Consider the following 72,089-nt stretch of genomic DNA (forward strand, 5'->3'; position numbering starts at 1 on the left):
AGGAAAGAATAATCCGCCCTGCATTCGTACATCGAATAAATAGAGCCGAATCATGGTTACTTGGTTGAAAACCAAGAGAAGTAATCACCGTAGAAAATTTCTCAAACCAAGCACGAGGGGCTTGTTTGAGGCCATATAGAGCCTTCCGAAGTCGACAAACTTCACCTGGTTGGTGAGTAATACCAGGGGGAGGAGACATGTATACTTCTTCATGAAGATCGCCATTCAAGAAAGCATTCTTGACATCCATTTGATAAATCTTCCATTGACAAATGGAAGAAACTGCAATCAAGGTGCGAACAGTCGTCATTTTTGCAACAGGAGCAAACGTCTCCTCATAATCCATACCATACTTTTGCGCGTACCCTTTCGCAACAAGTCTGGCTTTATAACGCTCAACGGATCCATCAGACTTTGTTTTGATTTTATAAACCCAACGACAACCAATCGTGTGTTTTCCAGGTGGAAGCGGAACCAGATCCCATGTATGAGTCTGATAAAGAGCTGCAAGTTCCTCAGCCATAGCGGTCTGCCAAAGGGGATCAAAAATGGCCTCTTTATAGGATGTTGGCTCAGAGAGACGATGTACATTAGCAATAAAAGAGGCAAAAGCCGGTGATTAAGAGGAATAGACAAATTCAGGAAGCTTTGTGGACTTCTTATTACGATAAGGTCTCGATGGAGGGGGGTCTTGATGATTTGTAGGCAGAGGATCAATGATAGGTGCTGGATCAGCCACATGTGGTGGATCAACAGCAAGTGGTGGATCAGTGACATATGGTGGATCATCAATGTCAATGCTAAACGGATCGATAGTACAGAGCTCCTCTCGGGTTGCATCATGTGACTGAACAGGAATGCTATAGAATGGAATATGCTCCAAAAAGGTGACATTTCGAGATACATACAGTTTCTGATTTGAAGGATCATAGCACCGATAACCTTTCTGACCAATACCATATCCTAGAAAAACATAAAGAGCTGATTTTGAAGACAACTTATCTCTCTCTACATGAGGCTTCAAGACAAAACATGTACACCCAAACACTGGTAATGAAGAATAATCTGGGAGTTGTCCTAACAACATTTCATAAGGAGACTTCCCCGAAGTGTACGCAGTAGGAATGCGATTAATAACATAAGTAGCGGTATGAACACCTTCTCCCCAAAACATATTGGGAACTTGAGCAGAGAGTAGTAAGGATCTAGCAGTTTCTAGGAGATGTCGATGTTTTCTTTCTGCAACACCATTCTGTTGAGGAGTGTCTGTACAAGATGATTGATGTATAGTGCCATCAGATGCCAATAATTGTTTAAAATCATTGGAGGTAAATTCTCCTCCCATATCACACCAAAAACATTTTATGACAGCAGAGTGTTGAGTCTTGAAAATAGCTCTGAATTCACTATATATGGTGAAAAAGTCATACATGCGCTTCATAAAATAAACACATGTATAACGAGTGTAATCATCAATGAATGAAACATAATAGTTAGCTCCTGACTTGGAGGCTATCGGAGAGGGACCCCACACATCAGAATGCACAATATCAAAGGGAGCAACAGAACGAGTGACACTTTTATTAAACGGTAAAGCAGACAATTTTCCCAGTTTACAACCACAACAATCAGAAATATCATCAAATTTCAAAGAGCCTAACACACCAGTGGAAACCAAAAATTGTAAACGGGACGCTGAAACATGTCCCAAACGAGAATGCCAAAGATAAAAAGGAGACGATGAAGGGTTTAAACGAAAAGACGACAAATCGACACTAGATGCAGCAACATCAGCAACATGTAGCTGCTCCAAGACATAAAGCTCCCCAAGTCTACGGCCTATCCCAATCACCCTCCGAGACCGAATGTCCTGTACACAGCAGAATGAATCAGAAAAGAAGACCCAACAACCAGATTTACACAACTGACTGACCGATGCAAGATTCAAAGCAAGTGTAGGAATGTAATACACATCTGTTAAAGATATATAAGGAGTGACAATAGAACCAACACCCTCTACTGACATGGGTGTAGCACTAGCAGACATAACAGAGACAGGTGTACGAGAAGATAATGAAGCAAAAGATGAAAAATATGGTGACATATGATGAGATGCACCGAAATCCAATATCCACAAGGATGAAGGAATACCTGACGTGTTGGATGAAGACAGACCTGAATGAGACATGGAAGCTGACATGACAGTTGGATTGGTAGCTAAGAACTGTCTGAACTGCTCAACAATCTGTGGATCCAAGGCTGATGGTGGTGTGAAATCTGTTTCATTCTTAACTGAAGGTGTAGCAGCAGCGTACTGTGCTGGCCTAAAAGATGAAAAAGAGGGACGTGACTGTCCAGAAGACTTGTTCTGCTGTTAAGACTGAGAGTGTGCTGGTGATCTTGTTTGTTGTTGCTGTTGATTTCCCTTGCTTGTCAGTAAAGGACAATTTGCCTTCCAATGGTCTTTCTTCTTACAGAAAGCACACTCATCAAATGCAACTCTGGGACGATTTTGGTTTGAAGATTGGGGTTGTTGTGAAACAGCAAAGACAGCAGGAGTGGCTGTCTTGGGAGCTTTGTCAGCATGGGACTTGATACGAGTTTCTTCAGCAATCAACTCGTGAACAACCGAATCAATAGTGGGAAGAGGTGTACGATGCAAGATTGATCCACGCAGACCTTCAAAATATGAACGTAATGCCATCAAGAACTGAACCAAACGTTGCTCTTCCATTCTATCAATATAAGGCTTAAAAGCCTTCAACACATCAGGTTCTGTAAGAGCTAACTGATCCCACAAATCCGACATAGCTGCATAAAATTCCTGAACACTAAGATTGTTCTGTTGGAGGGCTCGAATATCAAACTCTAACTGATACTGCTTTGCAAAGTTAGACTGAGTATACAACCTAGCCAAGTGATCCCAAACCTCCTTTGCCGTGTCATACTTCGCCAACTGAGTACCAATAGACTGGATGACAGAATTATTAATCCAAGTAATGATCTTGGAGTTATCAGTCTCCCATGAATCCAATAAGGTTTCATAATTAGCGGCCTTCTCGTCTGTTGGTTTCTTCTTGTCACCTGTAACAATCCCCCACATAGTCTTGCCCTGCAAGAAATTTTTCATAACATAACTCCAATAGGCATAGTTTTTGCCATCAAGTTGAATACTAATGGACTAAAGAGAATCATCTCTTGGGGCCATATTTCAATATCAGTCAAATAGTAAATACGAGTAGTAGCAAAAAAATGATCAAGATCTCGAAATCAACAAAGCTAGACGAAAACGAAACCCTCAAAACCGACAAACGAACAAATCAAACCAAACCAAATACAGAAACGAGCAAAAAAGGCATACCCCAAAATTGCAAATGGTGACAATGAACAGTACACGTGAATAGTGTCGATGAATAGTAACTGTGAACAGTACTCGTCGGTGAACAATGTCGATGAATAGTAATCGATGAACAGTAACTCCGATGAACAGTAATCGCGCGATGAACATTGTCGATGAACAGTAACTCCGATGAACAGTAATCGCCGATGAACAGTGTCGGTGAACAGTAATAGCCCTCGATGAACAGTGTCGGTGAACAGTACTCGCCCCCCAAAAAAAACGAAAAACTACAGATAATCAACCGAGCTCTGATACAATGTAAACTAACAAATGAAATACATATAACGACTAGGGTTTCATATTATTATCAAAGAGAAGTACAAATACAATGAAAAGGAAAGGCATAATATATAGACAAGCTAATTAGGGTTTCCTAGCGAAAAGGCCCAATCATAAAACCCAATACAAAATAAAGCCCAAAATATTATTAGGTTAACATATCGAACTTACACCTTTTGTCGATTGGAATCAAGTGGCCGTCGAAAAAAATCTTATGAATCATTGTTGTTGTTGCAAAAAAGTTTCACCTGATGATACCTACGCTCTGATACTAACTCTAATCAAAGAACACAAAATCAAAATGGAATAACTCTCCAAATGTATTGAGAAAATAACTTAAAACTCAATTAGGATGTGTTATGTTCTAAATCATTACTCAATTCTAAACTATATATATATATATATATATATATATATATATATATATATATATATATATATATATATAGGGTTAGGATCAAATTTGAACTACAAATATTATGTGAATGTATGACTAAATCGTGTTCATTGGATTAAAAGAATGAAAAGTTGAGATATGAGGGAACATGTTATTAATATGAGATAACATTTACTATATAATTGTCTTTAATTAATTGTCAGGGAAAATCATACGAATGGTTAAAAATATATACATGGAAAGGAGACTTTCATGTGATACTAATTTCAATTTCAATTTACGTACTGCAATAGTTTTTACACTATAGTAAAAAACACGAAACACACATTATTCTTTAGAATTAGGTTTTATTTTTTCAAACCAATAAGATTTGATTTTTTTTCTTGATTATGGGAACAATTAAGAATTAGCTGCTGTGAAACTTTTTTTTTTATCATTCTTATACTTAAGAATTGCAATATTTTTACAGTTCTCATGGTTGATACTATGTGAAGAATCATTATTAATATACTAAAGCTTCTTACATATCATGAAAATGGTAAATAATCAATCTTTTTAGTTAAAGGTTCATGATTGATGATAAGAATGATTAAGAATGACATTCTAGCAAGATATTCTTCTAGAATAAGACATTCATTTGATGACCATAACTGACATTCTTGAAGAATAATTGAACATTTTTAAAGAAGAGTTTAAAATTCTAGAAGAATAAGACATTAATTCCAAGTACATAACCAACATTCTTGAAGAATAATTTAGAGTTATAGAAATAATAAAAGAACATTTTTGAAGAATAAGACAAGAAATAAAAGAACCTAAAATTCAAGGGTAAATTACACCGATAGTCCCTCGTGCATATGTCAAAAAGCGTGTTTAGTCCCTATTTTCAAAAATTAACTCAGACCATCCCTGAATTTGTTTTATCTTGCACGCTTAGTCCCTGTTGACATAAAATGACTATTTTACCCTTAATAATTTCTTTTTTCATTTTCTTTTATTACTTTATCAGTTTTAGATTATAAAAAAAATAAAAAAAAATCAGATGTCCCCACCCCACCCCTCCCCTTCTGTTTCCCTTTTTCTTTTATCTTTCCGGGAAACCAGCACCACCAGAACCATCGGAAACCACCCGTTCTCCTCCTTTCTCCCGCAAATAGTAAATTACACGAATTTATGTGGATCGAAGGATATAAATACATAAAAAACCGGTTATATGACCAATTTACATGTGTTGGACATTAATTAAATGATTATGACAATTAAGATGGAAATTAGGCAAATTAACAACACCACCGACGATACTAACAACATTATCGGTCAATGCCATCACCACCATATCTCGCCATAACCACTGTAGATCACCAACAACAGATCTCTTCTTCACAAACATGAATGAAAGGTACAAGAAGAGGAGCTTGTAGGGAAGAAGTCGCTGAAGATCCACATATTTTATCATGTTTGATGCTCAAGAAGGTTGAGCGATCCGAGACAAACCCTAGGCGGCTATCGCGATCTGAAATGAAACCCTAGGTGGTGGTGATCTGAGATGATGAAGGTGAAGGCTTGAAGATAGAGTATTCAGATTAGAGAAGGATGAGAGACATATAGGATGGTTGTGTTCCGTCGAGCTCCATAATCGATCTCCACAGTGGCAACGCACATGTGAGGAGGTGGCGGTGGCTTGGAGGCGACGGTGGGGGATTGGAGGAGATGGCGATGATTACTTGCAGGGGATGAAATCGTTGGTGTAAAGGGGAGGACCCCAGTGGTCTGAAGTGGATGATGATTACCTCCGGTGGCCGGATTTTGGCTTTATCGGGGAGGTGAGATTTTCAGACAAACATATAGAAACGGAGGGGAGATTTAGGGTATTTAGCTAAACGGGGGTAAGGTGTGTAAGGTGAAGGCCCACATTATTTTTTATATAATATAATTAAAAAAGTCAACAATCAAAAAGAAAATCAAAAAGAAAATAAACAAGGGCAATATAGTCTTTTCAAGTCTTGTAAGGGATGAAACACGTAGATTTAAACTGATGAGGGATGAAACGTGTAACTTTTAACCAAAAAAGGGACGGTCCGAGTTAATTTTTGAAAATAGGGACTAAACACGCTTTCTGGTGTGTGCACAAGGGACTATTGGTGTAATTTACCCAAAATTCAAATATAAAAATATGACATTCTTATTAGGATGAAGATAGTTTACAATTTTAAAACCTAACATTCTTATGAAAATGAAAATAATGTACAATTGTATAAACCTTATGGCTCGATCTATGTATTGTATGAGGAGCTAACTACAACAATGAAGGTGGTTTAGGTATTTGTTGCTTCCCAGAAGGTGGATAAGGAACCAAATGATGTGGAGCTCTTCGTTGTTCTACAAGAAGAGCATGGTGAAAATGTTATCTAGTTCCCTTGCTTAAAAACTCATCGTCCAACCTTTAGTTCCTTAATCATCATGCTCCCCTTCACACACCATTTATCTTTACTACATTCAGACCCTTGAGCGTAACATTCTGTGAGAATAAGTACCATGTAATCAAATTCCGTGAGAATGAATACGGTGAGAATAACAAACTTTTATCCTCTGTTCATGACCTGCAAAAATAAGTGAAAATAATAAAAAGGATTGGGGTAGAAATTTGAGCAAATTGTAAATTTGTCTGTACCAATTTATAAATTTAACTAATTCACTTTGATAAAAAAAATGGATTATATATGAACATATAACATTTGAAAGCTATATTTAACCATTTTGAAGACCAATCCTGAAAAATATAAATATAATATAATTAGTCATGTCAAAATTTTAAAACTTGGACTCAAAATTCCTACTTATACTAACCATAAAAAATCTATATCCGTAATTTACTTAGTGAATTATAAGCTATCGAGGTGGTTGATTTCTTAAGCTTCAATTTGACTAATGCCTGATAGAGTCCTTGTCAAATATTATAATGTAATAATAATGTTGATATGGTAAAAGATGTGAAACAATTTGTCACTATATATATTTATTTATTTCTTTTGGGATGGAAGATGAATTACAAATACATCTAGTTCTAGAACCACACACACACACACACACACACACACATATATATATATATATATATATATCCAACAATACTTATACAAAACTGATTCAACCATACATATAGTTTTAGCCATACATATGTGGATTCAACATTGCATATGAAAACTCGATTACAGATACATCCAAGAATATCGTATCCAACCATACAATTTCACAAATACATTACATGGGTATTCTTAATTCTTTGAATGTCGATAATGATCAAAATGGAAGTTAGAGAAGTGAATCGAAGTAGAGAATGGTGACTAAGAAGGAATACCTACATGATTTCATGATTGTCTCTTATTCAGTGATTTGGGTTCGAGACAATTTGATTAAACGATTTGCCGACATCCACCATCGTCTTATCGAAGTACAAAATGGTGATTGAGACGATTTGACTTTGTGAGTTTGTGTTCGTGACGATTTCACCGAATATTTTGTCTCTGTCAACTTTGTCTTTGCCAACGTCCACCAATGTATCATCGAAGCATGAACCCAACTAAATACGAGATATCGATATTTGATTTAACGATTTGCCGATTTGGATTGCATAATGGATGAAAACTATTTTGAGTACCACTATTTTCCGATTTAGATGCGATTTAACGATTTTCAATTTTTGGGTTTCATTCTTCTACTAGGTTTAGAGTAAGCAGGAGTTAGGGACAAAAGGAATAAAAGTGACGATAAATAGAAATTGATTAACAAAAGAGGTATAGTCGTGATTAGTGATTATTCCGTATTTAACTTGATTAAGTTTCTAAAATTAAATGAACTTAATTTTTATAATAATTATTTTATATGATTAAATAACTATAATACTATTATGAGATGAGTGGACCACATTTGGTTATACATTCATACGATACTTATAGGTAATATATGATCCTAACTCTCTCTCTCTCTCTCTCTATATATATATATATATATATATATATATATATATATATATATATTCTGCCAACTTGTAGAACAATATTAGACTCTTAAACCACCTTGCTTAAGCCTCAGAAAATTGGATCCTAAAGACCTACTTGACTTAGGAATTCCAACAAAAACACAAGATCCCTATGTTTTGCTACAACATATAGTTTTGCCAAAAACAATAAACTACTTTGCTAAATCGAATTTATCGCATTTTAATTTCTTTTGCAATGCCAGTTGTTTCACATTTGATGTCACATACATTTACTTATTGTTATATTTGCAAGCCTTGCAAAGACATAATGCCCCATGTCTCCTTACCTAATAAAAGAGTAGCAAATTTGCCAATTGTCAACCAATTGGAGCTTTAAATTTAATTTTTGCCACTTGTCACTATTTGGTTTTTCCTCATTAATAAGAATTCCAATAATTCACTCCTCCCATACACAAATGCAACACGTCATCAACACAATTGAATTGTAATATTTCTTGCCTAATTTATTACAATAACCATTAATCAATCAATAAATCAATAAATACAAATAAATCAATTAAGTATAGACAATCACGCCACCTTTTCTAATAACCCTTAATCAATTTATTACAATAACCCTTATTACAAACAATGAGGCCACCTACATGCAATCCCTTCAATATACCAAATCCTTGAAAATCAGCTTGATCTAAATTAAGCATAATATTATCCTTTTGATTTAAAAAACAGCTTATATTAAGATACAATATTCATGATTTTAAAAAGGTCAAAAGATTTTTTTTACCAAAATAACAATTTAACTAAATTGACTAATGGAAAAATCTAAATCTAAATCTACCCTAATAAATGAAAATGACTTTGTCACATGTCCTCTTCTCATTCATTTGGACACATGACATTTTCTAGAAATTTTAAAATTTTCTATTTTCCACTTGTCATTTTATTGTATTTTTGATTTTATTAAATTAAAATCCACATTTAATATATAAGGTAATATATATGTAAGGTATTTATTAGAAATGGTTTATATATGTAATGTATCTAATGCATTAAAGTCTCATTAATTTTAATAATTTAAAAAATTTCTTATTTTTCTTATAAATTTAAAGTTTTCAAATTGTTAAAATTTTATATTTAATTTTTTTTAAATAAACCCATGTAATACATGGGTCTCACACCTAGTATATAAATATACTAAATCATAACGATTTTTTAGGAAGCATTAATATTAATATTAATTACGTTTCCATTTTTGATATTTTTTTTTGAAACGTCAAACTAACTAATCTACTCCTAAATAACCACCTATGTCTCCACTGAGACTTGAACCCCTGACCTCTCATATGAGATGGTCACTCCATACCGCTAGGCCATTGCCCCTTTGGTAACGAAATCTATTCATTTCTCAGCAGTGGTATATAAATACAAAAACTATAACAATTTAATACCTTTGTTGTTCTTCCCCTGCATACGTTTTCCTCCGGTTATTCATAATACAAAGGTAATACTCTCTATTACACGTTCAACCATATTCTGATCAGTTTCCATTGCTTTTCCTGTTTCATTACAAATCAATGTTATCAAAAAAATGAGACATGTTATACAGGAGAATAGTTGTATTACGAACTTTCTTGATAACTTAAACATGAATCCTGATTATCGACAATGAAACTTAAACATTCTACTTTCATTTTCAAAGTGAATCAATGTATTTATTTCCGTATTTGCCCCTGTTACAGATTATGGCTGCTGAAAATGTTACCCTCATAAGTGATATTGATGTCTTGAAGGATAATTTCACCATGAAACTTCGTGTAATCAGATTATGGACACTGAAATGTTACTGGAACACGGATGAACTTTTCTCCATTGAAATTATTTTCATGGATGAACAGGTATATTACATGCTTATTGTTTTGAATTACTTATGTAGTATTTTTTTTTAAAAAAACAGTATCTGTAGCTCCCTTTTTTAACTATTTTATTAACTATCATCTTAATTTAGGGTAATAAGATCCAAGGATATGTCCCAAAAAATTACATTTACATGTATACAAAAGTTCTAAAAGAAGGTGATGCTTTTTTCATCAAATCTCCAAATTTAGCAAAGATGGATAAAGGTAAATTTCAGCTGACGGATCAAATTCAAAAACTCACTCTAAATCGGCGGTGTGTTGACTTTTCTGGGTCTGTAAATGGGTTTGCTTTTGTTGACTATCAAACCATTATCACTGGCACATATCTAGAAAATATGTCATTAGGTTAGTTTATTATACTTAACTAACAATTTATACTTTTAATTAAATAATTATATTGTACCCTTCAAATAAATAACAACTTGATATGTTTATTTGTATATAGATGTTATCGGCTTGGTGGTTGCAGTTGGCGAAATTGATTCACGAAACCCAGATAGAAAAAAAAAACATAAGCCGAGAGTCCAAATCCAAGATGCAAAGTATTTTCTATAACCTTGACTGTTTTGTATGCTAAGTATCTAATTGGAATAACCAACAAAATCCTTATTTATGCTGACAATATTTTTTTAGTGGTTCACAACTGGATGTCACCTTATGGGGGGGATTATGGTTACCAATTATCTGATTATATCCAAACGAATCCAAACATTCGACGCATTGTCATAATCATTCAGTTTGCAAGGGTTAATGTTTGGAGAGGTATAATATGTTTTTTTCATTATTTTTAAATGATAAACATTAACTACTTCTTCATTTTATACTTTTTTTTATATATAGGTCACCCTTACGTGGATACATATTTTGATGTATCAAAGTTCATCATCAATACCGACATTGATGAGATATCTGATTTCAGAAAGAGGTATACTATAATTAGATATTTTAATAATTAAAAACAAACTGTATTCTATCTTATAACTTGAATGTTTTTTACTAACAGTTTGAATCAAGATGGTCCCAATCAAAACTCATCAAGTACTTTCACAGTTATGCAATCTAATCAAACTTCTGAAAGGGATGATTTCATACTCAAGAATGAGCTGAAAATAATTGCAGATATTTTTGATCCGATTCAGGTAAAAACTTTAGTAAAATACTATATTGAATTATTGGAATTTATTATTTAATGTTTACCGACGATTATAATAAATTTCACTATTTTTTAACTTAGATAAATACATTCATTATTGTCGCCACAATAATTGGAATTGTCCAAAATTTACCTTGGTCTTATCTGGCGTGTAAAAGTTGCAATACCAAGGTATTTGTAGACAATGTCACCGGATCAGTTTAAAACTGTAGAAATCCAGAATGCAAAACAATTGAAACGTCAATAATTCCAAGGTTAATGCTTTTTCCTTGACTCATTTGTCATAAAATGTTAATATAAATTTATGTTTAATATTTTGGATGACTTTTCAACTGTTATAGGTTCATGATTCCGGTGCGTGTTCAAGATAATACCGGAAGTATAACATTGACAATGTTTGAGCAAGACGCGAAGAAGCTGCTGAAAATATCTGCAAAAGATTTAATTGAAAAAACAGCTCGGGTGAATATTTTTGTTATTAATAATTATAAATACCTTATTCCTTTATATTTTCTTTATATATAATTTACATACTTATGCTCTATTCATGCTTTTACTTGCAGCTTGGCTTTGATACAACAAAACCCCCCTCTGATATTAATGTTTTGAAAAACATGAAACTAGCCTTTAAAGTTTCTATTAGAAAATACAACGTCCAAAGGAACAACAATTAGTATACTATTTTGAGGGTTAGTGATGATGAGAAGTTGATAGAAGATTTGGAAAAAAAGTTTGCTACCATAGAGAGTCCACATATTACAAAGGTAGGTCACTTGACCTACCTTATTATTATTTTCTTTTAATAAGAAGTATAGAAAATGAAAATTGTGACCTACCTTAATTATGTTTAGTGAACTACCCTATTGTTTTGGCAAAAGAAAATACGTATAAATCAGGATTTTTAAAGTTTATATTTTATATTTCAATAGCCCAAATAAATAATCTATCCAAGGTGGAGATGAACAACGTCGGTTTTATATATATATATATATATATATATATATATATATATATATATATATATATATATATATATATATATATGTCGGGTATAATTGTAAGAACTTTAATTTTTTTTTTTGTTTATACGATTTGACCCGACCCGAACTCACAACTAGTATTTTTTTTTTCTATCGATATCATTTTAATAGTGAACCATGTCGTTTTACGTTCTAGACTCGCCACTGCTACAGAGGTGATTATATTTAAGTTGAATCTTTAATAAGATATACAATACTTGATAACAATTTAATATTTTTTATATTTATTATACAGGCTGGTAATTCAGAATCTTTTGATGTTGGTATCACTGATTGTGAATCTCAAGATAACATAAGTTTAAAGGTCTCATATATATATTAACTAACCACGTAATGTTGTTTAAATTATAACTTTATAACCTTAAATATAACTATCTGTTTCTTAGGGTTTTTGGCAAGCGGCGAGAAAACAAAACTGTTAGGGTAGGGAAATGGAAATACACACAAATAGAAGACGTGGTTTTCTGTAACGAGAGATAATGGAGTTGGAAATGGAAATACACACAAATAGGAATTAGGGTTGTTTGGACGTGCACATCATCAAAGGAATCCTAATCCAAATGTATAACAGTTTGGTTTAACTTGGGTTACCTTTACATTTAGAATTTAGAATAATAATAATAACAAAATTAATAATTTATACTTTTAATAATAAATAGATAAATAAATCTTAATTTTTGTAAATCACTATCTTACGAAATAAAATATTTAATGTTATGTATAAAAGAGTTTATACAAAATTATAAAAATTTTATACAATTTCATTTTTTGAATCAATTTTACAATTTATTTTTACTGTATGACCGTTACCTCAACAACCGAATATATAATTGTTTTTTACTAAGTACTTATTTCTGTTTTTATGAATCGTTACTAACTTGATTACATATTAATTTTAGTTATTTTTTTTTTTTTTTACAGAAGATAGAAATTAATATGGATTCAACTTCAACTAAAAAGTGGCAAAAATTAAGGAAATTATATTTGAATAAAAAAAGATCTAAAAATATGTCTACAATATTAAATTGCAGACATTCATCTACCACACAAACATTTAACAAGAGCCAAAAACATTTAAAACTTATGTTTTTTTTTTTCAGTGTTTTGCAATGACAATTAACAAGAGCCAAGGACAATCCTTATCTATGGTTGGTTTGTTTCTGAAAGATCCGGTTTTTTCACATGGTCAATTGTATGTTGCCTTATCTAGAGTTCAAAGTAGACAAGGATTAAAATTGTTAATTTTAGATAAGGATGGTAGACCTACAAATAAAACTTCTAATGTTGTTTATAAAGAAGTTTTTAGAAATCTGTAAAATTTCTTGTAGAATATTATTTCATATAACATCTTTTATTAATATTTTTAATAAAACTTTAATGTAATTTTTAGTTGTGATTTGTTATATTTTTCATATATGTTTATTTGAACAACTTAATTAACTAATTACATAACAATTTTAATTTACTTCATTTACTTTACTGTGATTGTTTATTTTTATAATACATTTAGTATTTTATTATATTTTATTCTTATTTTTCTTCGTTACTTCACAAATAAATATTGTCTGATATATATCTTCAAAATATATTTCACATTTTCATTTAAAACAACAATTATAATTTTATATAACTAAAAAAATATATATCTTAATTAATAATTTATTTACAATAATTGATTACTAATTATAAGTTTTTTATAAATATTTAATTTATTTTATAACCATGGTTCCCACGGGTTATAACCTAGTTTAATAATATTTAATTACTTTATTTGTTTTAACACATTTTATATTAAGTTGTCCACTTGTTTTCTTTGCAAAACATGATGCTTAGTTGGCGTTGCAACAAAGAATTGAAAAAACATCAACGTGGGTGTTCTAATCCTTACAGCATCATTCTAAACCACTTCAATGCTTATTATATTTTAATAACTTCATTAAACATGTTTTAACACTCACGTACCATCTATAACAACATTAATATTCAACTAACTTTTCATTATCTCCATTTTTATGCTTTAAAACTCCAAAATTGTCATTATTTTAGATTTTGCGCCTAATTGGTATCCATGATTATAATAACTAAGAACATATTAGAACCCTTAACATACTTCAAATCATTATCAATACATTATGTGATGTTTTGGTCAAATTCAAACTCAAAAGTCAAATTTCAAGCTTGAATCTTACCAATAAATTCATAGATCCAAATGATTTACTACTACGACCTTTAGATTGTTAGATGAACCTCAGAGAACATTTTTATAACCCAAAATAGATCATGAAGTTCTAATTCTATGAAAGTTAGGACTTGGAATCCTGAAAATTCCATCAAAATCCAAATCAAACAACTGTAAAAGAAGTTGTTGATAAGATATGGATTATAGAAGCTATTCACTTTTAGAAACTAACTTAGAACTTGGATTTGAAGCATTCCCATGAACCACATGCATGAACATTAAGAATTAAACAAAAATTTATACATTCTAAGTTTAGGATTTGATGAGAGAATAAGTAGACTTTCATTAATTCAATTTGGAGCTTCAAACCTTCCATGGATGGAGAGGAATCACCAAAGGAGATATCCAGAAGCTGAATTCCTTCCAAATGAAAAGGGAGCTGATTCGTATACAACAAAATTTTTCCATACACAACAATTTATGCATTAAAGTCTTGTATCATACAATTCTATAAAGCATAATTTGTTGTGTATGGAAAAAAATCGTTATATACGAATCACTTCCCAAATGAAAAGGAGAGAAGGGTTTGGGGATATTATTTCACCGCCATGGACACTTTGACACAAATAGTCCATCATCCTTCAATTCTTTTCACTTCTAACCTATTGACTCACCAATCACCATGTATGTATATCTTATATTCTTCTCTAACTTTTCCATAATATAACTAGTCCGTCAAAGTCAAACAAGTTCAACTAACTTTACAATTTTAGTCCCTATGTCTTAATTTTTCCCAACAAGGTTTTCCACATTTTTAGCTTAAAACTCTCTTAAGCTTCCAAATCATATCATCACATATTATCCCTTTTTAAATAGTTTTTCTAATTAGATTTAAACTTCCACAAGTTTTCCAAACTTGCCACTATTGGCCTTCAACACTAAAATCTTAGTTTCCCACGATAGATCTTTCTAATGTCTTGAAATTTAAAATTGACCAAGTTGAACTTATTCAATAAATTTCCATGGCTTATTATATTTATCTATTTTATTTATTTTCAAAAAGGTATTTTCACTAAAAATAACCACAACTCCTAGGCCCAAAATCAGAATGTTACATTCATTAACATTGCACAATCAACTTTCAAACTTATATTATTACATACCTTGAGTTGTAACTCTAGATGCTTCTTGACATTCTTTAACCTTCAAACCTAAGTTTGTATATTGATTAATACATTGTCCTTAACCATAGAGTCTTGATAGCTTCCAACAGCTTCCTAATTTACCATATCCTTATTTTATTCTTCATTTACACAAGGTTAGACCAATTATTTGGTTACTTGGTCCGATTAACAGTTACAATAACATCCCACCATGGCCCGAGCTTCAATTTCACCATTTACAAATCATGGAATTGAATCCATATATAAAGTAACAGAACACTTTAGGGTGTTATGAGATCATTAAACATATATTAACATCATTGTCCATTCAATTCATCATAAATAGCCACATATTCAAATCATAACAAAATCATAGTTTCGTTTATACACACTTTAATTTACGGGTGTCACTTGATTTATCTTATACGTTAAACACGACAAGCTAATCTAGATGATAGTCACTAGATGGTTTTATGATGAGATTTGTGTAAAGAGTTATTAAGTATAAAGACAACGTAAAGTCTGAGTTGCGATTTTTTTTTCATTTCAATGGAGTTGTTATAAGTTGGAAAAGTTTGAATCAATGCACAATGGATGATGTACATACACACCATTATATAACTAAGCATTTGACTCGTTCTTCCTTAAATATATAATTAAAAATACACAAATATATAAACTAAAAACAAGTAGGCCAATGAAAGTGAGTCGTGCCTCTAAATACGAGGAACCTAAACACAATATATATATATATATATATATATATATATATATATATATATATATATATATATATATATATATAAGGTTAGGTTATTTTGTTTTCATTATCTATTGTGTGTATGCGTGATTGATTCTGGACCAATCATTTTAGTTATTTTAAGAAAGTAATTAATGTATATTACATGTTGAAGATATAATGGATATTAATTACATCTTCAGCATTTAATATGCATTAATTAGTTTCTTAAAATAACTAAAATAATTGGTCCAGAATCAATCATACAGGCACACAATAGATAGTGAAAACATTTGAACCTAACTCTCTCTCTCTCTCTCTCTCTCTCTATATATATATATATATATATATATATATATATATATATATATATATGGCACACAATAGATAGTGAAAACATTTGAACCTAACTCTCTCTCTCTCTCTCTCTCTCTCTATATATATATATATATATATATATATATATATATATATATATATATATAAATTCTTAAGCCTAAGATCTCATATCAATATAGTCATATATATGAATTCTTCATATTGTTATTGTTACATCAAGCATATGCATAATTGCAAACATTTATTACTAAACAAAGCAAAATATCCACCTAAAAGCATTTGATTTTCTTCAAGCTAGGATTGATGGATGATGTAGCAAGATGGCAATTTAACCACAAACTAATTAAAGAACGACCTATCTATCTTGATTTTTCCAATTTCTGAGTGAGTAGAACTCCATATTCCATATCATGTACAACTTTACTACCAAGAGTAGCATGGGTTAATTTATCTCCACCTAACAACATATAAATTCCTCATCTTCAACATCTTTTTATAAGTCCTTATTTTTTGCATTTGTAGGAGAAGTACAAAAAGGAACCACCTGATAAACAAATCTCAATCAGAAACAGATCATAACAGAACAGGACATGACATGACATGACATGACAGGTTTTACTGTGTTTGGCGTAAGGGCTAGGTCTGATGTCAATCGTGGGACAAGGGTTTGCTTTTGATCATGAGTTTGCGTAAAAGACGAAAATACCCTTCCGTCATTCAAATTACCTGATCATTGCTTGAATTAGCGACTGTAGTTGTTCTTTTCCTTTTTGTGTTTGTCTTCTTGATTGATAGGTCTTCAACAAAATTTTGATCCGTCATCTCTGTAAGAAAATTTCACCGGATGTTTAAATGAATGCAAGAAATAGCAATGTACTTTGATTGCTTTGTTTATTATAATTTATAGCATCCTACTTTCATAAATGTGCAAAAGACATGAATGCCCTCCTCGTCATGAAGTAAGTACCTGTATTACTATCAGATTCAGGAACAGGGTTTTGCTGTGAAGTTTCAGTTGATGATGATGATAGTGTTTCATGGATGGAAGGGGATGCTGATGTCATAGCTCCATGTCTGTTTCCATTTGTGAAATGTTGGATCCATGGATTGGTTAAAGAAACATGGGATCTTTCTGAATCTTTCAGTTTTTCTTTCATGAACTTTTTCTTTGTCCAACAGCCACCCTGATGAACTTTAAACTGCAAAAAAAGAAATTGGATCAGAAGGAGAGAAATGGATATAAAAGGGGTTTGAAAAGAGATGTGTAATGGGTTAGATTTTAAACCTGGCCTGAAGGGATACGTGGAGCATTGGTGTGGTTTTTCCAAAATGAAATTGTTTTTGAGGAGGAGGTTTTTTGAGTTTGATAGCTTTGTAGATCTAAAGAGTTGTATAATTGGTCAACGAATGATGCTTCTATTGACTTCAGATATAAACTATGCTTCTCATTTGTCCATTCTGATGATTCCTTTTTCTGAGATTCCTGATTTGTGAAAAGAATAGTGTATGAATTAGTAAACATGAGAACAGAATTTTGAGAAATGAACACAAAAATGTTTAGAACCCTTGATAATGAGGCAAGAATTCATTTAAGTCACAGAGTTTGAATATGAACAAGAATTCAAGATCATATTTAGCCCTAGTACTATGTGAGGTGTGAGATCGATGATTGTCGAGTGTAAGCATCTTTTAGTTCATGTAAACATTGATTATACACAAACACTATAAAGAAAAATCAAAAGTTGGTTTGTTTGAAGCCGAAAACACAAATTTCTCCATACATCGATGCAAAACAATCTGCAGAACAGTATAAAGCACGAAGGAGAATACCAAACGTAATACTAAAAAGACCACAAGATTGCTTTCAGAGCACGGAAATCAATGTCTGAAGCTGGAATTGAAGCTCATTTAATTTGATTTAAAGCGATTACGCTCCATAGAATTAGCAGCCAAAAACACCATATGAGAAAGAGATGTTCTATTGCAAAACATACGCAAAACGATGATAAACCACAATATTAGTGCTACAAAGAAATATAAGGATAAGTTTAAAACAAACAGACCTGATACCTCAATTAAGATGAAAAGGGCGAAAAAACCTAAATATCATCACCTCAATTCAGATAGAAAATAGACACAAACAGATCTTAAATTATTGACCACAAATCTAACATCATATCGAAATAAACATATGATCAAATTAAGGACAAATAAACTACCATAATTGAACTCTCCTCCTGCTCCACAAACTCACTCAGTAACACGTTGCCGGTCATCTCCAACTCCAAATAGCACGTCTGCGTCAAAGTCGCCGTCGCGGTCGCCGTCGCCGGAGGACAAACTTTATCTTTGATATCACAATAAAGATCTTGAATAGAGAATTAAAGAAAATCCGTGAGAGAGAAAAATCGCTGTAGATTTGGATATTTTCTGGTGACAAAGTGACCAAAAAAGTGCGTTCGAGAGGCCATTTTGATGCTGAAGGGGTAAAAACGGCCAGATGTCAAGTCTTTTACACGTGTCATGGCGTGTTCCTAGAGCCACGTCGTCTTAGATCCACGTCAGCGTTCAGATATTTTCCTGCCGTCGGATTTTTATTTTTGTGAACCAGATATTTTGTATTGCCCTCAAAATATCAGCCGCCGGTTGCAATTTTACATTTTTGCCCATAACCTTTGGATACCACAAATTTATATTTTTGCCCATAGAATTAGGTTATGAAATAATAGTTTATTTTTATTTATTATTGCTTTCTATATTATACTTAATCGTTATATTTTCAAAATATACATCACTTATATATATATATATATATATATATATATATATATATATATATATATATATATATATATATATATATATATATATATATATATATATATATATATATATATATATATATAGGGAGTGTTTCAAATGAAAACCACAAAAGATTAAGAACCTAAGAACCTCATTTAATAACTAAATCTATATTGTGAATATTATCAAGTTTGTTAAAATCCTGATTTTGGGCTTTTTGGTAAGTGAATGGCAAAATCGTAATTTTTTTAGTCTAATACTTTCGTGCATGCATTCATTTATATTTTAACACAAAAATTTTATAAAATACAACTTTATACAGTCCATTTACAGTTTAATACATAAAATTCACAACTTAACAGAACTTATTTTACACTAATTCTCAAATTCATAGAAATCAAACCCAAACTTTACCACCACCAAATGCCGCCACCAACCACCTGTGCCAACATTGCAACAATTCTTTCTTCCAAATGAGATCTGCATATAAAGTCAGACAATGACAAGTTAAATACTACATTCATAGTTTAATAAACTGGTTTATTCATCCATTTTGAATTTAATGCAAAATAATTATAAAAACTAAGACATTCTTACATACTTATGTAACATTAAAAATAAATATATTTACAAGAAATTAATACAAAATTTTTTACATAAATCATTCATATTTTATTACAAAAATTATTAAAAAAAAATCACAGCAACATGTAGTCAATTCATCATTTAATATACTCAATTATCGTTTAATATATATAATTTAAATCTTAATATAAAAAATTAAAACTTTAATACATAAAAATATCATATTCTTAATTTAAAACATACATTTATACATTTAGATCTAACGGTTGGTGTTTTTCAAAATTTAATGTACATAATATTCACAATTTAAATTTTATATAATTTTGTTAAAATTAGAGAAAATCATATATATGTATAATGATTCTTTCTTCTCATATTTCAGAAGCAAATACAAAATTCATAAAAATTTCAAATCTTAATACAGTCAATTCACAGTTTAATACAATATATTCATAACTTATTTACAAGTATAATCTCATATTTCAGTGTATGAAAAACTCATTTATATTTTAATACATACATAAGTTATCTCATACTTCATAAGCAAACATCAAAAGAAAAATATATACGTGAATCATAAAAAAGGATAACTTATCTAAAATCAACGAAGATGATGAGTGAGAAATAGAAAATATCATTACTCTTCCACTATCGCCACCATTAACACTGCCAAGTAACCAGTCTACCATACGTTGCCATCAACCATCGTCACCACAAAGCATCAATGTCAACACCAACAACATCATTCCCTAAAAAATCAGAAAATGATTAAAAAAAACAAAATTTGCAGTTTAATTCATTATTTCAGACACTAATTCACAACTTAATTTAATATTTCAGACACTAATTGAAAACTTAATTCAATATTTCAGACACTAATTCACAAGTTAGTGCATAAAAAAAACACATTCATAACTTAACTTACATATTCACAATTTAATGCATAAAAACACATATTCTGTTGGGTCAAAATATGGTTTATACTTTACTTTTCTGAGCAATTATATTTTTGTGTAATAGTTTATGAATTTATGGCCTAGTTTACGGTTGAGTTTACGGCCGTAAACACCTTACGGCCGTAAACTCATTTACGGCCCATGTGTGTCCGGCCCATATTCAAGTATAAATAGAGGTGTTAGGGTGAGGAGTAAAGATTGATGAACTAGATGAACACGAAGTAGTTTACGGCCAGAGAGAGAAATCGTGTGTGTGAATCTTTTGTATCCGGATTATAATTCATATCAATACATACAAGATTCATATTAATTTTTCTTCTCCTTCTCTTCTATTTTTGATCTTACATCATCCGTTTGATCGGGATTCCGCACCATCAAACAGATCTGACTGATACACAGGCGAATTTAGGGACTTACAATTGGTATCAGAGCCAAGTTGTATCAGTCAAAAGGTTTATTGTTTCATCCAAATATCGAATATTCTGTGTTTACGGTCCAAGCTTACGGCCGTAAACACCGAGTTCTTGGGCCGTAAACTCTATTTGGAGCAATATTTGATCTTATTTTCGAAATATTTTTGCGTTTTTGGATAGATCTTGCAAAAATAAGGGGGGTTTGTTCTTTGTGTTTTTTTCATAAAAAGGGGTTTTTGATCGAGTTTTGGAGCTTCAAAGTCGAAAATTCGCTGTTTTTCACGTAATCTTGAAGGGTTTTCGGCCGGAGCTTACTGCCGGAAACAGTTCACGGCCGGCGGCGGAGTTAGTGTTTACGGCTAGGGTTTCTGGAGTTTACGGCTCGGCTCGGCAGATTGGCTCGGATTTCGGCTCGGCTCGGTTCGCGGCTAGGGAAGACGGCTAAGCTACAGCAAGCCTCAGCGCCATAATTAAAAAAAAAAAAAGAGGAACGAAAGTGAGGGTGCCGGGAATCAAACCCGGAACCTCAAGTTCATATCCTCAACGCCTTATCCAACTCAACCAACCGATCCCTTATGATTTCCCTTCGAAAATTTAAACTTAAACACCTCCAGCCGCACCCTAATTTCGAAATTTGACACTTTTAACCCCAAAAATCAATTTCTTTCCTTTTTAAAATATTTTTTTTCAACCAAAAATTTTAATTTTTAATTTTTGACTTTTATTTTTGACTTTTTATTTCAAATTTTGATTTTGACTTTCACTTTTGACCTTTGATTTTAAACTTTGACTTTTTCGTTTAATTTTTAAATTTTCAAATTTAGCTTTTCGGTTTGACTTTTAAGTTTGACTTTTGAGTTTGATTTTTTTTAAATTTGACTTTTAAGGTTGTTTTTAAAAATAAAAAATAAATAAATAAATAAGGCATTTTAAATTTGACGTTTGCTTCTAGTTGTTTTTTTTTAAAATTAATTTTAAGGTCTACGAGGGAGTTGAAAACATGAAAGAGAGTCGTCAGGATATGTTAAGACAAAATTTCAACTTTTTCGATTATGTCCCTGGAGAAACGCTCGAAACTCAATTGCAGCGGTTTACTACACTCACTACTGAGATGAATATAGCCAGGATCTTCTTGACTAAGTCCGAGATAAACAAAAAGCTATTGAATTCACTTCCAAAATCGTGGGATATGAATGTAGCTGTCATCAAGAAGACAAAAGATCTCAATCGTCTTAGTATTGCTGAAGTAATTGAAGAGCTTGACGCTTTAAAGAGTTCTGTAAACCTTCCGGTCAATGAAGTGTCATGTTCTCATTCATGTGAAGTTTCATGTTCTCAATCATGTGAAGATACGATTAAATTTCTTCGGGAACAAATTGATAAATTTAAAAGAGAAGTTGAGGACCTGAGATATGAAGGATATCAACTCAAGAAAGGACAGAAACCCCTGAAGGCTGAGTTAGAAGCAAAAACCAAGGACTTTAGGAAACTTCAGGAAGAGTATAGCAACAAGTGTGAAAATTATGATTATGTTAAGAGTCAACTTGCTGCTGTAACTGAAGAACTTGACGCTTTAAAAATTAAGTGTGGAAAAACTGATGTCAGTTTCAAAAATTATACTGCGTCAAGTCAGACAGTCGAGTCCTTAAATGAAACCCAGTTAAAATTCAAAGAAAATCAAAGCAAGGGTCTAGGGTATGATAGTGTACCTCTTCCTTACAATCATAACTACACATCCATCCCTATGAAACAAGAAGAAATTGACAGGGAGGCACATCTTAAATATGGAAAACCAGCTGGATTTGTGTCAGGAGGAGTTATTAATGTTGAAAATACTGATGCTTCTGTTACATGTGCAGGTAAAGTAGCAGAGGATGAGAACAAGGGGAGTTCTTCTGAACAAACAAACGACCCCTTGAACTCTAAATCTGTTGCTTCTAATCAACCTGCCGTTGGTAAATACAGGCCACCCATTCCAACGCAACAAAGTGTCTATTGTAAATGTGCATATGGGAACAACAAGAGACAAGGCAAGGATACGCCACCAGGGGCAGAAAGAAATAATTTCACAGTGAAGAAAAAGACTTGTTTTCACTGTGGAACACCTGGACACATTGCCCGAAACTGTCCAAATTGCCCTTACGTTCCCTACAACGCACAAGGATGGAAAACCACGCCAAGTGGGAGATACTTCAAAAGAAACCCCTCAAGGTCACGTTCAGACCATGATGACTGGAACGCACAGAAGGCCAAGAATCAAACCCAAAAGGCCAAGAATCCAAATCCCAAGGGCAAGAAGGGAATGTCGGCCAAGAAGCCAAATCCAAGAGATGCTCCTGTGAAGCCAAAATCAAAGTCATCTTAAAGTTCGACATCAAGATCAAAAGCAAGTACTGAGCCATCCATTAGATCGAACAAGAAATGGGTTAAACCCAACTACAAATGGGTACCAAAGGCTCACTCTCCCAAATCAACTAATGACTCTAATATTTCTACATCTTCTGTTTGTGATAAGCAGCACATGTCATGGGAGAGACTGCTGTGCAAGGATGACAAAGGTCGACCCAGTTTCAAAATGGACTGGGTTCCAAAGACCAACTGATCTCGCTCTGTGTCGGAGCAGCTATGGAGGCATATCACCAGACTTCGGTTTGTTGGTAGTAGCTGTTCCAGGCACATGATAGGAGGCATCTCTCAATTGTACAACACTCAGAACATTGTTTGGGAGAATGTGTCCTTTTGCGGGAAAGGAAGAAAGGAAGAGATTGATTCTGGACCAATCATTTTAATTATTTTAAGAAAATAATTAATACATATTTCATGTTAAAGATATAATGAATATTAATTAAATCTACAGAATTAATTACTTTCTTAAAATAACTAAAATTATTACTCTAAAATCAATCTTACATACACACAATAGATAGTAGAAACATTTGAAGCTATATATATATATATATATATATATATATATATATATATATATATATATATATATATATATATAGGTAAAGGTTCAAATGAGAACCAAAAATGGTTAAGAACCGTAAGAACCTCTAATTTTAGATGTTTATAAAGGGTTTAGGGTTTAGGGTGTTTATAAAGGGTTTAGGGTTCTAAACCCTAAACCCTAAACCCTTTATAAACACCTAAAGTTAGAGGTTCTTAGGGTTCTTAACCTTTTTTGGTTCTCATTTGAACCACTCCCTATATATATATATATATATATATATATATATATATATATATATATATATATATATATATATATATATATAGGGTTAGGTTCATGTGAGATGACCTAATTTTGTGAGACCGTGAGACGCAATCCTAGCCATTCATTTGGTAGATAAAACAAAAACATTTTTAAAATGCAAAATAATTGAAAATTTTCGAAAAAAAAATTTCAAAAATTATTTTCGGAATTTATATTTTCCAAAAAAATACCAAAAAAAAAAATATATAAAAATACCAAAAAAATAAAAAATAAATAATAAATAAAAATACCCTTTTTTACATATTCTAGTAGAATAATAGAATATTCTAGAGAAATCTAGTATAATATTCTAACATTCTAAAAATTACATTAGAATATTTGCAATGTAATATTCTATTAGAATATATCACGTATTTAAAAAAAACGGTAATTTTTTTAGGTAATTAAAGTTCCGAAAATAATAATTAAAAAAAGAATTTTTGGATTTTTCCTTTTATTTTGCATTTTAAAATTATTTTTAGATTTGGTCTCACGGTTTCACAAAATTAGCATGGTCTCAAATGAACATGAACATATATATATATATATATATATATATATATATATATATATATATATATATATATATATATATATGACTACGCTTAAGAACAATGAAATTCCTAAGCTTTTGGCAAATTTCGTCATTCGTCTCTATTTGTGGTTATAAATCTTGGATGTTTCTTTTAAGGGGTCATATTTTGCAATTTTCTATATTCTCTGTCCACGTGTTGTTTTCCTTTCTTTCATCGTTTTCTCCACCAATAAAGACTCTATTTCTGTTACTCTATTTCGTTTCTATGTTACCGACTTTCTTTTTCATCTCGCTTCTCATTTTTTTTGTTCACAATCGGTTCATTCCTTCTCTCCATAAGACTTCCACCGCCTAAACCCAATTGATCTTCAAGAAACCCCAAAAAATTCTCTTCGTATTTGACTGGTCAATGGGTTGCCCCCCACCGTCGACAGATGAGATTCCTTGTATAGGAAGACACGAAAGATAAGTGTACATCGTCGCCATTACCACTCTCAGCCAACGCTACCATGATACCACGATAACTGAAGGTCCATTTCTTCTACAGCCAGTGAATCGGAAGGGATATCGGGGATTGACGACAACAAAAGCTAGTCGATTTGCTAACCTTGGCGTAGCAAATTCATTATCAATTTTATGCTAAGTTACCTCTATTTCTAATATTCACTTCTATGGAGTTAAAATCCAATCTTTCAACACATTGATTACTCCTTCCTCCTCCACCTGAAAGCCACTTGTGTTAAGCCCTGTTGATTTCAATTTCTAGGGCAAAAACAGGCAAAATCGACACTTTGTATCTTGATAATCGCTACCTTCAATTTACAGGTGTCCAAACCTTCATTAACTGTCTTTAAATGTCGATTGTGAATGAGGTATGTTTCCAGTTCCTGTCGTTTTCCCTCCACCTACTTGTGTTATAGGAGTTGTGTATTGTTATTGTAGGGATTCAGTCATTTCTATAAACTCTGATCTAACTTATTTTGGTGTTTTTAGGTGTTTGTGGACCACCCTTCTTACCATTGTCCTGGAAATATATATGGTAATTCATATGGTGCATTTGGTGATAATTACGTATTCATTGAGAAAGTTATAATTGACTAATCACTTGTATTATGATTTAGGCTATTGGCAGCAAAGTGTCGCTCCTATGGAGTTTACAAGGATGCTAGAAGTATTGTTGTGATACACAATCTTGCACACCGCGTAATATGCTTTTTGTAACACGCGGTTTTGAAAGTGTTTCGTTGCTCGGGGCTGCAACCCAATTATCATTTGTCATGAGGTTTAAGGCCTTAGGAAAGGAAGGATTTGGCCCAGTTCGGAGGTGGGTGTTATAGTATAAGTGATTCGAGCATATAATTGTATCTTCGTAGGCTAAGGGTATAATTGTAATTGGGTACCTAGGCCTTTATGGATGTTGGATTTAATCCAGAAAGGTTTAAGGCTAGGGCAAGGTATTAGGAGGGTAGGGCTTCTCGCCACCTTTTCATGGATATAAAGTTCGTTGGAAACAGACCTAGGATGAGGGAGTTATGGTACTTTGAAGTTATTGGCATAATTGGTCCCTAGGTGGAAAAGCTTGCATATCAGTCCCACGCATGCAAGGATGCATGCGTGTGTTTAGGTGGGTATTCCCAACGTATAAAGATAGATGGTCGCGGATGCCATGCACGTACGCGCTGCGTACCAAAGGGTACGCTCAACGTATGCATGCAGTCCCCAAACCCTAATTTTTAGGGTTGAGAACTATATAAAGAACATTATGTCCTTAAAGATTAGCCACCCTCTCACCCTTAGAAAGCTTATACGAAACCCTAATCCCTCCTTATATGTTCTTGGAGCATAGAAGGCCATTAGAAGAGTATTTTGGTGCTTTTGAAGAAGGTGTTCGCTCTTGCAAATTCATTGAAGAAGATAGAGATTTTAGATCCAGAACCTTATCAACTTTTGACTCGCATTTGAGGTATAAAGTCTTAAACTTAGTGGTTATTTCCTTAGATCTCTTGTGTTGGGTTTTTAGACCTTTTTGGTCCCAAAGATGAAGCTTTATGGTTCAAATCTGTTTTCTAGGCTTAGGTTTGCCTCCCTTGGTGCTATTTGAGTCCCTAAGATAGAAAGTTGCCAGCTTGAAGGTCTTGATGTGTTCATGCATGAGATAAGGCCATTTTCATGGAAGTAGAATGGCATTTTTGGAGTTTGGGCTTATTTGGGGCATGATAAGTCACCAAGTCAGTGACTTTATAGGCTTAGACGATAAGTAGGGCTCAGATTTGTGATATGGACCATCTGTTTGAAGCATTAAGTGCTTAATAGCAAAATGTCACACCCCCAAACCAAGGATGGCGGAAACGTCTGGGGGTGGAGGATGAATATAATAGTGCTCAAAGTAAAACACAACCAACAAAAATATAATTGAAAAGGTTACACCATCGTATAATTTTACATGTTTCTAAATCAATTACATTATGTTGACAAAAATGAAATGTTTGATGCCTTAGCGTCCCATCCTCAAAAGCAGCTAATTATCTGATTTACTGATTTCCTGAGAAATACAAGTAGTTTTGAAAGAGTGTCAACAATTAAGTTGGTGAGTTCATAAGTTTTTGGAATGAGATGTTGAAATCCTTTCTTTGTAAAAGTATTGCTTACTCCAGAAAAATCCAATATTTTCCTTTTAAAATGTATTGTAGCCTTAAATGTTAAAGACCGAAATGTATTAGTGTTTTTCCATACTAATAGTAGTATATGCAATTTTAAATCGACATAAACTCGTGTAAGTGTTAGAAACCCCGTAAATCATATGTTTTTTTAATACCCCATGTGAGTTATTATAACTAGGCTATGACCCAGTCGACCTTGTATACGACATTCTTCAGGCGTCGGAATGTTAATGACACTTGTCACCCCTGGCCTGCCGGCCGAGTTGTTGCAAGCAGCTTGGGTGCGGGTTTTTCAGACCCAATATAGATCTATACATAACTATCACGCTCTCCCTACAAGAGACTTTGGTTACAATTACAACACTTTTAATGCGCTACTTTAGAAGTAATGTGAAGCGAATGTCCCACAAATTTATTGATTAACAGATTTATGTAAAGTGAACTGAAAACCCTCTTTTTGTGGAAAAGAACCCTTTCATGGTGTGATGTAAATGAAATATAAACTATACCTATTATAGCTTATCAAAATGGTTGTAACGTATAGCAAACCTTTTCTGTGAAAGTAGAATGTATAGCAAAACATAACTATATCTATTATGCATCTTTTTGTATTATTTGTAATGATAAAGGACTCTTACAATATAGAAAATATTTTGTCATATAATCATATCATAACAGAAAAACACATGTAAAATATGAATTCATCAAGATTAACACCTTGCTCAACATGTTACAAGGTGTTATGAAAGTTGTAAGCTGTTAAACTTGTTTTTAACATTTCTGCACTGATTTAGAAAAGTCACAGAAAAATCACACTAAGTATAAACTTTAATTCGTAAACTCTTAGAGTTTAGAAAATGTGTCTAGTTTGTTCATAAATTTTATTACGATTTTTAGAAGTCTCTAATTGGTCTAAAAACGTTCATATTCACAGACTGGTCTGAATTCGTAGCTACAGTGATAGGCAGTTTTGTAAAAATAACCAAAAATTGTAGAAAAATCGTCTGAATATGTGCAAGTAGTCATTTTAAAGGTATAAACCTGAACTATTTGCATCTAGTACAGTTTTGAAAACAAAAATGTTTAAGGTGTCCAAAATAGTCCGTGAATGGAACTAAACTTTCCTGTGGAGAGCTGATGTTTGTGTTTTGTTAAGTTTATAGTATTTTAACTTGTATTCTCCCCCTAAAACTTGAAGAAAATATGAAAATGTGTGTGTGTGTGGGGGGGGGGGGGTATGAACTCACCTTGTGTGGTTCTCTGAGTAGAATGTCGAAGGGAAAGAGTTTCCAAGTCAAGAACACTTAGAGGATGCTTGAAGGCGTGAAGATCTAGGAACAAATATGTCGACATTTGTGTAAGAATTCCATGATTTTTGTGACTAAGTTAAGGGTCGGGATGCCCTGAATGATTACAAAAAGTTGAAAGAGATTATGAGAGAGATTTGGGAGAGATTTAGGAGAGAGAGATAGAGGGAGAGAGATTTAGAGAGACTTTAATTGTGACTTTTGTGAGTGTTTAGCCTTGAAACGCAAGGTTCGCAAGGCCCGATAATCCTTGTTATGAGTGTTATATGCCCCCAAGGGGTACGAAATAATGTTTTACCAAGTAGTTTCATCACTTACCCTGATTAGGGTTTAAGAATTCCGAACATACGAACTTTCCAAGTGATAACTTCTTATTAAAATAGCGAGTTGTACAACAGTAACATAATGTAAACCCTAATATACAAGGGTTAGTTGAGTTGACTGGTTTGACTTGTTGACTTTATTTGACTTTGACTTGACCAGAATTCGACGGTTGTCACACAAAAAGTACTTAACAGAAGAGTATGTTGGGCGTACAATCTAGTACGCGCAACATATAGGTCACGGACCCAATACGCGCTGCGTACAACTGAGTACGCCCTACGTACTCAGTCAGAGTGGGCTTCACACATGTGGGCTTCAGTTTGGGCCATTCCTTGGACTTCTTTACTTTGGGCCTTGGTGGACCATCATAAATCAGATATTTTTGGGCTAAGAATATGTTTGGGCTTAAGGGGAAGGCCCATATGATAAGATGGGCCCAATTTGGAAAATTGGGCCATTAGTGGGTCATTAGTGGGCTTTTATGGATTTGATAGTCTTGGGCCTTGTCGGTTTTGGGATTGGGACTTAGTTATGAATCTTGTTGGGCTAGGGGTAAAATGGTCAATTTACCCCCAAGTAAGGATTATGGATCATGGTTTGAGGCCCAATTGCTAATTGGGTGATATTTTGGTATTGATAGCTCAGGGAGTTGTTAGGGCAGCAACTAAGGATTCTTACAGTGAGCTTCAGCATTTGAGGTGAGACTCCTCACTTTTTGTATGGGTTAAAGGCACTAATGCGGGCCCATTTGGTTTATGTATGGTAGGAAGACCCGGGGGTTAGCCCTAGGCATTATGTATGAAAGACCAGGAGGTGGCTCCTGGCACACTGTATGCTAATTAACTAAGTAAAGTAGTATGTATGCTAGTTATCTTTGTGATGCTTGCATGGAAGACTAGAAGGTGGCTCTTGGCACTTGTTTGTAAGACCAAGGGGGTGGCCTCCGACTTAGCAAGAAAGACCACGAGGCAGCCCGTAACATAATGGCAAGACTATGAACGACACATAGCACCTTTATTGATTATGATATATGAATGATATGTATGGCTCACGGTTATGTATGGAATGTATGGATCAGTTGATATGTATGGTATGTGGTATTTGGGGAACTCACTAAGCTTCATGCTTACGATTTTCAGTTTCGGTTTCAGGTATCTCCAGTTTTCAAATAAAGGAGCTCGGGACGATCACAACACATACACCTATGTTTTCCGTAATATGTGATTTCTGGGAATGAACTCTGATAAATGTTTTATTTCAAATGCTTTTCAATGTGTGAACCAAGTTACTGAAACAACCCAAATTTTGAAAAGAAAATTTTCATTTTTAATTAATCAAAAACATTTCCATAAACTATGAAATCCCAAAACAATTGTTTTCAAATCCACATCCATTACAACTTTATTTAAAAACATCAAAGTGCCCCATAAAATGTCGGTGAGAGAGTGCACGTAGCGTCATCAAGCCTTGGCCTTGCCCTTGGGCTCAGATGTAACTGAAACAAATCCACAAACTGTAAAGCTAATGCTTAGTGAGTTCCCCAAAGCATACCCATACACAAACCACATACAACATATCATACTAGCTATAGCAGCTACACATATCACATAAGCCATGCATACAACATAAAGGGATGTCGTGGGCTCGTCCCTAGGGTCTTACTCTAGGATTCCATGGGCTCCCCACATGGTCTTACACCTAAGTACCATGGGATCTACCATGGTCTTCGATAGGAAAGCCATGGGCTCCCCACATGGTCTTACATCAAAGTGTCATGGGCTCTCCCATGGTCTTCCACACATACATATAACATATATCACTAGCATGCTTCCTAGCTCAACAAACTATCATACCACATAATATAGCTACAAATAGGATGCTAAATATCATAAAATGGGCTGGCCTTGGTGCCTTAGACCCATTGGTATGGTGAGCAAACTCACTTCTTCCTGTCGAATCCGAAGGCTGCTCTCCTAACAATCCGTAGAAACTCGTGCTGAACAATAATAATATTACTCAATGTTAGGATCAAACACCATCTAAGTGGGGAACCCAAATCCCCAAGTCCTTTCACAAAGCCCCAAAAGGTCTTCCTTAGTTAATGGGCCCAAAGTCCATATCCAAAGTCATTAATGGGCCTCATGGCCCAATAAAGCCCAATCATAACATCCATGGTCCAAAACAGATAAATTGGCCCCTAACCCCAAAACATGACCTGGCCCAATGACTAATTGATGCCCAAAAGCTCATGTAACGTCCCAAAATTCAAGACTAAAAAAAATTTCTTTTATAAAACATTAATTAAAACATAATTATCAATCCATAACATAATCAGAGTATTAATTTCCAAAACATATGTTCATTATCAAAGTAAAACATCCCAGGCGGTCTAATCTATGGTGTCTACCATGCGATCACCTCGAGCTCTTTCCTCCGCTACCGTAAGTACCTGAAACCAAAACTGAAAACCATAAGCACGAAGCTTAGTGAGTTCCCCAACCTACCACATACCATGCATAACCACATACTGCACATACTGGGCCACGCCCGCTATAACGACCCCGCCGCTCCAGGCCCTGCCTGGCTTCGAACCCCGCTCGGACACATATATGTTTCGCTTAGGCCTTGCCTGTCACCGGGCCTCGCCCGCCAACATATACTAACACATAACATATCACAACACATAAACTAAACATATACTACCAAGTCCTGCTCTAAAGGCCTTGCCTATCTTGGGCCTCGCCCATGTCCTGCAACTGATGAGTCATGGAACCACGTCCACACTCTTACTGATAGTGAGATACGGGCCCGGCCCACACTCACTCTTTCCCTAACCTGGGCCTCGCCCTTACTCTGCTGCTAATGAGATATGGAACACCGTCCATACTCTGTTGCTGGTGAGATAGGGGACCTCGCCCACACTCACCTTCCTACCAGGCACATACATGTATCACACAAACAACAAGTATAACTATCATGCAAACCATTCCTTGGTGTGACAACCCATAAATTATTCCGTTATTGTAAACCGTTCCCGTTAAATAAAACCGTTTGTATTTCAAATTTTCCTGTTAACTTTTGGGTTAAGATAATTAAATCGAGACTTTTGTTATGACCTCGTGAGTGTCCAAACCCATTAGAAACGCATAAAAATACCCTTGTTATTTATTTGGAAAAATTTTAGTTACGACTAAGTCGTAATTTCGACAATTAAATCGGGTACGACCATAAGCCTCGTTTAACGCCAGTATCGGGTAGATTTCCACCGGGCCACAAACTCAAGCCTTATATAAAGGATGAGTGAACTTCAATTTAGCTTTTTACCACCACCTCATAACTTTCTCTCACTACTCTCTCTCTAAAACTCGACTTTGATCCAAAACACCCCCTTTCAAGCTTCAAATTGGTAAGTAATCTATCCTAGCTTGTTACTAAGCTTGTTTATCATTCAAATTCGTGTTTAAACCATCCAAATGCATCAAGAACATGTGTTTACGGTTTGGGAACATCTCCCAAAACTGTGAACTCCTATAAGAGGGTTTTGAAGCCCCAAAACCCTTCCAAATCACTTCTAGTGCTTAGTTAAGACCTTTGGACTTGCAGGAATGGACTTAGAACACCAAAATCTTACCATTTGGGGAGTAAACTTGAGTTTATGGCCCAAGAACATTCTTGGACCGTAAACACCCCTTATTAGACCATAAACACCTCCAAAGGGTGTAAAAGTGCCCCTAACACCTTGTATGACTTAGATTTGGGTCTAGAACTTAGCATGCTTAACCTACAACCACCAAATCACATGAATCATGGGAAAACATGAGTTTACGGCTGTAAACTCATGTGTTTACGGTAGTAAACTCACCAAGAACACCTTCATAGACCGTAAAATCCTTTTCCAAGGTCAATTCAAGTCCCGATCACTTCCTAAGCCATGGAATCAACCCTAGAACCTTCCTTTGTGCATTGTAATACCTTTAAGCATCCAAGAACACACCACCCATGAGTTTACGACCGTAAAATCATGGGTATATGGTCTTTGGACTATAAACTCCCCTAAGGGCTTACTCTTGAAGAGTAAACTCCTTATCTAGGCCCTACACACCTTTAGATGCTACCCGGATCACTCCTAACACTTGAAATAAAGTGTTTTCACGTCTCCGAGTGTATATTCTTATCTAATTAGTAGTTCAAGGTCTAATTAGATACAATTATGTATCTCTTCATATTACATAGGAACCTCGCGTGTAATCAGGCCCCAAACTGACACTTAGCATCCTAGCCGACACATTTCTCGTCTGGTGAGTTCATACCCCTACACCTTTTTCTGTGTTTTCAATGTTTTCAGGGGGGAATACAAGCAAAAGTATAAGAATATCTTGTACTCAAACTTATTATTTCATTTGAAATGTTTCATATTTCGTATGCTTTTAACACCAGAAACCGTATTAACTAACCGTGTAACCTGTAGATTTAGTTTTCAAACTGTTTGTGAAACTCGTTATAAAATGTCATATTTTATATTTCACAAATGATTTTTCCATTTCATTACTGTTAAAAGCATTAGCTTAGTACTTTTGATTCGTCCTCGGTAACACTCCATAGAGATACGCGATTGGAGGACCACCTTTTTGTAACAGGATTTTCCGCATTATTACTTGTAAATTTGTTATTCTTAAAAATTGGAGACACGTCCTCTGAAACACTCCACAGATATACGTGAGTGGAGGACCGCCCCTGTAACCAGAATCTCCTGGAGGGAGAACGTGACTTGAGTGTATAGATCTATACGGGGCCGACTACCCCGCACCTGACTGCTAGCTATAGTCGGACCGAAAGGTCCAAGGGTGACAAAAGTCATAAAATGATATTGGACTTCTTATTTCTATGTCTAGTCTACCGTATGGTTATGGAACCGCAATTTGGATAACAAAGGTTTACTTGTTAGTAATAATGAGCCTAGTAATTGGTTTACTTCCTATTTATTAGTTTTATATACGTGTTAAAAATAATGCACTTTACAAGGATAACTAGGCTTTCAGAATACTTCTCTTAACGCTACAGGTATGGTAGATACTTGTACACTTCATTCCGGATCGATAACCAACCACCAACTTTTAGGAAAATAAGGGTTTTTCCTGGGATACTGAACTGTTCTTAACAAAACTGGGTAACATTGGATAACTAGACTTTTCTTATAAGAAAATATGGGATTTTCTTAGATAAAAACTTTTTCAGAAAACCAAAGGAAACTTGTTCATTTTCAGAAAACAAACCGCTTATGAACTCACCAGCTTTATGCTGATTTTCAAACTGCTTGTATTCTCAGGTCCCCATTAGACAGGTACCCCGCGATCTTTTGGAGAAGACAGAGCGTCTAGAAGTCACGTCTTAACTTTTGTTCATTTTGGACGTGTGTATATATATATATATATATATATATATATATATATATATATATGTATAACTTTGTTTTCAAACAAATGTAAATACTTCTATGTAATGTAATGGTTGTGTTTACTACGCTTACTATGTACATTGGTTTTGATACTACATGACGTCCTCCGCCCCGGAACGTTTCCGCCATCGGTTTCGGGGTGTGACACTTGGGCACCCGCCCGCTACACTGGACCTCGTCCTGAATATCATACTAGCATACTGTGCCTAGGGCTAACCCCTGGGTCTTCCTACTCATAACTACATGGGCCGGCATTGTGGCCGTAGACCCATTCACACAAGGGGAAACTCACCTGCACTTGCTGATAACCCCTCTAGCTGCTGCCCGGAAACTCTCTGAACTCCTGCTCCACTAGCTCCCCGAGCTACCAATATCAATGCAACACTTAGTCTAACTGTCCCCCAAAAGTCAACTAAGTCAACTATGGTCAAAGTCAAAGTCCTGGTCAAAGTCAACCTTCCAGGTCAACCCTACTCGCCGAGTGTGCCTACTGACTCGTCGAGTTCATATGCTCAGAGTCCTTTCATTCACTACTCGACTCGCCGAGTCAGCCCATGACTTGCCGAGTCCACCGGTTTTCGAGTCTTGTCCTGTCCAACTCACTGAGTCTCCACCCGACTCACTGATTCGAGTCTTACCTCGAAGGGTACGGGGTTTCGCGACCTAACTCGCCGAGTCTAAGAACAGACTCGTTGAGTCCAAGGCAAACTTCAACAGACTCGCCGAGTTGCTCATCCAACTCGTCGAGTTACTCCTAATCTTCATGCTACTCGCCGAGTCTACTCGAAGGACTCGCCGAGTCTATTCAGTCCTTTATACATTCAGAAGCTTTTTGAGTCATGCAGGGACTCCAAACTATAGATCCACTCCTCCAAGGCCTATTCCTCACGTAAAGTTGCAAACTTTACATGTAGCTAAGGAGATCTAGGCCCAAAACACTCCATACTTGGGTTTAAGACAACCATGCTTCACCTACACCCTCAAGACTGATATTTTATGACTCTCTAGGCCAGAATACACTTAGATCTGAAGTAGCAACTTCAGATCTGGACTTCTAACTCCAATTGGCTCTAGAACATGACATAAAAGCCCCAAATCTCATGACAAAAAGGAAACTATGAGCAAAGGAGTGAAGGTAATGACTTCTTACCTTTAAATGCTCTGAAAAGCCACACCAACTCTGGATCCAAGGCTTCCTCTTGCACCACTATGAACTTCCTTCTCTTCCAAGCTTCAAATCACAACTCCAAGGCTAGATCTTTGCTCAAAAACGGATATGGCGGCTAGGGTTCGATGTTCTGGATGAGAGGAGTTTTAAAGGAACCCTAAGTAAAAGAATGAGGTGCTTAAATAGTGCACAAAGTCCCGGATTTAGGGTTTCCCAATTCAGACCGGACTCGCCGAGTCCTCTTTGCCGACTCGTCGAGTCGACTACTTAATTGATCCCCCGAATCCCGCTCCGACTCGCCGAGTTCCTCCCTGGACTCAATGAGTTGGCCCTTCGACTTAGGGTTTTCCTTTCCTTCCTTGGTCTTTCTGATTATGGGTGTTACAACTCTCCCCCACTTAAACTAAAATTCGTCCTTGAAGTTTCTCTACGGCCAATCGACCTGCAATCTGCTTTCAACACTCTGCTTGGTAGACCTAACATCTACTGACTACCCTCGCTGGCCTTCCGCCTGGTCATTCTGACTAACATTAATCCTTGTGAATAATAATCTCTGGTAAACCTTGACCCTGAACATTCTGGGAACACAACTTACTCAACTGACAATCCTTCTGGTACTTCTTGAGTACTGAAACTAAGCCCATAGGGGTTTACCCCCTCTTTCCTTGTGTGTTTTCTGGCCTTCCTAAGGCAACGTTCCATAACCAACTATTTCCTTTGTCACTGTGAAGGTCCTATCCTTCACCAAATCCATTACTTCCGCTACCTCCAGTACGGGTCATTATCGCCAGTATCCACTGGACATTTCTCTCTACTATAATTTGGTGCCGAGCACCCCTCGATCAACTAACTGAATTCCACCATAGACTGCTTACCAGCACTGCTACTGATTGGAAATTTCTGCTATTCCTTATCTGCCTTCCGGATGAACCGAGACCACCCTGGTCCCTACTGATCTATCAATATCTGGATTACCGGCTCCCACCGGTCTCTAGCCCCAACACAACTTCTTTTCGCTCCTAGCGACTTCCGAGGAAACTTAGGCTACCTAATACCGCCCCCTCTACTCTGTCATTCTGGCGCTACAAGTCCTGGGATCCTCGATCCCCTAACATGACCCTAAGGTCCTTACCAGTTCCCACCTATGCTACTAAAACTCACGGGCCTCGCCCATGGGTCTCACCCGACTATACTACTGAGCAACCCTGCTCTTAGGTCTCACCTATACTGCTACTCTCATACGGGCCTCGCCCACGGGTCTCACCCAACTACATCCTGGAGCGGCCTCTCCCAAGGTCTCACCTCTCTAGGTCTATGCAGGCAGCTCCATACTATTCTCATCCACTACCCCTTGCTGATCCCTATCTGATCACTAGAAGATAAGGGCCTCGCCCCAACTCCGCTAACGAAGCTAATAGGGAACGTTACGGCTTACCCGTAGTCTTACAACACTTCCACCACTGACTGCTAGTGAATGCTACGCCTGCCCCCGCAGTCTTACAACACTTCCACCACTGACTGCTAGTGAATGCTACGGATTCCCCATAGTCTTACAACACTTCCACCACTGACTGCTAGTGAATGCTACGGCTTCCCCGTAGTCTTACAACACTTCCACCACTGACTGCTAGTGAATGCTATGGCTGCCCCGTAGTCTTACAACACTTCCACCACTGACTGCTAGCACGAAAGCATCCCATGCTACCAGTTCTCAAGATCCTCATTCCGACTCACTCGAGTCCTACAGGAGATCCTCCAACCTAAATTCCCAACCATAAACCAACCATCTTGATTACATGATCTAACTGTTGGGAAGTTTCTCAAACTCCCAACCCTGAACTCATCAACCCATTCATCGTTGTGCTACTTCCTTTCCTTCTCAGAGATCGTGTACTCATCCTGGGTCTGCGTGCTCTTTCCCTTGTACACTAGGAGGGTTCTCCCCCACTTCGATCCGGCTTACACCTCGCTGCTCAATGCTCGAAAAGAAATCCCAATCCTTGCTACCATTCCATAATCAATCTGCTGAGGAACCCCAAGCTTACCATAGCTAGGGATCTAACCAGTCCATTTCTAAAACTATACAGCTCCGAACTAGCGATACATACCAAGTCCCTCCTAGGCATGCTATAGTTACTACATCCTAAGTAACCTTCTCTAATAGAGCACATCCCTTAACTACCATTCAAATATCCAAGGTATGCAGATGGCATAAAACTGAATCACAAGCAAGCCACACAAAATTAAAATACTCATACCGATAATGATGCAGAACCATAAGAATATAATCATGTACAAATAAAAACTGAAAACGGAAGTCGCATACCTGCAACGTCCGACGCTGCTCACGTCTCCATGGTAGTCATCTGAAAAGCCCTGCCTCCTACCGTAGGCACCTCTGCTTGGCCCTGACGGCCGTCTGTGATCCTCAAAGTTGCAGTGGCAGGTGCCATCACCCGTCCTGCCGGAAGCAAATTGGGGCACTGGGCCTTCTTGTGGCTCCGCTGATTGCAGTGAAAACATATCAAGCCTGATCCTTGTGTGGTGGTAACAGTACAATCCCTGCTAAAATGACCAGTCCGACCGCACTTGAAGCAGCCAGACTCACCACCGCTACCACTCCTGCACGCGCCCCCGTGCGCCCTGTCACACTTCCCGCACCGACTACAGTCCTGATAACCCCTCGATCTCGAATCCGATCCCTTGGGCCTTTTGCCCGAACCTGTGGCTACTTGAACCTCATCCGGCTTCCTCTTCCGGATCTGCTCCAAATCAATTTTCCTCTCTCTAGCCCAAGAAATCATATCTTCCAGCGTCTTATAGCCAGACTTGCTCACGAACTCCCTGATGTCAGCCCTCAACATCTCGTGATATCGGGCCTTCTTCATCTCCTCATCCGCGACGTATTGCGGTACAAGAAGAGCCCTCTCCCTGAACTGGGCGGTGATCTCCGCCACAGTCTCAGTGGTCTGTTTCAAATCCTGAAACTCCTGTGCCAACTGCTGCACCTCAATAATCGGTGAAAACTCAGCCCTGAACCTGGCTGAAAAATCACTCCATGTCATCGCGTCCAACGCGGCATCATCCCCCAAAGCATGGCCAATCTCTTCCCACCAATCCCTCGCTCTGTCCTTTAGTAGACAGGATGTGATTCTGACCTTGTCCCCCTCGGGACACCAGCTCGTACGGAAAGCGTTGGCAACATCAGCCAACCATCTGCTGCTAGCAATGGGGTCCCTAGCCCCATGATAATCTGATGCCCCGCAAGCCCTGAACTCTCGGAATGTCAAAGTACACGCTCCCATCAAAACCATCATCTTGGTACGGAAGGCTCCCAGCCTCTCATCCAAGATCTCCAGTATACCCTCCTTGACCGTGCCAAAGATCACAGGAGTCTGGTCTAGTATGTTGCGCGTAACCTCAGCTGATATCAACTCCCTCGTCCGCTCCTCGAGCTGCTCGGCTCCCGAACTCGAGCCTGATCCCTCTCCGGCGCCTGGTCCGCCCACTGGCCTCTCTCGCAATGTCACCATGTTGACAAACATATCACACAACTATCAAAATACACATCACTACTGAGGGATCATACACGTTCACACTACAAGTTCCCCGGTCTCATCTCGGCCTTTCCTGAATCGAGTACGGATCCTCTGCTTTCAGTAGTATGGGCCCATACTACCTTCCACATCTATCCGTACTTTCCTCGGGAACTGCTTCGACTCCACCAGGTCCCTTTTCTACTACTACTACTACTCCCAGCACTACCTCATCCTAGGCTTACCCTAGGGAAACCTCTGACTCAAACCAAACTAGTCCTCAGCCACTGAAGGCCTCCTTGTGATTCCAATTAGCCATCACCTGGATACCATCACATGTGACGAGGCTCAGATAATCCTTCGAGTAAAAGACTCGTCCCTACAAGGGTTGGACTCAAACAAGAGCTGCGCAATAGGGCCAAATCCAGCACTCTGAGATTATTCAACCCTGATCACATGTCACGTGACGTATTCACCTAATGGCTAACTCCTATCACTCAGAATCCCACAATGCACAAAGCAAGCAGCATTCAGACAAGGGAAAATCTAACCATAACATACTCAAGAAATCATAATCTCATATCAAGAATTTTTACTAGCATGAAACACAAGCTCATAAACTCAGGCATAACCTATACAGGCTACCCTACTACTGTCTAACCAGCACTATCATGCAGCTCAAAAGCACATATAACAGGCACATAAGGCATCCTCCCTAAATCCTTAGTCCTAATCTAGCATGCTGTTCTATTAACTGATAATCATAACATAAATTTGTATGGGTATTTTAAGGTACTTACTTGAGCTCGGCTGATTGCATTGACCACACCCCTTTTCTCTTTTCAAAGTTCTTTTCTTTGAATTCTTTTTGCTTTTCTAAAACTGTTTTCTTCCTCAAAACTCTTTTTACAAAACTGCCTTTTCATTTTGGAAACTTCTATGCCAATTCCTCAGTTTGAGTTCAGATACACCCGAGAGCATGTCCGAATCCCTCAAACCAAGGCTCTGATACCAACTTGTAACGTCCCAAAATTCGAGACTAAAAAAATTTCTTTTATACAACATTAATTAAAACATAATTATCAATCCATAACATAATCAGAGTATTAATTTCCAAAACATATGTTCATTATCAGAGTAAAACATCCTAGGCGATCTAATCTATGGTGTGTGCCATGCGATCACCCCGAGCTCTTTCCTCCGTTACCGGAAGTACCTGAAACCAAAACTGAAAACCGTAAGCACGAAGCTTAGTGAGTTCCCCAACCTACCACATACCATACATAACCACATACTGCACATACTGGGCCACACCCGCAATTCTGGGCCTCGCCCCTACCTCGGGCCTCGCCCGCTACAACGGCCCCGCCGCTCCAGGCCCCACCTGGCTTCGAGCCTCGCTCGGACACAGATCTGTTTCGCTTAGGCCTCGCTTGTCACTGGGCCTTGCCCGCCAACATATACTAACACATAACATATCACAACACATAAACTAAACATATACTACCGAATACTGCTCTAAAGGCCTCGCCTATCTTGGGCCTCACCCATGTCCTGCAACTGATGAGTCATGGAACCCTGTCCACGCTCCTACTAATAGTGAGATACGGGCCCGGCCCACACTCACTCTTTCCCTAACCTGGGCGTCGCCCTTACTCTGCTGCTAATGAGATATGGAACACCGTCCATACTCTGCTGCTGGTGAGATATGGGAACTCGCCCACACTCACCTTCCTACCAGGCACATACATGTATCACACAGACAACAAGTATAACTATCATGCAAACCATTCCTTGGGCACCCGACCGCTACACTGGACCTCGTCCTGAATATCATACTAGCATACTGTGCCTAGGGCTAACCCCCGGGTCTTCCTACTCATAACTACATGGGCCGACATTGTGGCCGTAGACCCATTCACACAAGGGGAAACTCACCTGCACTTGCTGAACTTGCTGATAACCCCTCTAGCTGCTGCCCAACAACTCTCTAAACTCCTGCTTCACTAGCTCCCCGAGCTACCTATATTAATGCAACACTTAGTCTAACTGTCCCCCGAAAGTCAACTAAGTCAACTCTGGTCAAAGTCAAAGTCCTTGTCAAAGTCAACCTTCTAGGTCAACCCTACTCGCCGAGTCTGCCTACTGACTCGCCGAGTTCATATGCTCAGAGTCCTTTCATTCGTGACTCGACTCGCTGAGTCAGCCCATGGATTGTCGAGTCCACCGATTTTCGAGTCTTGTCTTGTCCAACTCACTGAGTCTCCACCCGACTCACTGATTCGAGTCTTACCTCGATGGGTTCGGGGTTTCGCGACCTGACTCGCCGAGTCTAAGAACAGACTCACCGAGTCCAAGGCAAACTTCAACAGACTCGCCGAGTTGCTCATCCAACTCGTCGAGTTCCTCCTAATCTTCATGCTACTCGCCGAGTCCACTTGTCACACCCCCGAACTAGACGGTGGAAACGTCCGAGGGCTCTTGTGACTTAAATTGAATACCATCACAATGAATATACATGAATCAAAACATAATTCATCACCATGCATTGAAATATTACAACTGATATTGTTTACATCCAGTACATTGTTTAGACATTACTGTAGGGTTTCAAAGCACTCCATGGATGATGGCAATGGGCGCCTTTGATAAACTGTAGGTTAAAAGCCCAAGACTTGTCTTTTCCCTATAAATAGTCATGTATTATTCATTATTAGGGTTAAGAGTGAGGCAAAATGTAGCCGCCACATTGTGAGGTTTCTTATGTAGTGTTAGATTCTTTAGTCTATGTTGAAAGCGTAATTTATTCCTCATGTTTTGAATAAATCGAGTGATCATTCGACATATCTTCATTATTTGTGTTGTTCTTATTTTCCGCATCTTGTTCATCAAATCACAATTAGGGTTTTAATCCCAACAATTACAATTTCATAACATAAACTGTCCGATAGATAATCTAAGCAAAACACCATGACATTACTTGGTACTTATTCTTCAGCTTACCTGTTACCTGAGAATACAAGTTATTTTGAAAAACGTAAACATATGAAATGTTGGTGAGTTCATAAGTAATGTTGTGGTAAAATGATTTGGTGTAGTTTGTAAAACCCAGAAAATCTGATATTTTCTAAAAAGATCATTGTTTATAAAAAGTGTGAAGATCCGCGAATATATGCTTGTTGATTTTCAAAACATGTATAATTGTTGAACTTTTGTATAAATCACGCAAGTGAAAATGTTGAACTTCCCAGGAAAACCCGATGTTTTCCCAACACATAAAATACAGTGACTTGTCTATTGTTATACCAATACGTCGAATGATTTTGATTACCCGAGTGGCGTTGGATTAATTAGGGTTGTGAGTTGTTATAATCACGCATTAAAGAAATGACTAGTTTATAACTACAGTTTAGGAACGATCCTTAAAGGCGTCGGACGTTACTACTCACTTAATCCACCCACCATGATTACTCTTGTTTATCGTCCTGAATCTGTTTACTTTGATTTCTCATAAACCCAACAACCGAGGAGATAGGAGAGTACGAAGTCCCTTTATTTCCATGAGTTACTCAAGGCTATCGGGAATGCGAAAGACACTTGGCCCCACTCGCATTTGACTTCTCGACCTCACTAGCAGTACTAATGGGCCACTAGGGCCCAATAGCACATTAGAGCTACTGAAAGTCCTTGTACGTGAAATTGGGTCATAGAGGGCCCAATAACACGTAAGCATATTCCCTTTAGGCCCAAAGATCATGTTAATGGGCTAGCAAGGCCCAACAAGCATGATTTGAAACTTCCAAGCCCAAAGTTTGTAAGTTAGCTCATCATAGTTATCGCGTGTTTATTGAAATGCTTTGGTTTAACGATTTTGTTTTGTTATTGATTCGACACCGAATCAATTCGTTTGGTAACGATATTTGTTATTGAGAGTGTATTTGTTTTCCATTTCGTCGTAGTCGTGAGTCTTGTATTTTGTATTAATGAATTAATTTGTTTGAAAATGGAGTTTGACCCTTTTCATTACCCTTCTTTTATAAAAATAACACTTTTGGTCCTTTTATATAAAAGAATTTCATTTTAGTCCGTAAAACACTTTTCTTGACACTTTTATATCATTTATTTGATGAAAACACGATTTTAACCCAAAGTTTACTTAGTTGACAGCTTCAGCCCCTCTAGAATAGTGATTCTTGGTTAAGGACCCATTTTCACCACTTTTACAGTTTTGGCCCAAAATCTAAAAAGTTTGCATTTTTGGTCCTTTTTGATAATGAAAAGCATTTTTGACCCTTATAAACATTTTGTTATGCTAATTATCCCCTGTTTTATAGAAAGTTACATTTCCAGCCCCTCAAACTTATCATTTTCGCATTTTGAGGCTTATTGGGCCGAGAAGCCCATAATTAGCCCATTAGGCTAAAAATTTACATTTTAAGTCCCTTGAAATTTCTAATATTCAGAAAAATATTTATAGAAAGTGTTTTGACCCTTTTTAACCTTCAAGAAGTCGTGACTTGTTGATTTTTACCCCAAGTTTGTATTTTTGACAATTTAAGCCCAAAAATGGGTTTTATGTGAGAGTATGTTCATCTTAACCTTATAAACTATTTTTCTTGACTTGTTTAGTGTAAGATAGCTTAAGTTATGTTTATTTCCTTTCTCATGTCTTAGATCTTGGGTTTACCCCCCTTTTTGGTAACATATTCATCACAATACACATGAAATCACACACATACATGCATCAAATCACACATAGCATACACATACATATAGATCTACACATTTTCTTATATTCTCCCCCATAAAACTCATAAAAACCGAAAAGAAAGGGGTATGAAGCTCACCTTGAGTTGTGGTTTTGGTTTTTGAAGAAGATTTGGAGAAGTTTGGTGCTATTTTCGGCCCTAGCAAGTTCCTTGGATGGATCTCGAACTTAGTGGGATCTAAGATGCAAGATCATGAACTTGAATGGATTAAGAGATGATTTTTGATGAAAATAAGTAGCTAGATTATGGATCTAAGCAATATCTTACCTTAGATGATGAATTTTGTGGAGAATTTCCTTGAAAGCCTTCTAGATCTCGAATGTATGGAGAGGAGTGGAGAGAGTTTTCTTGAGAGGATTTTTGAGTGAAGTGTGTGGGGGTTTGGATTCGGCCGAGAACAAGAAAGAGAGGATAGAAGAGAGAGTGAGTGATTGGATGGTGCATGGAAGTATGAGTCATTTTTCATGGAAATCCTTTGAACAATTGTGAGGTGGCATCCAAGAGTCACCTCCTCTTCTTGGGTTGGGCTTGGGCCAAAAATGGGGAGGGAAAAAAAAATTTGGGCCTTGAATGCTTAAGTCTATTTTATGGTTAATTTAAGTGATTTTTGGCCCAAATAAATATAAATATGATTTTTCTGACCTATTAGGGCTAAATTAGGTTAGTTATGGCCCAATAAGGTCCATTTAAATATTTTATTTCATTCTAGGGCCAATATGGCCCATAATATTAAAATAAATGAAAGTGGGTCCAATTAGAGCCCATTCAAGAGTTCTAAGCCCAAGATAGTCCAATTGGAAGCTTATTGGTCCATTGGGCCCAATAAGGAAATCCTAGTCCAAAATGGACTTAAATAAGGATTTCTAGGGTTTCCAATTATTTGTTGACTATTTGCAGTGCTTGTATGAAGTATTTGATTGAAATTCTGTTGTTATTGAATACGCATCTTAGATGTTTTGACATTGTTGGTTCACATTTGTTATCATTGTTCAATGTTTACAAGGCATCAAAATTCCTAGTTGTGACATCATCCCCCCGTTAGAGGGAATTTCATCCCGAAATTCTTTTGAAAGCCAGATTTGAGAATGTTAGAATAGATGAGGGTACTTTTGCTTCATTTGATCTTCGCATTCCCACGTGAATTCTGGCCCACACTTTGCATTCCACCGTACCTTCACAATCGGAATGCGACATTGCTTAGTACGCTTCACCTCCCTGTCCATGATTTCGACTGGTTCTTCCACGAATAGGAGATTCTCGTTGATCTCAATTTCATCAAGGGGAATGACGAGTGTTTCATCGGATAAACACTTCTTTAGGTTGGAAACATGGAACACGGGGTGTACGCTGTTGAGCTCAGCGGGTAGCTGCAGTCTGTACGCTACTGGACCAATTCGGGAAAGAATCTCGAAAGGTCCAATGTATCGAGGATTCAATGTTCACCGTTTTCCAAAACAAATAACCCCTTTCCAGGGAGAAACTTTTAACAACACTCAGCGTAGCTCTTTTGTCGGTCGCTTGATGCTTGTAGTCGAGCTCTGATTTGAACTATCTTTTCTGTGGTTTCACGTATGATCTTTGGTCCTAAGAACATCCTATGTGCTCATACAAACCCTAATGCTTGGATCTAGGTTTCTCTATTGTACATGCAAGTTATCCAAGACTATAAACCCTAATTCTAGCATACAAGTAATCATATTAAGATAAGAATAGGTTTAAGATGTTACCTTGATTGTTATGTAGTAATAACAATCCCAAATCTCCTTGTATTGACTTTAGAAAGCCTAGAGTCACAATTGTCACTCCTCTAATGGTTCACAAACACCATAAGCAAGAGGATGAAGAGGAGAGAGGATGGAGGCTGCCCTAAAACGTGTACAAACCCTAGAAGAAAGCTTCTCCACGTTTTTGGGTCATAAGGGTCATATATATAGTGAGGCTATTAGGGTTATCTAACAAGGAAACCCTAATTTGGATGCTTAAGCCCTAAGCAACCCATGGATCCCTTTCCTTAAGGCCTTGGACGATTTCTTATGGGCTTCCCCATAGAAATCGTCCACTCCTTAATATAAGGCAATCCATGGCCCAAATTGCAATTATCTTATAATTACAATTCCAGTCCCTTAAGTTTAATTAATCTCTTTTAGTCACAAAACTAATTACCAATTAATTATTGACTAATATTAATTAAACAATATGATTTTTCCTTTAATATATTATTCACATAATATATTAACAAATCATATTTAATCCTTTCTCTCCATAATTCATCCTATCAAGTTGCTTTGGTGAAGGCAACCCAAAAGGACCATGCACCATCGGGTCAAGTACATACCAAAATAGTTATGGACTTAGACACTAATCCAACAGTCTCCCACTTGGATAAGTCTAATAACTATTATGCGTATGACTTCAGATCCTGATCTACAATCATAGCTTTCTAAAGCCGCTGTCAACTCTGATCTTATCAGATACACGTGTCCTTTAGATAAGGGATCATATATTTCTCCATTCTAGATATCATATGAGATATGATTTCAAATCATTCTCTTTGTACTATATCTCAATTCCCGATTTATGACGACTGACTAATTGAACAAATCAAATTAGCCCTAGCCCGGCCGAGCATTTACGTTTGTCATCACAAAATCATCGAGGGGCCAAAAGATATCGCTTTTATCCTACTTTGGATAAAAGGAACGGATAAACTTTGATACAATGCTTGCTTGCACTCACTCACCGAATCACACACAACAATATGTTTTATAACACCAAGTTACTAGTGCGTTTACATATTATCAATGTGCAACCGATTTGCAAGATACAACTCACACATCTCGGTTTCAAGAATATAAGATGTTATCGTCTCACCAATCACTCGTGATACAATCCATGGAGTGATCCAAGTGAGCGTGGGTTTAATCCAATGCTCAAATTCATATTCATAAGCACTCACGAACGTTGCAGCAAACATTTGCTTATGTCTAATACTCTTTTAGACATTCCACACACCAATTCATGACAATCTTCATTCATACCTACTTCCAACATATGAACGACTGTGGCCCGTTTGAATAATTTGACTGTTCTTAACCAATTAAATTATTCTGGAAGTCAAAACATGCAAAGTGAAACACAAGAATAATACTAATCCCATATGGCCTCAAACCTTTGAGTATAAATAAAACACCTTTTATTTATCACCATATTGATTACTCATTATTTGTCGTTTCGGGTAATCAACTTCTTACTTGAATTATTACACTTGTCCCATGCTCCTAGCATGCACACAATGTTTACCTATGGTTCTTACTTTGTGAAATAGATCGCATTGAACACATTTCCAATCCTCATTTCACAACTCCAAATCCTTTTTCATAAGTGAAAGAATATCAAATTCTTGCTACTTATAGAATATGCTAGATTCTAACATTTTATGCAATGATCCTTTCGTAATGTCATTGCACCAAAGTCACAAAGACTATTGCCAATGAAATTACAAAGTCCTCTATCAGAAATTTTTACAAGACAACTCCTTAGATATGATGTCTCTCACTCAAAGTACATTCCTTTGAACATCCTTTTGCATAAAAGTTTCTAATCTAGACATAGATTTTCAATATTCAATTCCCAATATGGACACGCTTCCATATTTTCCATATGACAACTCATTCTTAATAGAATCTTATCTATTCGTAATGATGTCGATATGGTCCATCCAATATGGAAACATTTCCATAATTTCCATATGACAACTCATTCTTAATAGAATCTTTTCTATTCATAATAATGTCGATATGGTTCATCCAATACCATGCTTCCAACTACTCACAAGCGACCAATCCTCGTCAAACTTTGGATTGTCCTTTGATAGTTGTTTAATTATTTTAGTCAAAACTAATTCTAGTCCCTTTTCCCTTTAAATGCGCTCGACATTTGGAAAATTTTAGAATGGTCAAACATTAAAGCATTTGCAATCGATCCTATACCCGAAGCGTATGGGACACGACGCATAATGTTTTATTTGCTATGTTCTTAAAGTTCAAATTGTGAAGAGGAATGCCGTAATCATAATCAAAATTTTAAGAACACACTATGTACCTTTGACTAAATATATTAACATTCCACAACATAAGCCTTTAGATTTGAAATGAAGCATAATATTCTCTCCCTTAATTATAGCAAAACAACCTTTCAACTCTTACAACTTTGCAAAGTATGACTCTTGTTTTCTATAATTAATATTGCTAACTTGCAATACGTGCCTTAATAATCATACAATAATAACATTTATGCTCCCACTATCATGATGATTATTATAAGCATAACACTTATGCTCCCACTAGCTTTGACATGTATTCAGAAACATCTTAACTTTCAGAAAAACAATGCTTATTGAATTTCTTAAGTTCATGTTTCTAATACTTAGTGCTTTGATAATCTTTTATCAAGGCTTCTTGAACTTATACACCTTTGCCTTAGATAGTTCATATGTGTGTCTAAACAATTGCCAAACCTCACAATTCAAATCATGGAAAGGGATACTGTAACCATGATCGAATTCGAGAATGCAATTTTACAATCACTATCTTCTTAAAATCTTTCTTAGTGAAAGCATTTCCTCACAATCATTTTCGTGAAGGAGGAAATCTTATGACACTTAGATTTAAACGGTGTATGTGTTCTTATCCATGTGAATTTGTTAAAACCAAAGTTTACGACAAATTCAAACTCATATGGATCAAACTTTCTTAATCTCGATTTCTTGCCTTATGGTAGCACAGCTGCCCACCATGTCTTCCAAGTAGTTAAGCAACTCACCTTTTCTTATCAATGTACTTTCCATTGATCAAGTTCCTTGTCTTTTATGCATTCAAATGAGAACTCATAGGACTCACATGCATAATTAACTCAATTGGAACGACACAGAAACAAAATAATGTCAACACGATAGGTTGTAAACCTCAACTCGTGTGCTAGTGATGATCGATAAGGTATCTTTGATTTGTTCTTGAAACCTTTCAAGACCAATAAGACTCCCACTGACTCCTTGACATATAAGATTCTCTTGTCAACAACAATTTCTTAACAAACAAATATTCAAGAGTTAGTGTAGCTTTTATCAAAACACTTCATAAATTGGTCCTAGTTGGTCTTTGTCTTATCCAAGACATCACAACTTTCCACATTTCATGAATGTTATAAACCTTTCTAATTCTTATCACTCAATCACAATCTTAACTCTAAGACTTGTTTTTGGAACGAAGTATGATTGACTTCTTGATTTAACCATTTCTTCAATTCTTGATTCCTCTTCTCAGACATACAATAATACTAAGACTTACTTAGAGGATCAATTGAGATATGGTTCTTAATCATTAAGACCTATCATAAAGCATAAAAGGTACTCTCCCTTCTTCTTAGAATGGAGAAACTTTTATCTTTCTGCCTACTTGATTCTTCTTATTCGTTTGCTATCGATTTAAACCTTTTTAATCAATTCATAATTACACTTAATCTTGTAAGTATAATCACATTTACTAAAATTTTAGTAAAACATGACGAATATCTTTGTTACTCTTATGATGGACTTGATCAACACGTAACTTTGTGTGCTCGATCTCCTAGTCCTTCACTTGACACTTTGTCAATGAATTAGTCTAATTTCCAAATATGAAATTTCTCATTCATCGTGCAACCAAGTTGCATGATTCCAAGTTTCTGTCCAATTGAAACTTGGGCGATAAGAAACTCTCCCTATTTGGTAAACTCTCGACTTTCCATAAATAACATAATAAGAACCAAATCCATTATTGCTAATAATAGAAACATTCAAGCATCAATTTTTCATATACGCCATTGCAAGGATAAATAAATAATATAAAATCAAAATTTATTTTATTGCGGAAAATTTTTGTCCTTACAATGCAATTTATTGAAAAACTATGCTAATACATCTTTCTTAGCAATCTAATTCTAATTCTAAGTAGTAGCTCAAGAATCTAATCTTCGAGAAATGCGATCGAAATCCATTCCTTCACGGTTAGATTTTGCTCACTTCTTCCCTTAAGCTTCCTTTCTTTTCTTCGATCCTACAAAACATCAATTGTAATCTTATCACATTATGTATTAAGAATCTAGAATAGAAGCTTAAAATAGTTAGTTAATAGATTTTACGTATATTAGAGCCATACGTTTCGACTCTCCCATCTCTTGGATCTCTTAGGTAAATGGGGCAGCTTCGTCTCCAATGCTCTTTCTCTTGGCAATAAAAGCAAATTGACTCTTTTGGAACATGACATGGAACTACTTCAGACATTGCCTTTCTCTTATGATCAAACTTTTCGATCATAGCATTTCTTTCGTTGCCATTGTCTATATCCATAGAGGTCTTGAAGGCAGATTCACCAATCAACTTTGCTTTTCTATTGCGCCAAACCATTGTTGATTCAGCAGCAATAAGCATATATGTGAGATCTATAAGGGTCACGTCGTGGTTCATCATATATTACTCTCTTACGAACTCACTATATGAGTTAGGAAGTGACTGAAGAACCCAATCAATAACCATTTCCTCACAGACAACGGATCCCAACATTCTTAATCTATCAATGTGTGACTTCATCCCTAGGACGTGTGCACACACCGACTTTCCTTCTTTATGTTTACTTGCCAAAAGGGCTTGAGTGATCTTGAACTTTTCAAGCCTTCGAATTTGTGGGTTAGGGAGAATTATTGGAGGAGGAGGAGGAAGTGAAGTATGATCTCTTGTTCCTCGATTGAATCGTGGAATATCATCTTCATGTGAAATGCTTGTTCCACGGGGTTTGGGAAGACCATAGTTGTCGAACTTTGACATCTACAAAACGGGAGAAAAAGAATTCACGTTAGTTGATTGATTGAGTCCTTAGTAAATCACCCAAATGAGATACTAAGGCTAGGACCCAACATAATATGCTACAACCTAGAAAAGGGATGCCGTAATCTAGTTGCCGAATATTTGAAGGTAAGTGAATGACGATTCACTAATTTCCACCATGAAAAACGAAAAAAAAAAATTTAAGTTTTAAATCTATGAAAACTCCTAGATCCTTTGAGATTCATTGAACATTTCAATGGCATCTTTAAATCTCGATATGCCCCTCTAGTTTGTGACTGGGATGCCGAGGATCACAAAGCGGGTGTGAATAACCATGTAAACTTACATGGTGCTCTCACATGTTACAATCACCTATTCGATGTGCCGGTAAACCACACACGCTCCACCGAACTATGACAAACATTGAGTCACCCTTTGCTACCTTCGCTTAGAACCATTTAGTGTGCCGGTTAACCACACATGCTCCACTAACGTCTTCGCAAGGGCACAAAGTGTAATTTCATGGAATTGCATCAATTCACTTTTGCCTAAGTAACTAAGATTGGGAATTTGTAAAACATTTAGTTACTTTTGTACTTCAATATACTTATAATGGAAGGTTTCGTCCTATCCTACCCGTTCGGCTAACGACCCTCCACTATTCAAGAGTGCGGTGGGTAAGAGTGGATACCCATTCAATCGCCATTTTATAGGCAATTTCCTTAAACACCCCTTATAGACCAACTTGGTGAATGAGGCCTACTAACGGTAAGACTGACTTTTACTCATATATATATATATATATATATATATATATATATAATATAATGTTAGACTTTTAATGTTATATATAGTATAGGGTGTATTTTACACTTTTAAAATACTAGGTGGTCTAATTTAACAATTATACTTGTAATTCAATTAAATTGTAAACCTAAACTTTCATGGATTTATTAAACCTCTTTTAATTATACACATTAATTAATTAATAAAACCATAAGGGTGTGAATTGAACTTTTCAAAACAATACTAGGGTTTTAGAATTTAACATTCCTAATTAAACTTTTAATCAACTTTTAAATTACAAAACTTGAGGGCAAGTTTTGAAACATTTCAAAACATTAGGGTTTAGAATTTAAATATACATCAAAATTAAACAATTAATCAAAATTTAAATTCCAAAACTTTAGGGAAAGTTTTGAAACCTTTTTCAAAACATTAGGGTTTTAACTATTTAAATTTCAAAACAACAAAACTTTTGGGTTCAAATTTAAACTATAAAACCTAAAGGGGGAAAATATGAAACTTTTCATAACAACAAGGATCAAATAACAAATAATCTAAATTAACATTTAATCACATAATTATCCATATTTGATTTATTTAATGATTTCTTGCAAAACAATTTACCAATTTAATCAAAATAATTAATCAATTATCACATAAGGAAACAATTATCTTATTAATTGATAAATATCTTCAATTAGATCAAGAATATAGTAAAATATATCATAAAATCGGATTAATATTGATCTAATATGATAAGGAAACTATCCTTAAGAAAAAACAGCAAGAAATCCCGGTTTTCCCTCCATCTGACCAGCTGACTCGCCGAGACAGGCATGGACTCGTCGAGTCACCTTGGACTCGGCGAGTCCAGCCTCCAAAAACACAATATTCGAATTTTTCAAACATATAATGCATCAATACAATAGAAACCAGTCTAGGCTCTGATACCACTTATGGGTTTTGGTCCTAAGAACATCCTATGTGCTCATACAAACCCTAATGCTTGGATCTAGGTTTCTCTATTGTACATGAAAGTTATCCAAGACTATAAACCCTAATTCTAGCATACAAGTAATCATATTAAGATAAGAATAGGTTTAAGATGTTACCTTGATTGTTATGTAGTAATAACAATCCCAAATCTCCTTGTATTGACTTTAGAAAGCCTAGAGTCACAATTGTCACTCCTCTAATGGTTCACAAACACCATAAGCAAGAGGATGAAGAGGAGAGAGGATGGAGGCTGCCCTAAAACGTGTACAAACCCTAGAAGAAAGCTTCTCCACGTTTTTGGGTCATAAGGGTCATATATATAGTGAGGCTATTAGGGTTATCTAACAAGGAAACCCTAATTTGGATGCTTAAGCCCTAAGCAACCCATGGATCCCTTTCCTTAAGGCCTTGGACGATTTCTTATGGGCTTCCCCATAGAATTCGTCCACTCCTTAATATAAGGCAATCCATGGCCCAAATTGCAATTATCTTATAATTACAATTCCAGTCCCTTAAGTTTAATTAATCTCTTTTAGTCACAAAACTAATTACCAATTAATTATTGACTAATATTAATTAGACAATATGATTTCTCCTTTAATATATTATTCACATAATATATTAACAAATCATATTTAATCCTTTCTCTCCATAATTCATCCTATCAAGTTGCTTTGGTGAAGGCAACCCAAAAGGACCATGCACCATCGGGTCAAGTACATACCAAAATAGTTATGGAATTAGACACTAATCCAATAGTTTCACGTATGATCTTCGGTCCCGTTAACGTCTTGTCTGATGCTAGTTCCCTCACTAGCTGGGTGTCGCCCACCTCAGCCCAACACAATGGTGATCTACACTTACGTCCATATAGTGCCTCGAAAGGAGTATCTTTGATGCTCGAATGGTAACTGTTGTTGTATGAGAATTCAACTAAGGGTAAGTGGGTATCCCAGGACTTCCCAAAGTCTATCACACATGCGCGAAGCATGTCTTCAAGTGTTTGAATGGTTCGTTCGCTTTGACCATCCGTTTGTGGGTGATAAGCAGTGCTCATGTCTAGATGGGTTCCCAGTGCTTTCTGAAGGGATTGCCAAAAACATGAAGTGAATCTACTATCTCTATTTGAGATGATAGACACCGACACTCCGTGAAGTCTCACGATTTCTCGAATGTATATTCTTGTCAATCTCTCCATCTTGTAGGATTCTTTTATTATTAGGAAATGAGTGGATTTCGTCAGTCTGTCAACTATTATCCATATAGTGTCCAATCCATCTGACGTCTTGGGCAACTTGGTCACAAAATCCATGGTAATCCTTTCCCATTTCCACTAGGGAATTACTGGTTGCTGTAATATCCCTGAGGGCTTCTGGTATTCCACCTTTACTTCGGCGCAAGTAAGGCATTTGCTAACATAGGTGGCAATCTCTGCCTTCATGTTAGGCCACCAATAATGTTGTTTAATATCCAAGTACACTTTGTCCGAACCCGGATGGATGGAGTATCGCGTTTTGTGAGCTTCATTCATGACTACTTCCCTAAATCCCCCAAGTTTAGGGACCCAAATATGGTTCATGAAATAATATACTCCGCCTTCTTTCACCTCGAGATTCTTCTCCATTCCGCATAACGCTTCGCTTGTTTTGTTTTCCGCCTTCATGTCATTTGACTGGGCTGCCCTGATCTGAGTGGTTAGGTGAGATTGGATGGTTATTGAGAGAGTTTTCACACGACGATTAGAGTACTCTTTCCGGCTCAAGGCATCAGCTACCACATTAGCCTTGCCTGGGTGGTACTTGATTTCACACTCATAATCGTTTAATAGTTCAACCCATATTCGTTGCCTCATATTCAGCTCTTTTTGATTCAAGATGTGCTGGAGACTCTTGTGGTCCGTGAAGATGGTGCACTTCGTACCATAAAGGTAATGCCTCCAAATCTTCAGGGCGAAGACCACTGCTCCCAATTCCAGATCATGGGTTGTATAATTCACTTCGTGTGTCTTTAGTTGCCGGGACGCGTAAGATATCACCTTTCCACGCTGCATGAGAACGCAACCTAAACCCTAATTTGACATGTCACAGTAGACTACGAAATCTTCCATTCCCTCTGGTAGTGATAGTACCGGGGCACTGCAGAGTGCTCGCTTCGGAGTTCGGAATGCAACTTCTTGTTTGTCCGTCCATTTGAATGGTACACCCTTTTGTGTAAGCGAGGTAAGTGGCTTGGCGATCTTAGAGAAGTTTTGAATGAACCTCCTGTAATAACCTGCTAGACCTAAGAATTGGCGAATTTCTGTGGGTGTTGTCGGGACTGCCCATCCTGGCTTTGACCTTAGAAGGATCCACATGTATTCCTTCCTGACTAACAACATGACCCAAAAAGTTCACGCTACAGAGGCAGAACTCACACTTGGAGAGTTTTGCGTATAGCTTCTCAGTTCGCAGGGTTTCTAGGATTTGTCGGAGATGTTGGCCATGCTCTTCTTCGCTTCGAGAATAAACTAGAATGTCTTCAATGAATACAATAACAAAGTTGTCGAGGAATGGTCGGCAGATTCGATTCATTAGGTCCATGAATGCGGCAGGGGCATTTGTTAGACCGAAGGGCATTACGACAAATTCATAATGTCCGTAACGAGTTCGGAAAGCAGTTTTAGGAATATCCTCTTCCCGGACCTTGAGTTGATGGTACCCGGATCGTAGATCTATCTTAGAGAAGTAACTAGTTCCTTGGAGTTGGTCAAATAGATCGTCGATTCGTGGGAGTGGATAACGATTTTTGACAGTGAGCTTATTCAGTTATCTGTAATCAATGCACATCCTAAAAGATCCATCCTTCTTCTTGACAAAGAGGACTGGAGCTCCCCATGGCGAGAAGCTGGGTCGGATGAATCCCTTGTCCAAGAGTTCACTGAGTTGGCTGGACAATTCCTGCATCTCAGCAGGAGTCAATCAGTAAGGCGATTTAGCGATGGGAGTAGCTCCTGGAACAAGATCAATTCGGAATTCAACTTGTCTTTCTGGGGGTACTCCAGGAAGATCTTCAGGAAATATGTCTGGGAATTCACGTGCTACAGGAATGTCTTGAACGTTAACCTCTTCCTTGGTTTTATCCACTATGTGTGCCAGGAACGTCAAATCGTTCTTTCGCAGATGCTTCTGTGCCTGGACGCACGAGATGAGTCGAAGGTTCGTGCTGGGTTTGTCTCCGTAAATAACTAGGGTTTAATGATTTGGAAGGTGAAGGCGAACGGCCTTCTCGTGACACATAATTTCAACATGGTGGGGGCTTAACCAGTCCATGCCAATAATCACATCAAAACTCCTAATGGAAACAAGCATTAAGTTTATTTGAAAGACGTGTTTATTTAGGGCTGGGGTACATCCGATATAGATTTCCCCAGTGGATTCTGTTTTTCCATTGGCCATTTCCACCGTAAAGGTTTCATTGAGCTTCTAGGGTTGTTGTTTTAACAAATGTTTAAACTTATTGCTCACAAAACTTCATTCTGCTCCTGTATCAAATAGGATGCATGCATAAGTGTGGTTTAGGAGGAACGTACCGGTAACGACAGCGGGATCCTGAACCGCTTCTCCCTGAGCCATGGTCAGCACCCTTCCTATTCCTCCATTTCCGAGATTGTTGTTGTTGGGGGCAGTTTCGACGGAAATGCCCAGTCCTTCCACATCCATAACAGGTGTGGCTGGGTCCTGCATTGTTGCCACCATTGTTGGTGTTGTTGTTGTTGCAGTTATTGTTGTTGTTGTTTCCCTATTGTTGGTTCTGAGGAGGGTAGGTTCTGCAGTACTTTGTCGTGTGCCCCTTCTGATTGCAGCTGGTGCACTGCATCTTTCTGCATTCTCTATTGTGATGGAGACCGCACTTGTTGCACTTAGGAAGATTACCAGAATAAGGCCTAGGAGCACTTGGAGCAGCTGAGGCTGGAGCATGTGGTGTGGATGGAACTTGAGTGGTTGCAACATTAACTGCCACTGTTTGCTGCTTCTTGGATGATTCGGAGCCTTGACGTCCCTTCCTCTTGTTGTTCTTCCCCTTTTTGTTGTCATTTTCCTTCTTACCTTCAGCCTCCACTGTCTTCTCACCCTTCTTGTTGTTGTGGTCATACAGCTTCTTGTCCAATCTCTTGGCACTGTCGAAAGTTTCAGGATTTGCAGCTATCACGTTCCCTTGGATCGGGGAGGTCAGTCCCCAGATGAATCGTTTGATCTTCTTTCCTTCTGAGGTGATCATGCCAGGGCACATCAGAGACAGTTCGCTAAACCTTGATATGTATGCATCTGTATCAGCGTTCCGGACAGTGAGATTCCACAGCTCTTGTTCCATTTTCTGAATTTCGCCTCGAGGGCAATACTCGGCCATCAGCATTTCTTTCATCTCTGCCCATGGCATGGAATTGGCTATGGGGAGTGTCATGGCTTCCACGTGTCCGTTCCACCAAGTGAGCGCTTGGTCAACGAAAGTGCATGCGGCAAACTTCACCTTCATCTCCTCAGGGCAATCACATATCTCGAACACCGATTCCACCTTCTTGATCCATCGTTTCAGGGTGATCATTCCTCCAGTGCTGTTAAAGGTCCGTGGTTTGGCGTTGGTGAAGTCTTTGTAGGAACATGTTTTGGTAGGTCCTTGATTCATCCCGTTGTTTGAACTTCCAACCCCTTGTCCGTTGACTCCTCCATTGTTCCCTTGGTGAATTTGTGCCATTGCTGCGGTGACCGCAACAGATACAGCTGCTTGGACTGCAGCTGAGTCGACTTCGGGTGGGGTTGGCCCAGGGTTTCTGCGGGTGGGTCGTTAAGGCATCTTTCTGTCATGGAATGGAAAGATGTTGAGTGTCTGTGGTTTTTGTGAGGTTGTGATCCTATAAACTGGGTGTGTGGAACAAACTTAAGTAATTTCACAATTTAGCATACAATCATAGATATGTAACACATAGCAGATTATAACGTCACAGTAAAACATATAAAACTTTTCACTAATATTATCCACACTTTGATACATGAAATATTTTGCTCGAAAGAGCATACATAAGCGGTACAAGTTTGACAGCATAAGGGCTCTATGAGTAGTGTAATCACTTAAACATAGAGTCGATGGTACATAACATAGATCCTAGTGACATAGTACTAAAGACTGATACGGCTAACCCTAGTCGCGGTGGGACGTGCCAGGGGGTGGTGCTGAGGAAGTGGATGCTCCCTGAAGACGATCCACCTGTCGTTCTGCATCCTGGAGTCGGGACTCCCACCTTACCTGCCTCATGTGGAACTCTTGGAGGACGTCTCGCGTCTCCTGCTCCGTACGCTCAACCCTAGTCCACATCTGGCGTACCTGATCGTCGGTACTCTGAGCTAGGTCGCCTGTGTTCCGTAATTGTCTCACCATGACTGGAAGGGCACGGTCGGCCGGTCCTCCGTCCCTCAGGTCAAAGAAATCGCGTGACATGCCGAACGGGGGTCGCTGTCCCTGCTATCTGCTCCACCTCCAAAGATCAATACCCCAGGGGGGTGTAGGACCAGTGAGGCCCACCCGGTAAGCAGGCACTCTAATCAGATAAGGGGGGTTGATGACTTCGGACTCTGCGTCCGAATCACCCTCTTCGTTATCGCTGGGCTCCTCCTCGAGACTTCCTTCGGCTTCCTCCTCTTCTTGGTCCACCATTGGCTCGGCAGGTCCGCCTTCGGCTTCCGCCTCAGGTTCCCCTTCGGATTCCTCCTCAGACTCTTCCAACCATCCATTATTCCCCTGGTTAGGGAAATAAGGATCTCCGGGGTGATGGAAACCAGCCATGCTGTCTGCGAGGGTGTGTAATTAGGCTAACATTATTCCTAAGACGCTACAATTATTGTATAGATTGAGCTGATGTTCTCTTCTTGGTGATAAAGGGGTATGTTTTTAGGTTCCCTAGTCATCACGATTTCCTTGGAACATGTGATAGTTGTACCTTGGAGGAAATGTAGTTGATCAGGCTACATCCACTCCTTGATACGACTATGAACAGTCTTGGCTTAATCGAGATGCTAGCATTATCTTGTTCGGTTCGGTATTATGTTCTTTTTCCTAATACAAGCAAAGATGTTTTTATCGTTATGTTTTACTTGTTTTGTTCAGAGTTGTGTTAGTCCCTATTTTTGGTTTATAGTTACATATCAATGGGTGGTTAGATATGCTAGTTCACTATAAACAGAGCACTGATACCAACCTATCACACCCCCGAACCAGACGACGGAAACGTCCGAGGGCTCTTGTGACTTAAATTGAATACCATCACAATGAATATACATGAATCAAAACATAATTCATCACCATGCATTGAAATATTACAACTGATATTGTTTACATCCAGTACATTGTTTAGACATTACAATTTCATAACATAAACTGTCCGATAGATAATCTAAGCAAAACACCATGACATTACTTGGTACTTATTCTTCGGTTTACCTGTTACATGAGAATACAAGTTATTTTGAAAAACGTCAACATATGAAATGTTGGTGAGTTCATAAGTAATGTTGTGGTAAAATGATTTGGTGTAGTTTGTAAAACCCAGAAAATCCGATATTTTCTAAAAAGATCATTGTTTATAAAAAGTGTGAAGATCCGCGAATATATGCTTGTTGATTTTCAAAACATGTATAATTGTTGAACTTTTGTATAAATCATGCAAGTGAAAATGTTGAACTTCCCAGGAAAACCCGATGTTTTCCCAACACATAAAATACAGTGACTTGTCTATTGTTATACCAATACGTCGAATGATTTTGATTACCCAAGTGGCGTTGGATTAATTAGGGTTCTGAGTTGTTATAATCACGCATTAAAGAAATGACTAGTTTATAACTACAGTTTACGAATGATCCTTAAAGGCGTCGGACGTTACTACTCACTTAATCCACCCACCATGATTACTTTTGTTTATCGTCCTGAATCTGTTTACTTTGATTTCTCATAAGCCCAACAACCGAGGAGATAGGAGAGTACGAAGTCCCTTTATTTCCATGAGTTATTCAAGGCTATCGGGAATGTGAAAGACACTTGGCCCCACTCGCATTTGACTTCTCGACCTCACTAGCAGTACTAATGGGCCACTAGGGCCCAATAGCACATTAGAGCTACTGAAAGTCCTTTTACGTGAAATTGGGTCATAGAGGGCCCAATAACACGTAAGCATATTCCCTTTAGGCCCAAAGATCATGTTAATGGGCTAGCAAGGCCCAACAAGCATGATTTGAAACTTCCAAGCCCAAAGTTTGTAAGTTAGCTCATCATAGTTATCGCGTGTTTATTGAAATGCTTTGGTTTAACGATTTTGTTTTGTTATTGATTCGACACCGAATCAATTCGTTTGGTAACGATATTTGTTATTGAGAGTGTATTTGTTTTCCATTTCATCGTAGTCGTGAGTCTTGTATTTTGTATTAATGAATTAATTTGTTTGAAAATGGAGTTTGACCCTTTTCATTACCCTTCTTTTATAAAAATAACACTTTTGGTCCTTTTATATAAAAGAATTTCATTTTTAGTCCTTAAAACACTTTTCTTGACACTTTTATATCATTTATTTGATGAAAACACGATTTTAACCCAAAGTTTACTTAGTTGACAGCTTCAGCCCCTCTAGAATAGTGATTCTTGGTTAAGGACCCATTTTTCACCACTTTTACAGTTTTGGCCCAAAATCTAAAAAGTTTGCATTTTTGGTCCTTTTTGATAATGAAAAGCATTTTTGACCCTTATAAACATTTTGTTATGCTAATTACCCCTGTTTTACAGAAAGTTACATTTCCAGCCCCTCAAACTTATCATTTTCGCATTTTGAGGCTTATTGGGCCGAGAAGCCCATAATTAGCCCATTAGGCTAAAAATTTACATTTTAAGTCCCTTGAAATTTCTAATATTCAGAAAAATATTTATAGAAACTGTTTTGACCCTTTTTAACCTTCAAGAAGTCGTGACTTGTTGATTTTTACCCCAAGTTTGTATTTTTGACAATTTAAGCCCAAAAATGGGTTTTATGTGAGAGTATGTTCATCTTAACCTTATAAACTATTTTTCTTGACTTGTTTAGTGTAAGATAGCTTAAGTTATGTTTATTTCCTTTCTCATGTCTTAGATCTCGGTTTTACCCCCTTTTTGGTAACATATTCATCACAATACACATGAAATCACACACATACATGCATCAAATCACACATAGCATACACATACACATAGATCTACACATTTTCTTATATTCTCCCCCATAAAACTCATAAAAACCGAAAAGAAAGGGGTATGAAGCTCACCTTGAGTTGTGGTTTCGGTTTTTGAAGAAGATTTGGAGAAGTTTGGTTCTATTTTCGACCCTAGCAAGCTCCTTGGATAGATCTCGAACTTAGTAGGTTCTAAGATGCAAGATCATGAACTTGAATGGATTAAGAGATGATTTTTGATGAAAAGAAGTAGCTAGATTATGGATCTAAGCAATATCTTACCTTAGATGATGAATTTTATGGAAAATTTCCTTGAAAGCCTTCTAGATCTCGAATGTATGGAGAGGAGTGGAGAGAGTTTTCTTGAGAGGATTTTAGAGTGAAGTGTGTGTGTGGGTTTGGATTCGGCCGATAGCAAGAAAGAGAGGAGAGAAGAGAGAGTGAGTGATTGGATGGTGCATGGAAGTATGAGTCATTTTGCATGGAAATCCTTTGAACAATTGTGATGTGGCATCCAAGAGTTAACTCCTCCTCTTGGGTTGGGCTTGGGCCGAAAATGGGGAGGGAAGAAAAGAAAATTTGGGCCTTGAATGCTTAAGTCTATTTTATGGTTAAGTTAAGTGATTTTTGGCCCAAATAAATATAAATATGATTTTTATGACCTATTAGTGCTAAATTAGGTTAGTTATGGCCCAATAAGGTCGATTTAAATATTTTATTTCATTCTAGGCCCAATATGGCCCAAAATATTAAAATAAATGAAAGTGGGTTCAATTAGAGCCCATTCAAGAGTTCTAAGCCCAAGATAGTCCAATTGGAAGCTTATTGGTCCATTGGGCCCAATAAGGAAATCCTAGTCCAAAATGGACTTAAACAAGGATTTCTAGGGTTTCTAATTATTTGTTGACTATTTGCAGTGCTTGTATAAAGTATTTGATTGAAATTCTGTTGTTATTGAATACGCATCTTACATGTTTTCACATTGTTGGTTCACATTCGTTATCATTGTTCAATGTTTACAAGGCATCAAAATTCCTAGCTGTGACACCACTCGAAGGACTCGCCGAGTCTATTCAGTCCTTCATACATTTAGAAGCTTTTTGAGTCATGTAGGGACTCCAAATTGTAGATCCACTCCTCCAAGGCCTATTCCTCACGTAAAGTTGCAAACTTTACGTGTAGCTAAGGAGATCTAGGCCCAAAACACTCCATACTCGGGTTTAAGACAACCATGCTTCACCTACACCCTCAAGACTGATATTTTATGACTCTCTAGGCCAGAATACACTTAGATCTGAAGTAGCAACTTCAGATCTGGACTTCTAACTCCAATTGGCTCTAGAACATGGCATAAAAGCCCCAAATCTCATGACAAAAAGGAAACTCTGAGCAAAGGAGTGAAGGTAATGACTTCTTACCTTCAAATGCTCTGAAAAGCCACACCAACTCTGGATCCAAGGCTTCCTCTTGCACCACTATGAACTTCCTTTTCTTCCAAGCTTCAAATCACAACTCCAAGGTTAGATCTTTGCTCAAAAACGGATATGGCGGCTAGGGTTCGATGTTCTAGATGAGAGGAGTTGTAAAGGAACCCTAAGGAAAAGAATGAGGTGCTTAAATAGTGCACAAAGTCCCAGATTTAGGGTTTCCCAATTCAGACCGGACTTGCCGAGTCCTCTTTGCCGACTCGCTGAGTCGGCTACTTAATTGATCCCCCGGATCTCGCTCCGACTCGCCGAGTTCCTCCCTGGACTCGACGAGTTGGCCCTTCGACTTAGGGTTTTCCTTTCCTTCCTTGGTCTTTCTGATTATGGATGTTACAGCTCAAAGGCCCAAAACAAATCCAAGTCCATCTATTGTGCTTACGCTTAGCGTACCAGCCTAGTATGCGCATCGTGCTGAGTCCCTGGGTCGTACGCGCTGCGTACGCTAGGTTACGCCCAACGTATTAACATCTTAAGCACTTTCTCTATTAAGTGCTTAATACTCGATTTTCTCACGTCCAATAGTCAGATCTAAGCTTATTAAGATGACCTAGGGGATAAAGTTGGCGACTTTATGCCTTTGCATGTCTCATATGTTCCCAACAATCCCATTAGGACCTTTTCAAGGGTCTTAATCCATGCATGGGGTCAAAAAACCCATCAAGACTTCAGTTTTATGTTATGAATGGACCAAAGGACCTCAGATCTAACATTTCCAGCCTCTGGAGTTGCTCAACTCACAAGAGGAGATCCAAAACCAACAAAAAGGACAAAACTAGAAAACCCTAGCTAGATCTAATGAATAAGATGGAAAGATCAAAGCTTTATTACCTCCAGAAGCTTTTCGAGGTGAACTAGATGCAGATTCTTGAAGTCCAATGTCACTCCAAGCTTGCTTGACAACTTCTTCTTCTTCTTGAATGAACACTAAAATGGCCACAAATGCACTCCTTAAGCTCAAAACACAATCTTAAATGGTATTAGGGTTTTCAAGGACGTTTGAAGGTGAAAGAGGTTGATTAGGATGAGGCTCAAATGATAAAATGCTGAAGATAATTGATGATTAAAAAGATAAGTAAAGGGCATGATTATTTTCATGAGCTCATTTGCTGCGAACATTTGAAGAACTTAGTGTGATAAAAAAGGGAGAATAGAATAGTATTTGGAAAGAAAAAAGATGGTGTGATTTTTCGAGTTGGGTGGGTGTGTTTATATATAAGTTGAAAATTGTTTCTTTTTTTGAATTATAACAGTTGCTACACGGAGCAGCGGGACTGTCATGCCCGCCTATGCGAGTGACACTTTCTGGCAATAAGATTACGACACCGTACACCCTTAAAAAACATTATCATCCATATAATATATTATCGTTATTAATTTTGAGCGTTACATTAACCATGTTGGTGTGGTGTTTTATTTAAAATACACATAAATGGATTGCAATCTATAATTTAGGTAGCTTCTACTTTTTTAGATTTTTTGTGACCTTTTTCATATATTCCCCACAATTTTATTTATGTGGGTCTACCTAATTGATAGATTACCTACTCATTATGCCTACGATAATTTGGCATTTTTTTGTGTGTGTGTTGTCTAAAGCTAATAAGACATTATTGAATGACTTGTCTACACTGATTTGGCTTGACCATTTTTCATAGGGGTTTATGTATGCTTATGTTGTTGATTTATGCGTATATTCATCTTGATTTTAAATTATCTATTATACAATTGTTGCTTTTATCTTATAAACTAGTTAAGCATAATGTTAAGGGATTCTAGCACGAAGTCGAAGTGGGGGGCTTAAATGTCAACATTAGGCACATGCTTAGGGGTTTAAGATTTATATTAAATTTGATTTTGAATTATTTATCTACACATGCTAGAAGCAGTTTTTAAAATGCATGTACCGGTGGAAAATAACAACTTGGCTATAAAATAATAATTACTCTATTGATGACTTAATCATAATAATAGTAACACCTAAGATCATTTAGATTTCATGTAACCTTAAAAATACCATGATATTACCAAATACAACTATAACAAATATCATTAAATCATCCCATATTATATTATAAAAATATTTATGATATTGACCATAGTCTACAAAACATAAATTCAAATTATAAACTCATTTCATCTAAAAATACCCCCCTCTCAATTTAAATTGTGATACATTTAATTCTAAAATCATGGAGCAAGAAATCATTTGAATCATACACATTTCAATAATTGTAATTTTGATGCCTTGAAGAGATGCACTAGTATGTTGGCGTAGAGTAGTCGAACTGGCTGCATTTGGTCTTTGAATGGTACCGATGAGTTTACCATTGCTTCTATGTAGACTTGGGTTGAATACGCTTCCTACCACATTGAATTTGGATAGAAAAGTCATTGATATTGGTTCTTCGTGTCCGATTTGTGGTAATGATATGGATTTAATCATTTTTTTTTTCATTTTTGAGATGACGATTGAATTGTGAGTTGTTTACCTACTTGGTGGGTTTCGATTTTTGATCTTTTCTAGTTTTGAAGATTGGACGTGTTGTTTGGCGTCCTTTCAATTAACGACACCGATTAGGTTGTGTTTGGATGTTGTAGAGTCACACCGATTAGGTTGTGTTTGGATGTTGTAAAGTCACACTTATGTAGGTCACATGGTCTTTTCAGAATAAAATGTTGTTTAGTCATAAGAAGCCTTTGAATAGGGTTTCATCAGACTATAGTTTCTCAATGGTTTCTTTGGATTTCTACTAGAAAACAAAGTTTTGTATTAACCAAATAGGTTGGTTTGCAAAATCCTAAGTTAGCAATTATCTCTATGTAACCTTCTAGGTTTTTTTTTTTTTTTTTTTCTCTATAAAATGCTTAGTTTCTAAAAAAAAAACTATTTCATTCATGTACTCACGCACTTTGCTTAACCAAATGGCAAACAATATACAAAAATGTCCACAAGCAACATAATTAAAACAATGCTATTTAGTTGCAAAAACCAAAGAGGCAAACGTTACAATGAAATGCTTAAATCTATATATAGGGCTTGATACATATAGAAATAACATGTTTTCTAAGATCATCATTTCAAATCATATCACATGAAAAAATAAAAATAAAAACACTAACTTGGAAACTGTACTATTATAGCAGATTATGAAGTAAATAATAACACTCAAAATTGTATTCTGAAATTGTTGTATTTTTACAATAAACATTCGTGAATAAAAGCGTGTGTGAGATCTAAATTCTTGCATATAAAAACCAGAGGGTGAAGTCAACTTTTGTGCTCTTGGTCTTCCTCGGGTAAAGCTGTTCCTTTCAAATCCATATGACCTGAAATTGAATCACATTTCATTAAAAAAGATTCTCATTGTTGAAGGGTATTTTAGACATTTCACAAATAGTCAACAATTTGTGTACATGGTTAAGATGAACATACCAAACAAGGAGACCAATGATGGGGGCTTTGTAGGTCCATTTGACCTCATATCTATTCCTACATAACAAACACTTAAACTGTTAATTATTTATTTATTATTATTATTAATTTTTTTTTTTTCATTCTGCTTCATGTGTTAAATGCAAGAAATAACAATGTCCTTTCATGTCTTTCTTTAAAAAATCTACCTGAAGTTCCACCTGATTTCAACATATCCGATTTTTTGAAGGTATATCCAATGAAATTGGAGTCTTTTGATGTTAACATCTGTGAATTTACACAAAAAGTTACAAAATTGATTTACACAAAAGGAAAAACATGTTTTATAAATTGTAGAAATTGTTACCTTTCTCCATGGGCCCACTCTTGGTGTTGTTGACTGAGCATCTTCCACCTATTAACACAAGATATAATTCATAAATAACAAAGAAAATAAAGATTGATTTTAGAAAAAATAAAATCAAAAATACTCACTTCAGGAAACTTCTCAAAATTCTGAGTATCCAATTCACCAGTGACAATTGGTTTATATGCAGCTTCCATTTCATACAACATATCCCATTGAACCCCATTAAACCATGGGTGTGCCTAAAGAAACATACATATAAATTTTCAATTTCTTAATAAATAATCCCAAATATGTGGCTATGTAATTTTGAAAAATATGTAGTGACGAAGATGAGGAGGGCATTCACGTCATTTTGCACAAACGAGAGATCAAGAGCAAGTCCCTGTCTTCCCACCTTTTTGGGTGGAAGAAAAAATAAAAATTTTCTCCAGTTGACATCAGTCTCAGTCCGATACATGTCAAACACAGTACAGTACAACCTGTCATGTCATATCCTGTGTCACCCTACCTTTATTTCATCAACTCCTCCGGTCCCCAATCTTGATTCCACATCACATAGCAAATGACAAATCAAATCCCTAGCTTCTTTTGAAACTTTTGGTTCTTCTGGAAACTTCAAGCAAGTTCTCCAATTGATAATCTTGCGACACGTCATCCTAGGATCATCAGAACAAAAAGGGGGATACCCAATAAGCATCTCATACATAATTGCCCCTAATGACCACCAATCACACTCCATTCCATATCCCTTTTTTAGAAGCACTTCGGGTGCCATATAGTCAAGAGTTCCAACTGTGGAATATGCCTTCAAAACAAACAAATGTTATTGATGGATAATTATTTTAAAAAAAAAGTAAAAAGATAAATGTTGAGAATGTTATAAAATACCAAGGCACGTCGATTACGTTTCCATTGTTGTAATTTTTCCTTTGGCATTAACCAAGGAACTTGTTGCCCATCAGTGTCATTTATAGGCCCTTGATTTGCATAATCTTCATCATTCAACAATATTGATGAGAATTTACTCTCTAAGGGTTTACATAACCCAAAATCAGATAACTTTAGATGCCCATTTCTGTCGAGTATTAGGTTATCTGGTTTGATGTCCCTATAAATGAGGAAAAATGTAGGTTAAAGAAAACACAGAATGTATCAAGGTAGAGATATAATGTAATACCTATGGATGTAGTTGTGTTGATGAATAGAATGAATGGCTAAGATGCTTTCAGCCATGTAGAATCGAGCAACATCTTCAGAAAGAATGTCTTCTCTCATTAACAAAGTCATGATGTCGCCTCCAGGTAGATACTCCATGATAAGGTACAAGTAATCAGAATCTTGAAAAGAATAGAACAGTTTTACAATGCATCGACTATCAACCTCCACAAGCAAATTCCTCTCAGATCGAACATGCTCGACCTAGAATTAACAAAAGAAATCGATCATTCAAGCCATTTGCAGGATTCGATGAAGCTAATATCATTTGATTACTAAAGGGAGAAGTTATAGAACCTGTCCACGACTAAGCATCTCTGATTTCTTCAGCTTCTTCATCGCAAAGACTTCTCCATTACTTTTAGCACGACATAATCTCACCTGAAAAGAACAGTTCGAAGATGAATAATCGTAATTGTGGTTGTGGATGATGTTGTTTGACAGATGAGGGTTTGTATTTGTACCTCGCCAAAAGCACCTTTACCGATCAATGTCAAAAGCTCGAAATCATCGATCCCAATTTTATGCCTCTGCAATCTCATGTATTCCGTCTCTTTCTTCTCCAAATTGCGAAGCATCTGCTCCTCTTCCTCACTGGATACTTGCGCTTCAGCTGCCTTTCTCTGTAAAGCTCGTCTCCTAGAAACCAATCACCACCGTCGTTATTCATGATCATTATAATAACAGCACTAGTAGAAATTAGAAATACCTTTCTTTACGATCTTGCAATCCTTGTAGATAATTCTTGTAATGATTCTCAATCAACTGTTTAGCTGCGGCAGCCTTCTGCCTGGTCACCGGCGACGAAACGGAGACGTCGGGTTCCAAATTGAATCCATGATCAGCTCTCGGAACGGGTTCGACCTTCATGGCTTTTGCGTCACCGCCGACGCCAACACCGCCGTCCATTTGCAAAGTTTCTTCAATTGATCTGACTAGAAATCCAGATCCAGAAGCAAAAACTAATAGTCAATAACTATAAAAGAATGAAATGGGATTTATGAAAAGGGAAGGGGAGGGGTTCAAATTAAAAATCGAAGGTTCTGCATAGTTGGAATTAGGGGAATCTTTTGACAGTTATGATAGGAGGAGTGATGGAATCGAGGCAAAGGGAAGTAAGAGGAAAGAGTTTGTGATTTGTGATCCATTTGAGACTGACAGTGAGTTTAAAAATATATGAAAGTTGTAGGGTTTGGTAGAGGTATGAAGCATGAACTGTCAATGGTTACAGGGTGTATGTGGATGGACTATGTGGACTGGATTGAGACTAGATTTGTGCGATGAAGTTGAGCTGACGCCATTGCCATCGCCATCTCCATCTCATTTCTCATTTAGGATCTAAAAGTATCCAAAGATGAACGAGATGCTCGAGGATTTTAAGGATCATGATCAACAGAGCAGCAACAGTAAAGTAAGTGTTGTCCCATTTCAATAATTCTCTAAAATTTTGTGCCCAAAGGCCAAATCTAAATCTATCTATATGAGCAAAACTCATCCAAGGGTTAAATATCTTATAAAATTAATTTTTATTCTTTTGTTAAAAGCATATTCTATTTTATATGTATCGAATTCATATCTAAATTCAGAAAGTCAAAACAACTTACATTGAGATTTCTTTCTATTACCGTTAAATACTACTAAAATTTACTAAACTTGATGTCAACATGTATTTAAAATGGTTTTCACTGCTCTAGTAACACCACATCTATCCATTCCTTAATTTATTATTATTATTATTATTATTATTATTATTATTGATAGTGTATCATGGTATATACTCTAAAACTTAACAAAAGAGACTCAATTTAACGTTTCGATAGTCTCGGTGCAGTCAAGCTACTGTTATCCATGACAGCTAGTTTGTCTAGCTAGTGTGTTGCCAAGCAGCCAATATCATGTCAGCCAACCTACACTAGCTGCGCAAGGTTGGATATGCCTTAGAATCCTACTCGCCTTGCGACAAAAGCAATGTAATATGACAAGACAACTAAACACAAGAGTGGTGCTCCTACCATTACTAGTATTTCGTCTGCGCAAATCACAAGGTAGAAGAATAAAAAAGAATCATGCAGACCAATGGGCGCCTTTCCCCTAATAGGTGACTCACTAGGTGACTCTTTTCTATAAAAGGTCTCAATAGACCTCATGCATGGTCTTTTGGACTCTCATACTCACTTACTCTTGGCCTTCAACCCTCCTAGGAGCTCCTATCGGGAAGCGACTAATATATTTTCTTTCTTTGATTGTGGTAGCAAATCCTCATTGTAGCTAACATCTCCGAAAGGGGATCCAAAGATCACACGTGGATAACATATCATATCATTTGGCGTTATCCGGTGTACGACATTGACAAAAAGCTCAACAAACACCCAACTATAGATGGCAACCGGAAACTATGGTGAGAGAATTGGAGTAGTCCAAAGCCCAATACGTCCTGTGTCATTGTTGGAGCCCATACTAACGCCACGTCACTAACCATTGTTCCATATATTGTTACGCCGATAGCCACCACTAACTTAATTATCTAGTTATGGTATCATACCCTCTCAAATACGGTAACACCTCATGCAACTTACTTTACTCCACTCGTCAGAGGAATACCGCTTGTACCCCTGTATTAAACATATAATTACCCATCCATACTCCAACATACTCTAATATATGTTGGAGCTACAAACCAGTCATAAAAACCTACAAAAAACACAAATGATGCATGCTATACTACTTGTACAACCAATATTTAAGCTCTCTAATATCACTGATGGCTAACATATCACTATCATTACCAGGAATAACTATACATACCCCTTACACCCTCTCTTATACACTATTTGGACCCCCCCCCCCATTCATGGCATATACCGCTACTCAACCACCTTTACCATAGAGTATGTTATTCTCTTTCCCCAACACATCAATACAACAACCACAACCACCTTTTGGTCATCAGATCTCGAACCAAGGAAGTTACATGAGAAGTGTCACTTCCATGCCCTATTTGTTAATGAGTTACTCGATTATAAAATCCCTTGTAACGTCCTAAATTTCAAATCAAAATTTTCATTTTTAAAAAAGGTTAAACATCCAAACTCCATTCAATTAAATACATATCAAAACATTCCTTTATTTCAAAAGGATAATATTAAATAGGAGTAAGTTATAAACCAATGGGAATCTCGAAATTATAATATATCACTGATAGGAATGTATAGTTGTAAACTTGCTCTTCCCTCTCACACCGTAACAACTGAAAAATATTTAACTTAAAAACGTAAGCACAAAACTTAGTAAGTTTTCCAATATACCACATATTCTAAAAACACATACAATGCATACAAACAATGGCTTATTACATGTATTTAGTATAATTATAAATGGCCCAGTATTTGTATTGAAAAAACAATATAAAGAACTTAATATGTCAATAGAAGGTATTTTAGATAGTATGTTATACATATTAATGTATGTAGTTGAATGTATAAATACATATACTTGTTATGGTAGTGGGAAATGAAGAAATGGATAAAAGAGTTACATATATGGGCTAAATGAATTAAGAAGGGACAAAATAGAAAGAAAAAAAACAATCAATTTAGATATTTGCAGCTAAGACGTGGTGGGTCTGATGTAGAACGTGGCACATTCTTGAGGCATTAAAATAGCTGACGTAAAATGAATAGTGAAAACAATGTACTATTGGGAAATGCGCCATGAATAATTATGGCACGACGTGACATGAAATTAGGATGCTATGAATTTTAGTGATGAGTCTTTTAGAGATGGAAATAAAATGTTATAAATAACGAAGGATGTGGTGCATCCAAGTTAGATATGTGACACGCCCATGATATCAGTGAAAAAAAATAAATGAACTTAAAGGCATCATTTTTCCCCAAAATCATAGAAATAACAAGGAAAAGCAAGAGATGCAATTATCACATAGTTCTAATAAGATTTTGCCTCAAACCATAATGGAATTGAAAGGAAACAACACCAAGTTATCTTCCTTCTATCTAGATTAAGGTAATTCCTCTTGTTGGTTGATAATCTTTATGAAAGTGTGGGAGTTTTAGATTTAAGGGTTTTAAAAACCTATTCGAATATGATGTTGATAGTAAAAGTTTTGATGGATTAAGAAGATCCGAATTGAGAACAAGCTAATTACATGTGTTTGATGAAACTATCATGGGTTAATTATGATCTCTGATGTTAGGATTATCATAAACAATAATGAAGAAATAGGATAGATAGGTGATAATTAGTGCATGTCTTAATGCATTAAGATAAAAACATGATTATCTTATATAATATAAGTTAACTGGCATGGAACTCCTTCATGAAGTGTATTGGTGTATAAGGAACTTTAAATTG

The 72,089-nt window shown here is 36.6% G+C and overlaps 4 protein-coding genes across 4 annotated transcripts; 1 reads left to right on the plus strand and 3 right to left on the minus strand.

Annotated features, from left to right (window-relative positions):
* Positions 1–2,374: 2,374 nt before the first annotated feature.
* LOC145099266 (uncharacterized) lies at positions 2,375–3,103 on the minus strand. Its single transcript, XM_079036859.1, has one exon. It carries the CDS (start codon positions 3,101–3,103, stop codon positions 2,375–2,377), a length of 729 nt encoding a protein of 242 aa, XP_078892985.1.
* A 6,679-nt stretch (positions 3,104–9,782) lies between these two features.
* LOC145099267 (uncharacterized) lies at positions 9,783–13,581 on the plus strand. The gene is made up of 11 exons (XM_079036860.1): positions 9,783–9,971; positions 10,082–10,196; positions 10,626–10,754; positions 10,833–10,917; positions 10,996–11,131; positions 11,227–11,282; positions 11,487–11,607; positions 11,709–11,777; positions 12,421–12,489; positions 13,286–13,357; positions 13,576–13,581. Exons 1-11 carry the CDS (start codon positions 9,783–9,785, stop codon positions 13,579–13,581), a joined length of 1,047 nt encoding a protein of 348 aa, XP_078892986.1.
* A 3,368-nt stretch (positions 13,582–16,949) lies between these two features.
* Positions 16,950–19,030, minus strand: LOC145100575 (cold-regulated protein 27-like). The gene is made up of 5 exons (XM_079037790.1): positions 18,825–19,030; positions 17,891–18,088; positions 17,573–17,804; positions 17,332–17,429; positions 16,950–17,149 (listed from the first exon to the last, which is right to left on the minus strand). Exons 1-5 carry the CDS (start codon positions 18,879–18,881, stop codon positions 17,099–17,101), a joined length of 636 nt encoding a protein of 211 aa, XP_078893916.1. The 5' UTR covers positions 18,882–19,030; the 3' UTR covers positions 16,950–17,098.
* Positions 19,031–65,837: 46,807 nt separating this feature from the next.
* Positions 65,838–69,174, minus strand: LOC145096897 (Protein kinase family protein). The gene is made up of 11 exons (XM_079034279.1): positions 68,428–69,174; positions 68,183–68,357; positions 68,016–68,099; positions 67,681–67,922; positions 67,392–67,611; positions 67,012–67,308; positions 66,629–66,742; positions 66,501–66,548; positions 66,343–66,421; positions 66,155–66,211; positions 65,838–66,048 (listed from the first exon to the last, which is right to left on the minus strand). Exons 1-11 carry the CDS (start codon positions 68,625–68,627, stop codon positions 65,990–65,992), a joined length of 1,575 nt encoding a protein of 524 aa, XP_078890405.1. The 5' UTR covers positions 68,628–69,174; the 3' UTR covers positions 65,838–65,989.
* Positions 69,175–72,089: the final 2,915 nt, after the last annotated feature.

This window comes from Lactuca serriola, chromosome 4, assembly GCF_051521515.1.
Source record: "Lactuca serriola cultivar US96UC23 chromosome 4, Lser_US96UC23_V15, whole genome shotgun sequence".
Taxonomy (NCBI): Eukaryota; Viridiplantae; Streptophyta; class Magnoliopsida; order Asterales; family Asteraceae; genus Lactuca; species Lactuca serriola.

Coding starts and splice junctions, on each gene's coding strand:
- LOC145099266 (XM_079036859.1), bottom strand. CDS start 3,103: ATGTGGGGGATTGTTACAGGTGACAAGAAGAAACCAACAGACGAGAAG.
- LOC145099267 (XM_079036860.1), top strand. CDS start 9,783: ATGTATTTATTTCCGTATTTGCCCCTGTTACAGATTATGGCTGCTGAA. Junction 10,755..10,832: donor AAGGGTTAATGTTTGGAGAG/GTATAATATGTT, acceptor TTTTATATATAG/GTCACCCTTACGTGGATACA. Junction 11,608..11,708: donor TAATTGAAAAAACAGCTCGG/GTGAATATTTTT, acceptor TTTTACTTGCAG/CTTGGCTTTGATACAACAAA.
- LOC145100575 (XM_079037790.1), bottom strand. CDS start 18,881: ATGACCGGCAACGTGTTACTGAGTGAGTTTGTGGAGCAGGAGGAGAGT. Junction 17,805..17,890: donor CACGTATCCCTTCAGGCCAG/GTTTAAAATCTA, acceptor CTTTTTTTGCAG/TTTAAAGTTCATCAGGGTGG. Junction 17,430..17,572: donor TGAATCTGATAGTAATACAG/GTACTTACTTCA, acceptor ATTTTCTTACAG/AGATGACGGATCAAAATTTT.
- LOC145096897 (XM_079034279.1), bottom strand. CDS start 68,627: ATGGACGGCGGTGTTGGCGTCGGCGGTGACGCAAAAGCCATGAAGGTC. Junction 66,743..67,011: donor GAGGAGTTGATGAAATAAAG/GTAGGGTGACAC, acceptor ATGTTTCTTTAG/GCACACCCATGGTTTAATGG. Junction 66,049..66,154: donor ATCATTGGTCTCCTTGTTTG/GTATGTTCATCT, acceptor ATTCAATTTCAG/GTCATATGGATTTGAAAGGA.